The 70,377-nt window shown below is 48.8% G+C and overlaps 4 protein-coding genes and 1 long non-coding RNA gene across 7 annotated transcripts; 2 read left to right on the top strand and 3 right to left on the bottom strand.

Moving 5' to 3' along the window:
* Positions 1 to 5,014: 5,014 nt before the first annotated feature.
* LOC125507117 (uncharacterized) lies at positions 5,015 to 7,998 on the bottom strand. Its single transcript, XR_015604888.1, has 2 exons — positions 7,569 to 7,998; positions 5,015 to 5,917 (listed from the first exon to the last, which is right to left on the bottom strand). It is a non-coding gene; the product is annotated as an uncharacterized LOC125507117 (long non-coding RNA).
* Positions 7,999 to 8,551: 553 nt separating this feature from the next.
* Positions 8,552 to 15,188, top strand: LOC125509649 (Prolyl oligopeptidase family protein). The gene is made up of 11 exons (XM_087526400.1): positions 8,552 to 8,980; positions 9,309 to 9,466; positions 9,691 to 9,913; positions 9,996 to 10,135; positions 10,245 to 10,450; positions 10,859 to 10,993; positions 11,292 to 11,420; positions 11,958 to 12,346; positions 13,762 to 13,972; positions 14,110 to 14,303; positions 14,457 to 15,188. Exons 1-11 carry the CDS (start codon positions 8,619 to 8,621, stop codon positions 14,659 to 14,661), a joined length of 2,352 nt encoding a protein of 783 aa, XP_087382526.1. The 5' UTR covers positions 8,552 to 8,618; the 3' UTR covers positions 14,662 to 15,188.
* Positions 15,189 to 26,838: 11,650 nt separating this feature from the next.
* On the top strand, positions 26,839 to 30,263 carry LOC125546687 (rhamnogalacturonan I rhamnosyltransferase 1-like). The gene is made up of 8 exons (XM_087526399.1): positions 26,839 to 27,372; positions 27,739 to 27,806; positions 27,925 to 28,013; positions 28,105 to 28,270; positions 28,361 to 28,650; positions 28,729 to 28,933; positions 29,030 to 29,184; positions 29,634 to 30,263. Exons 1-8 carry the CDS (start codon positions 27,102 to 27,104, stop codon positions 29,875 to 29,877), a joined length of 1,488 nt encoding a protein of 495 aa, XP_087382525.1. The 5' UTR covers positions 26,839 to 27,101; the 3' UTR covers positions 29,878 to 30,263.
* A 1,434-nt stretch (positions 30,264 to 31,697) lies between these two features.
* LOC125556203 (transcription factor BIM2-like) lies at positions 31,698 to 39,712 on the bottom strand. Of its 3 annotated transcripts, XM_087526396.1 has the most exons (12): positions 39,170 to 39,712; positions 38,922 to 39,038; positions 37,535 to 37,792; positions 36,719 to 36,913; positions 34,325 to 34,451; positions 33,658 to 33,727; positions 33,458 to 33,553; positions 33,334 to 33,372; positions 33,026 to 33,236; positions 32,801 to 32,942; positions 32,390 to 32,522; positions 31,698 to 32,175 (listed from the first exon to the last, which is right to left on the bottom strand). In XM_087526396.1, the coding sequence occupies exons 1-12, from the start codon at positions 39,180 to 39,182 to the stop codon at positions 32,059 to 32,061; spliced, it is 1,518 nt and encodes a 505-aa protein (XP_087382522.1). In that variant the 5' UTR covers positions 39,183 to 39,712; the 3' UTR covers positions 31,698 to 32,058. The 3 variants fall into 3 exon arrangements, with proteins under 3 accessions (XP_087382522.1, XP_087382523.1, XP_087382524.1); XM_087526397.1 differs by lacking the exon at positions 36,719 to 36,913 and having other exon boundaries at positions 39,170 to 39,711; XM_087526398.1 differs by lacking the exon at positions 37,535 to 37,792 and having other exon boundaries at positions 39,170 to 39,711.
* Positions 34,626 to 36,712, bottom strand: LOC147971887 (pentatricopeptide repeat-containing protein At3g12770-like). Its single transcript, XM_087526395.1, has one exon. It carries the CDS (start codon positions 36,489 to 36,491, stop codon positions 34,713 to 34,715), a length of 1,779 nt encoding a protein of 592 aa, XP_087382521.1. The 5' UTR covers positions 36,492 to 36,712; the 3' UTR covers positions 34,626 to 34,712.
* Positions 39,713 to 70,377: the final 30,665 nt, after the last annotated feature.

Below are 70,377 nucleotides of genomic sequence, written 5' to 3'. Positions count from 1 at the left end.
CTCCCCTCGTCGCCCTGTGAGAGAGCGACCATCGGTTGTATCTGGCACTTGGAAGGGTGTGTTTTATTAAGTATTCGGTTCTAGTTGTCATAAGGTCAAGATACAACTCCAAGTCGTCCTGTTACCGAAGATCACGGCTATTCGAATAGATTAACTTCCCTGCAGGGGTGCACCACATACCCCAACACGCTCGATCCCATTTGGCCGGACACACTTTCCTGGGTCATGCCCGGCCTCGGAAGATCAACACGTCGCAGCCCCACCTAGGCACAACAGAGAGGTCAGCACGCCGGTCTAAACCTAAGCGCACAGGAGTCTGGGCCGATCGCCCTTAGCACACCTGCATGTTGCGTACGCGGCCGGAAGCAGAACTAGCCCCCTTAATACAAGAGCAGGCTTACGTTCCAATCCGGCGCGCGCCACTCAGTCGCTGACGTCACGAAGGCTTCGGCTGATACCACGACGTCGGGATACCCATAACTACTCCCGCGTAGATGGTTAGTGCGTATAGACCAAATGGCCAAACTCAGATCAAATACCCAGATCTCGTTAAGCGTGTTAAGTATCCGCGAACATCGACCAGGGCCAGGCCCACCTCTCTCCTAGGTGGTCGGAACCTGCCCTGTCGCTCCGCCTCAAAGATCCACTCGCGGGTGCTCCTCAAGCCGACCCGTCTTTAGTCACCACATGTATCATGTATAAAGTATATAGTATATACCCGTGATCAACTCCCGAGTGATCACGGCCCGATAGTATAGCATGGCAGACGGACAAGGATGTAGGGCCACTGATGATAAACTAGCATCCTGTACTAAGCATTAGGATTGCAGGTAAAGGTAACAACAGCAGTAGCAAGGACAGGCTATGCATCAGGATAGGATTAACGGGAAGCAGTAACATGCTACACTACTCTAATGCAAGCAGTATAGAGAAGAGTAGGCGATATCTGGTGATCAAAGGGGGGGCTTGCCTGGTTGCTCTGACAAGAGAGAGGGGTCGTCGGTGATGTAGTCGACCACAGGGGCATCAGCATCGTCACGGGGTCTACCGGAGAGAAGAGGGGGGAGAAACAGTAAATACATAGCAAGCAAGTGCATAACAGGACAACAAGCAGAGCTAGACGTGTTCTAACGCGGTAGTAGGTGATACCGACGAAGGGGGAAAGCCTCCGGGAAAGTATTCCCGGTGTTTCGCGTTTTCGGACAGATGAACCGGAGGGGGAAAGTTGCGTGTTTGATATGTTAGGGGTGCGTGGTGGACGAACGGGCTGCGTATCCGGAATCGTCTCGTCGTTCTGAGCAACTTTCATGTTGAAAATATTTTAATCCGAGTTACGGATTAAAAGATATGATTTTCTAAAGATTTTATTAATTTCTGAGATTTAATTAATTATTTAATTAATTCGAAAATGATTTAATGACATCAGCATGATGTCATGCTGACATCAGCAGTCAACAGAGTTGACTTGGTCAACCTGACATGTGGGTCCAGGGGGGACCCACCTGTCATCCTCTAATTAGGTTAATTAGGGTTTAGGTTAATCTAATCACAGTTTAATTAAACTTAACTAGTTAATTAAATTAATTAAACCAGATTAATTAACTTAATTAATTTCTTAATTAATTAATTAATTAATAATTAATTTTATTAAATCATTTTTATTTTTATTAATTATATTTATTTTATTTTATTTTTTTAATTCCTTTTCCTTTTTAAAAAAAACGTTATGGGGCGGGGCCCCCTAGTCAGTGGCCCGGGGGGGGGGGGGGGGGGGGGGCTAGCGGGCACAGGGCGTTGCGGCGCCCGACTGGGCGTTCGCCCAAATCGACGGGCGAGGAGGACCGGGGCATGGCCGGGCGGAGGGCGACGCCGTCCGGGGCAAGACGAGGTCGGCGCGGGCGGAGGCACGCCGGTCAGGGCGAGTGCGCGCGAGACGGAGAGAGAGGGAGGGCCGGGGTCGAGGGCGCGGTCGGTGGTGCCGGTGCACGTGGCCGAGGCGGCCAGGGGGGAAGGGCGCGGCGGCCGCGGCAGGGGAGCCGCACGGGGAAGCGGGGAGGGGCCGGGGGCGGGACGGCCCGGCGCGGGCGACGGTGGCGCCGGAGCGCGTCGAGCGGCGACGGCCGAGGCGACCTAGGGGGAGAGGAGGGCGAAGGGGGGAGCTCACGGGGGGGGAGTAGGGCAACGGGGCAGTGGGCTCGGGGGCGGTCGGGGAAGACCGGCGAGGAGGAGGACGAGGAGGCGTTCGGCGGCGATGGGGCGGTCCGGCGACGAGGGCGGCGGGCGATGAGGTCGGGGGGCGCGGCGCTGGAACGGCGGCCTCGGCACGGGGCGAGGAGGAGGCCGAGGCACGCGGGGCGATGGCGGCGTCCATGGAGACCTCAGGCAGCGGGCACGCCGGCGAGGTGGCCGTCGACGAGGCAGGCCGCGGCGGGGCGGCTCCGGCGGGGGTTCCGGGCGGCGGCGGGGCGCCTTTTCCCCCGATCCAGATCGGGGGGGGCGAGGGGGCGAGCGGGATGGGGCGAGTGGGGGTCTCGTCCCCGATCCGGATTGGATCGGGAGGGGGAAACGACGTGGGGGGGAGTGCGGGGGCGAGTGGATAGGGTTCGGATGGGGGTGAGAGGATAAGGGAGGAGTGGGGGTCGGCTGGGCCATGCGGGTGGGCCAGTTGGGCTGGCCTGGCTGTCAGCTGGGCCGGTTGGCCCAGTGGGGGTCCCTTTTCTTTTGTTTTGTTTTTACTTTTTATTTATTTTACCTTTTCTGTTTTAGTTTTGTTTCCTATTATTTTAGTTTTATTAAAATACACACGTAGCATTTAATTTAGTATTTCAACTTAGTCCATAGTCACAAAAAGTCTAATCCGCAAATAAATTAGTTTGACATTTTATTAATTACAAAAGGTATTTAAATAATTGTTTTCACTATTGTTTTAATTGTTTTAGGGCCTTTAAACATTTTATCGAAGTTTGGTTTCTCTACCATAATTACCTATGTATTATTTGGTTCACTCCGAAGATTTAACTTTTAATATTTGAAAACTTTTATTGTTTGCTCGATTTTGAATTTGAAATTCGAACTAGGTTCCGAACTAACGCGAGTTTATCCACAGTAACCGAGGTGACGTGGCATCATTAGTGGGGATTACTGTAGCTTAATTACCCGGGCGTCACAATTCAATCCTCTTTTTGGAGCTCCTTATTAATGAGATTGGTTGAATATGAGACTCCTCCTCGTTACCTGATTCATCATAAGAAAATAATAGGAGGATATTGGGAAGTCTCTTCCCTTTCATTAGTATTATCTTCATCTTCTATTTGTTTTCTTTTCTTTATGTAGTTGGCAATATAAGGATTTTCAATACAATTCACCGCATAATACATATAAATTTTCTCTAGATCAAAATGAAGAACTCTATCAAGGGCAAATTTTCGAATATCCTTAGTTATACGTTTTATTTCTTCATAACCCAAGAGCAAACTAAGTTCATTATGATGTGCAAGGGAAATCAAGTCATCACAATTTTTGAACACGATACGATCATGAAACAATTTGCATTGGGTATTGAAATGATCATGTTCATTGCAAAGCTCACAAGTACGGCTAAGAAAATTTAAATTTCAGCACATTCATCTAGCCTTTCTTACAAAAATTTAGTTTCTAAGTACTTATGCCTCTTGCAATATCTATCTTCCCTATTTGGTGTGTACTTACAAACCCAATGTACTCCACAAAAATTGACATGTTTATAGAAGACATTTTCATCATAACTAGTGCAATCATCATTAGTATCATGGATATTTAAAGAATTCGTACTAACAACATTGCAATCATGCTCATCATTCAAAGATTTAGTGCCAAACATTTTATATAATTCTTCTTCTAGTACTTGAGCACAATTATCCTTTCCATCATACTCACGAAAAATATTAAAAAGATGAAGCGTATGAGGCAAACTCAATTCCATATTTTTTTATAGTTTTCTTTTATAAACTAAACTAGTGCTAAAACAAGAAACAAAAAGATTCGATTGCAAGATCTAAAGATATACCTTCAAGCGCTAACCTCCCCGGCAACGGCGCCAGAAAAGAGCTTGATGTCTACTACACAACCTTCTTCTTGTAGACGTTGTTGGGCCTCCAAGTGCAGAGGTTTGTAGGACAGTAGCAAATTTCCCTCAAGTGGATGACCTAAGGTTTATCAATCCGTAGGAGGCGTAGGATGAAGATGGTCTCTCTCAAGCAACCCTGCAACCAAATAACAAAGAGTCTCTTGTGTCCCCAACACACCCAATACAATGGTAAATTGTATAGGTGCACTAGTTCGGCGAAGAGATGGTGAAACAAGTGGTATATGGATGGTAGATAAAGGTATTTGTAATCTGAAATTATAAAAACAGCAAGGTAACGAATGATAAAAGTGAGCGTAAACGGTATTGCAATGCGTGGAAATAAGGCCTAGGGTTCATACTTTCGCTAGTGTAAGTTCCCTCAACAATACTAACATAATTGGATCACATAACTATCCATCAACATGCAACAAAGAGTCACTCCAAAGTCACTAATAGCGGAGAACGAACGAAGAGATTATGGTAGGGTACGAAACCACCTCAAAGTTATTCTTTCCAATCAATCCGTTGGGCTAAGTGTCACAAACAGCCCTAGAGTTCGTACTAGAATAACACCTTAAGACACAAATCAACCAAAACCCTAATGTCACCTAGATACTCCAATGTCACCTCAAGTATCCGTGGGTATGATCATACGATATGCATCACACAATCTCAGATTCATCTATTCAACCAACACAAATGACCTCAAAGAGTGCCCCAAAGTTCTACCGGAGAATCATGACGAAAACGTGTGTCAACCCCTATGCATAGGTTCATGGGCGGAACCCGCAAGTTGGTCACCAAAACATACATCAAGTGAATCACGTGATATCCCATTGTCACCACAGATATCCACGGCAAGACATACATCAAGTGTTCTCAAATCTTTAAAGACTCAATCCGATAAGATAACTTCAAAGGGGAAACTCAATTCATTACAAGAGAGTAGAGGGGGGAAGAAACATCATAGAATCCAAATATAATAGCAAAGCTCGCGATACATCAAGATCGTATCATCTCAAGAACACGAGAGAGAGAGAGATCAAACACATAGCTACTGGTACATACCCTCAGCCCCGAGGGAGAACTACTCCCTCCTAGTCATGGAGAGCACCGGGATGATGAAGATGGCCACCGGAGAGGGATTGCCCCCTCCTGCAGGGTGCCGGAACGCCCTGCCGGAACGGGTCTAGATTGGTTTTCGGTGGCTACGGAGGCTTCTGGCGGCGGAACTCCCGATCTATTCTTCGTTCTGGAAGTTTTAGGTTACGTAGGTATATATGGGTGCAGGAGGTACGTCAGGGGAGCCATGAGGGCCCCACGAGGCAGGGGGCGCCCTAGGGGGGTGGGCGCGCCCCCCACCCTCGCGGCTTCCTCGTTCCTTCCTTGACGTGGGGTCCAAGTCCATCTGGTAGGTTTCCTTCCAAAAATAACTTCTCCAGTTGATTTCGTTCCGTTTCGACTCCGTTTGATATTCCTTTTCTTTGAAACACTGAAATAGGCATAAAACAGCAAATCTGGGCTGGGCCTCCGGTTAATAGGTTAGTCCCAAAAGTAATATAAAAGTGGATAATAAAGCCCAATATTGCCCAAAACAATAGATAATATAGTATGGAGCAATCAAAAATTATAGATACGTTGGAGACGTATCAAATAGTAGTACGAAAAAACAAGGATCAAGATGTTTTCGTGAAGAAGCCATACTTTCTGTTGCTGCACATAGAGCTCCAGTGGAGAATTACTGTTGGCAACAAATCACAGTGACATTATATTCTTCCCCGGTTTTTTGTTTTGATCCTGCAATTCTTGCTCCTGCAGCTCATTTGGCCAGCCATTAAATAAACAATAGTAGCGGAGGGAGCATGCTATCTAGGGTCAGAATTAAATGGAGGTCCTGGTTCATCATTAGGGAAAGAAATAGTAACATAAGGAGTATGCTCTTTAGGGTGAAGATTAGATGAAGTTCCTGATTCATCATTACTTTACTTTTGAGGTCAAATTCGAAATAACTCATCAAGTAATAATGTATTTTGCAAAGATATATGGCTTTTGGATAAGGCAGGCACAACCACTGGCATCACCATCATATATCTCTTAACCTAACTATAGAAAAATGTCTTTAAAAGTTCTGATACATCTTAAGTCCTAACTACAGTGGGTACATCACTATTTAGATGCTCTGAAGTAAAGAGGTGTTCACAAGGAGAATTCAAAACTAACACGTCTTCTTGAACTAAAGCACTATTTGTATATCGAAAATGTTCTGAAACTGCTGAACCTGAGCTTATCTAACAAGTATTAAACATTCAACTTTTCTACCATGCTTGACCTGGTATGCTTGAGGGAAACAAAAATAGAAGTTTAACCTTACGTAAAGATACGATTAAATGGCGATTCATTGATGGAGTAATCAGATAATGCGAAAATCAATTGTAATAATAAAAAAGAGTTGCAGTAATCACTAATAATATATTTTTCGTCAACTCTGGAGAAGACTTGCTACCTGCTGCTACAACCAATTGACTCATGCACAAACACCTCTAATGTATAAACGTACAAACATGACTCGCTGCTACATATGAATTCTACTCACTTCTACATATGAATGCTTGTGAATTCTTCTGGTTACAACAAGAAACTGAAGGATATACAAAATCATGAAAAATCTTTGTTCTTCATGCATATGAAGGTACATGATTAATTGTTATCACAACACATCAAAGCTTACTTCCAACGATTTAAAATGCATGTCACTTTTACTTGCCATACATATGGAAAAGAAACTAAGGCAATGACGCTAGAAGACTTTTCTTTGCCGAACATATGGAAAAAAGAAAAACCTAAGGTAATGACGATGGAAGCTATGGTTGCAGGCACACACTAAAAGATCCTGGTGAAGAATAAAGCCCAAAACTCATGCTCTTTTCAAATTTCAATTTTAAGTAAATTCTGAACATAACAGAACTGCTACTTCAAGGTTGCTAATGTTCTGATCATCCATAGTTGAGTCTTGAGAACAACATGATTTATTAACCAAAAGTAGGAATTTTCAGGTCTGGAGGGCACAATACAGACATTATGTTGAACTTGGATCAGTAAAAGAATTGGTAAACTGAAGTGCAATCAAATGAACACGTATGCACATCGGTAAACTGGAGTGAAATCAAATGAACACGCATACACATCGGTAAACTATGCATTGGTATGCACTGCAAGCGCAACACATTTTGTGTCTGAAACTGAAACAACACACTTCAGAGAAGAAGATTCAGAATAGCACAAAACCACATGAGTGAGACGTTTACGAGCTCGGCTCAGCAACAATCAGACCCTCCTTGTCTGCCTCTTGCAAGGTTAGCAATAATTCACAAGGTTATTCTAACTCGTCTCCAAATCGAAATTTTTACAAATCTGCACAATCAAGCAAAAATTGGGTATATAGTGCGGATCTGGGAGCAAGCACCTGGTACTTGGGGACTTTCAGACGGGGGATCTGGTGGTGCCGCCAATTTCCAGCGATGTCAGCTGAGAGGAGGCGGGCCCGGAGCAGCAGCCGGCGACGGGATGACGGGGAGCACCTAGAGGGCATGGCCGACCAGTTCCATGGCTCCCTCAGTAGGGAGTTGGCCGGCTGAAGAGCGGTGGAGGCATAGGAGGAGGGGGGAGAGGAGTTGGGGGATGGTGTGGCGCCGGCGTCGTGTGTCTCCGGTGATGGAAAGCCGCAGGGGTGGGGGCGACGGACGGCGTAGAGGCGGTGGCGGCGCGCGGCGGCGTGGCGGGGGTCGGCTGCGGCGGTGCACGACGGCGTGTCGGGGGCCGGCGGTGCGCAGCAGTGTGGCAGGGGGCCGACGACGCGTTGAAGGTCGAGACGGGGCGTGCGTTTTTTCCCTCGCCCGTACCGGTTCGTTCGTGCTCTTCTTCTTTTTTTCACCCTAAAGGCCGAGTCGAGGCCCAAGCCCAACACACGAAACGTTTTCTCTGTTTATTAGCATTAAAACTATAGCGCAGGTTAATTACAGTAAAACACAGGAGTTTTTTCAAAAAAATGACGCGACGGTAAACCCGGAAGCTCAATCCGTGCTTTATTAGACTAGTCACAATGAAAAGTAACTTAGACTAGTAACATCACATTTTACTAGGCTATATTACTACCTTCACAGTGGGTGGTAACATATATGTGTTGTCATATTATGGTTCATTTATTAGTTTATAGACTCATATTGTCTTGGTATGTGTGATGTTACAGTAACTAGCTAAGTTATCATCATCACCTCTCTCATCATCAAATATATGCCACATAAATAAAATTATCTTGAAAAGTGTGATGTTACTGGTGATGTTACTTCCATTGTGGATAGTTTTGGAGAGAAATTAGGGAGAGATAGGATTGTAAAAAAAATATAGAGCTGCGAGAAGCTGGGGAGGGGGCGATTCTGGGTCTCCCAAAACAACTGGCCCGAACCTTAGGAAAAACCCCAGGCTTCCGCACTGCAAAACCGTCTGAACCGGCGTGATGCTCCACCGGCGGCACCCCCTCCCCGCCCTGCTCCGCCTCTTCTCCACCACCTGCCGCCGCCGCTCCCGCCTTCCCTCGCAGCCGCATCCCCCGAACACCGACACCCTCCCGCCGCTGCCTGTGGCGAAGAAAGTCCCCTTCACCGTGTCGGCGCACGGGAGGTCGTGGAGCGACCCCTACCACTGGATGCGCGACACCTCCGACCCCGACCTCGCCGCCCTCCTCGCCGCCGAGAACGCCTACGCAGACGCCTTCGTCTCCTCGGCCGGCGGAGGCGGCCTCCGCGCGCGCCTCGCTGCCGAGATGCGCGCCCGGCTGCCCCCTTCCGCCGTTTCCCCGCCTCAGCCCTGGGGCCCTTGGTTCGTACTGCTCCATTTCGTTTGATCCCATAGAGTATGACTTGGAACTGTATCGCTAGGGTATGACTTCGAACTGTTCTGTCAAATTTCATTTGCCACGTCAGGACACGGTTGGGGGATGCACTGTTCATCTAATTTCCTTGGACAATGTTGCACTTGTTATATATGCTTCTGACTAGAAACATAGCTTTTACACTCCTATTCAGGAAATAAGTGCTAATGGAAAGACGGGAGAGCACTTTTTAAAATACTTTTGCTAGGTAAATGATGCTGCACAACAAAATACAATTGCCTTTGTGTCTTACATAGCTCATGTTTGTGTATCCAGGTCATATTACCAGTACGTGCCAAACGGAATGGAGTACCCAGTTTTGTCGAGAAAGCTGAGGCCCTCTGGTGGTTTAGCAGGACGTTTCCTTAGTTATCTTTCTGACTGGGAGAAGGAAGAAGTGTTGCTTGACTGGAATGAGATCGCAGAGAAATTTGGTACGTGCTTTGCTACATAAAGTAGTCTGGTGTGATCTCCATATTTACACATAATATACTGATGTGAGCTTCAATTGTATAGTTTGATGTAGTTTGATTGTTATATTTACTGCAGTTAATTGGACATTGCTTATTTGCTTATTATCATTGATTTCTTGCGATGAGGACATTTTATTTGCTTGCGCCTGAAGACTTATCAGTGGATCATTTTGTAACTTATGCAGGTTATGTTCACATTGGGAGTTGTCGAATATCTCCTGATCATAGGTTTCTTGCATATACTCTCGATACATCTGGGGGTGAACTGTTTTCGCTGGAAGTGAAAGATCTTCAGTCTAAGCATGTCATTTTTAGTCCGCCAGACAAGGGAATTGTCAGTTTAGCATGGGCTCACGACAGTGAAAATTTATTTTATACTGTCTGTGATGAGACTCTACGTCCCAATCAGTAAGTCTCCTTCCTGCAATAGAGTGTTAAGCTCAAGAAGCTTGTAGTCTTTTACTGTATTTGATATGTTTTCATCTTATAGGGTTTTCTGTAAAAAGATGCAGTCAAATGAGGCCGGCCTTTTAGTTTTCGTGGAGGATGATGTAAACTGTTGTGTGGATATCACAAGCACAAAAGATTTCAAGTATATCACTGTGAATTCTAACACAAGGACATCATCTGAGGAAGGTTTCTATTTCAACTTTATACCCAATTCGAAATGCATTTTGCGACGTTTACAACACATGTCTTGTTTTTGATTGTTCTTTCTGATTTGTGCTTGTGTTGCTGCAGGTTTATGTGATGGAATCTGGTAATGTAAGAGAAGGCTTATGGCCTGTACAAAAACGCACCAACAAAGTACAGTACTTTTTGGAGCATCATAATGGGTTTTTCTATATTCTTACTAATGCACCCTTGAAAGATACTGAAACTGCAGTTGAAGGCTACTACCTGGCCAGGTGTAGAGCTGAAAAATCACTGATGGATAAATGGCAGGTCTCTCCCTCCTTCAGAAAGTAAACTTCTAGGCAGAGTTTATTTCTCCCTCTGTTCACAAATATAAAATGTTTTTTGATATTTCAATATGGAGTACATACGGACTGAAATGAGTGAACGAACACACTAAAATGCGTCTATGTACATTCGAACCAGAAAAAAGGTTAGAACATCTTATATTTGTGAACAGAGTGATATTCGTTAAGATAAAAATATCTTCGTCAGTGATTCAACATTGTTTTCTTCCATATCAAGTGTTGATGACATCTGTATATAAGTAGCATATTTATTGCTAGTGTGGATTTTTCGTTTTGTTGCCTGAACGCATTTCGTTGCTGAATATGCATTAGATTTATTCCCATTAGACTTCATACCTTACAAAGTTGCTGCCTGTATTTCTATTGTTAGGTTGTGGCACTCCCTGGGTCGGACTGCACATTTCAGGATATGGATATTTTTCACGAACATTTAGTTCTCTTTCTTCAAAAAGATGGGCTTCCTCTGTTTTGCTCCATCGATTTGCCAGTCCAGATCGACTTTCAGGTATGATATTTGACTTGTGTCATGTTAACCTGTTACTATTTGTATGTTTGGACATATTACTCATAGAGATGTAATACACACTTTGTCTTGGACCATAATGATTTAGATCACCAAATACTACCCACCTTGAAGCATTGACGGTCTTAATTTCACTTTATCTGTTGCACTTCCAATGTATAATCTGTACTCTGATATTGTCATTCTCTCTTCCTTTTCATATTATGGGCTAGATTGTTGCTACTCGTGATTCTGAACACTCCTGTATTAGTTATGCTGATGACTTTTGTTTTTCTCCCAGGAGCCAAAGGAATTGGGTGATTTCACTCCATGGTTTTTCCCAATACCTTCAAATTTATGCAGCATTCTTCCTGGGCCCAACAATGATTTCATGTCATCTACTTTTCGTCTGGTGGTGTCATCACCAGTGGTACAACATTCAACAAAGTTTCTCATTATTTATCTGTGTCAATGGGCATTTCCTTATATTCAATGTTGATATTGGTTTCAGCTCTTCTTTTCTCAATTCCCTGAATCTCACTCTATGATTTATATAATACTCCCTCTGTTCCTAAATATAAGTGTTTTAAGAGATTCCTCTATAGATTACATACGGAGCAAAATGAGTGAATCAATACTCTAAAAGACGTCTATATACATCCAAATGTAGTCTCTATAGTGGAATCTCTAAAAAGACTTATATTTAGGAACGGAGGGAGTAGCACCCAGCAAATTCTTTTCTACACACTCAGACCTGTTCTATCCTTTGCCACTCACATAATGCTGTACAATTTCATGAAGTATGTAATTGAACTGTATATCATGTAGAAGAATATAATTGAACCAAATATTCATCATGTTAATCTGGCGTTTTATTATGATAATTGAGCAACATTATTGTACAGTGCATCTATTGTGTTGCTAGAGATAAGTTTTCCCAATAAATGTTTAATTTGCTTGATTGTAGATTCCAGACTTAACTGTGGATTATGACATGAGAAAGAAGACATTTACTATCCTTGATCAAGAGGAAGTGACTGGCCTTTGTTCAAGTCTATACACAGTAGGACAATCCAATGTTTCAAGCATCCAACAAAATCTGCAGCTTATTGAAGATTCACAAAGTTGGAGTGATCTTTCCAAGTTAGTATCTTGTGAGAGGGTCCAAGTTGTTTCACATGATGGTGTCTCGATACCTTTAGTGATCTTGTATTCACGGGGAGCTCATATTCATGGAGAATCGCCTGGGATCTTATATGGATATGGAGCTTATGGAGAAGATCTGGATAAAAGCTGGTGTTCTGACAGGCTTAGTCTGCTTGCTCGAGGTTGGGTTCTTGCATTTGCTGATGTTAGGTACAGTTTGATGCCTGCGGCATTTTTTCAGCTTACAGGACTGCACTTCCCCATCATCATTCAGTATTTCCTAACTCATCTTACAACTTACTGCAGCATGCGAAACTCTGCATTTTTATTTGGTAAACTAGATTATTTAAGAACCAGACTAGCATACCTGCACCCTATACTTGGACTTCCTACAAGTGTGCAACACGATGTCTTTATTCACCAAATCTTAAGTATACAGAACGTTAATTTTTATTTTCACCTGAAAGAGACATTAGGTCCTAGGCTGCTATCATATTGAGACGTCGATCCATCATCTTGTGAAAGGACCGCCTGATTTCACTGTTCTGGAGTAGAGCAGGTTCCTGAGGGCGTGTTCGGAATCTATCTAGCTTCTTAAAACTTCACAAATCCAGCTTCTAAAGCTAGCTTCTCACTTCACCTGGCAATTCCGACGCGTTCGGCACGCTTGACAGCTTCTCCCAGCACTTGTACAGTACCATCACCAGCCACAGGGAAGATGCAAAGGCGAGCTCACCTTGGGTTGGGGCAAGGGGGCGAGGGAGAGGAGGCTGGCTCAGAGGACGACATGGTGAGCACCGGCATCAATGGCGTCAAGGTGGGCGTCTCCTGCCGGTGGGGTTGCTGCTCCTGGCTGGCGGCGCTGGAAAGTGCTCCTTCGGGACGGGATCTGGCGGGAACGGGGCTGGAATGGTCGGATCTACCGGCGGAGAGGCTCGCCGACCGGCGAAGGGGTGGAATCGGGCGTGGCGGCGGCGACCGGCAGCGCTGGGTAGGTCTCGAGCAGAAGAGATGTCGAGGGAGAGAGGGGAACAGGCATCAGAGCTGAGCCGTGCGAATCGTTTTCTCGACTTGGCGGTGGCATCCCCTTGTAATTATGCCGAACTCCTCACTTCTCGTTTTCCTGGAGCTGTGATTTTGGTGCTTCGTGTTTTTACATTGGACTCCGGCCGTGCTTCTCGAAGCTAGCTTCTTCGAGCTTTTTCGTTCGGCTCAGCTCCCCTCCAGCTTTATGTGAAGCGTGGAGCGGGAGGACATCCGAACACGCCCTGATATGGTGATCCATGTCACAGGTGTAATTTGCTAGAATTTTGTAAGGTGGCCATTTAATAGTCGCAAAGTTCTATCATTTTCTCCATCCAGCGCCATTTGGAGGTTATCAACATGGAGTTTGGCTTCCCCGCAAAAATATAAATAGAGTTTGGCTGAGCTGACAACTTCAATGTGGTGTGAATGTGTGATATACATCTTCCATTTCTCTAGCATGCTCCACAATAAAATCTTAAAACATGATAAGATAGTTGTTTTTGACTTTTCATGTATGATTAGAAGGAAATTCATTTTATGACTGACACCGCAAATATTATGTTCCCGATTGTTTGTAATTTCCTGGCCTAATCATGCAGGGGTGGAGGGGATCCATCATGGCATCTAGCAGGCACCAAAACCAACAAGATAAATTCAATTCAAGATTTTGCGGCATGTGGTATGCATCTTATCAAGGAAGGTTTTGTGCATGAAAGTCGTCTTTGTGCTATGGGCTGCAGTGCTGGTGGTTTGCTGGTTGGGGCGGTCGTTAATATGTTGCCAAATTTATTCTCTGCTGCAGTTCTCAAGGTAAATCTTTGAGCTCATCCGTCGATACATCATTATCATCTGGGATTTGCTGTGCTTATTCCCTTCTCTTTGCTTCTACTGGTAAATGATGTTTCTGGGCTTTCCAGTATCAGTGACATGTATTTCTACTGAAACAGGTCCCCTTTCTTGATATATGCAATACAATGTTGGATCCTACGTTACCTCTCACCATCTTGGACTACGAAGAATTTGGTGACCCTAATATCCCAGTTGAATTTGATGCAATCCGTAGTTATTCTCCCTATGACAACTTATCTCCCGGCAAATGTTACCCCTCAATTCTGGTGACTGCCTCTTTTAATGATACAAGGTTTTTGTCTACTTCATTTTACTCTTGTGATACTGCAGTTTGGATAATTTGTTTCCATGTGAAATTTTCAGCTCACAACACCGTAGTCAAGGTTTCCAGCTGTGTACTGTTGGTTTTCTTTTGAATGGCCAAAATTTCCTTTTTGTTTGACAGGGTAGGAGTCTGGGAAGCTGCTAAGTGGGTTTCAAAAGTGAGAGATGTCACGTGCCCATCCTGTTCCAAGTCTGTTGTTCTCAAAACTAATATGCAGAGTGGCCATTTTGGTGAGGGTGGACGCTTCATGCGGTGCGAGGAGACAGCCTTCGAGTATGCGTTTCTAATGAAGGCATTGGGGATGGATGATAAGTCTGCGAAGTAATGAACTGACACTCAGGGCTTACTGTGCTGCAAGAGTTGCGGTGATGCATGGAAGCAGTAATCGATATCATTACCTGCTGTAGTGACATCTGGCAACCTGGAGTGATAAGTTGGATCAGACCGCTCATAGTCCACACTATTGTCGGTTGCAGAGCCATTTTTTGTTGGTTCCTGCATTGCACCCGGCTGCTAACTGGAGCCCTCAGAGTAGCGCAAATGAATGTTGTGCGTTAAGGTGTTAAGATCAGGCATCATCTGTCTTTCCCCATCAAAATTAAGGCTAGTATCACGGGATCATAGATTGCATTCAAATTGACATATGGCTCTAGCATGATTCATCATCCTAGTTCAGATGGTACCGATGCTAGATATGGAGCTATAATGTCTGAGAATGGATATTGGTTTTGAACCCTGACTCACATATCAGGCTAGTTGTATGTCGCTGTCTTGTGTTTTGAACCTCTGAATGAGATTGGGCTTCCCTAAATTAAGATGAGCTGCATGTAACATCCATGCGTACATTTTCTATGTTTCGATCGTTGCTAAGTAGATACGTACTCCCTCCGTTCCTAAATATTTGTCTTTCTAGAGTTTCAAATGGACTACCACATACAGATGTATATAGACATATTTTAGAGTGTAGATTCACTCATTTAGCTCCGTATGTAGTCACTTGTTGAAATTTGTAGAAAGACATATTTAGGAACGGAGGGAGTAGAAAGTGAGTGGCGACCTGTTGAAGCGTGTTTAGTACATTTTCTCGGAGCTTATCTTAGTTTAAATATGCTTTCGGTAGTGACGCAATTATCTATGCTTGTAATGCACGGGGCACTCTCAGTTAAGTAGTACCAATTGGTGCAGCATGGACCCGTGATCCCAAGTCCACAGTTTTCTACGCCGACTAGATCCCAAGGCGCAAATTATTGGACTCTGTTCGTTCTTCTTGAAACCTGGCAGTAGTATCATACTCAAGAAATAAATCCAGCCATTTGGCACACCAATCTCCACAGTTCCGTTTGGCTGCTGTGTATGCTTCTTGTGTGGTCATCCGCTTACCTTTTTTCACTGGGTTACTACTACTACAATCCTTTTCGATATCACTGTAAACCGTTTACTCTCTCTGCATGTCCATGCAGATGCAGCAGTAGTTGCTGCTCGAGTGCAGTGCATTGTTGGGACTCATTGTTGGAAGAGATTCAAGTGGGGGAATGGGAGTGAATATATATATATATATATATATATATATATATATATATATATATATATATATATATATACTGTGCCAGGCGTGCTTCCCCATGGGTGCGTTGGGTTTGGTATCACAGTTAGCTGCATTGCATCATGGGTTCGTTGGGGAACGCGATGAATGGCTCCGATTGCTTCCGTTGGAGCTTCTTCTCTCCGTGGGGATCTACTCCGTGCGTGCTTCACCTGCTCTCATGATTATTTGTCAATTGTCATGCACTCACGTTTGGCACATCAAATCTGGCGATTCTGGAGGGCCCATGGCGTTGATTCTGATGGGATATGGAGCGATTCTAGACTTCGTGATGTCCGTCGCATAGCTTCGTGATGATGGCCCTGCCTGATGGCGATACGCTGCTTTGCTTCTCATCCGCGCCTGCTCGTGTTAGGGAAGGCTTAGCGTGCTGGCCTCTCTTGCTCCAGGTTTCAGATGCGATGGTTGATTAGCAGAGACTGGCCTTTCTCCCATTACCGTTGAAGTACGTCGTCAATAACAACGGGGGTACATACTTTTCTTTTCCAAACAGAGGTTGAAACCGCTGCCATCATTATGATGCACGCTCGTTGTTATTACTCCCTCAATAAATAAATAAAGAGATTTATATAGTGATCTAAAAGCTCTTATATTTTTTTATTGAAGGGGTAATTATTAAGTAGAGTACAAAACAAAGATAACCATGGTCGAATTATTACAAAAAGATGAATAGAACATTTATGACAGAGTCGACTTCTTCCATTGCAACGCCTTCATGTAGGGTACTCAGATCTCGTGTCGCCGTCATGTCGTCTGATGTCTATGACAAAGATCAACCAATTAAGGCTACTACATCAGCAAGGGGATAATGCCTTCAACAAGACAGCGATACAAAACCATTGTTTTGGAGCATCATGAGGGCATTATTTTGGAGCAGCTGGTAGCTGTTGGACTAAGGACGCGGGTGGAGCGACGTTTCATGCGACGACGGAGAGTCTCGCCGGTGTGGCACGGCAGGGTCTTGGCGATGGATGTGTGATGATACACGCATGTAGAGAGGTGACATTGTCTGGCGTCGTGGTGGCGTCGACGATATGTCCGGCAAGGTCGATGTCTCAGTGCCTGCTCTGAAGATGGTTCGATGAAAGACTGTGACGGTGGCCTCTGCAACATGCGCATGCGGTGCCGCTGGAGTTAGTTGGACCAGTGGGTGACCCAGACCATGCAATTTGGCTTGACTAGGGCCTCCGGCTTTAGATGTTGAACCTTGATGCAATGGTGGACATGTGTGCATTTCTGGGGTTTGTGCCCCCCCCCCCCCTAGGAAAAACACTGAAGAATTTTTTTTCTAAGGGCTAAGATAGAAGGAAAAAAGTCATTAGCCCCCTCCCCCTCGAATAATCACATTTTCTGCGCTGCCCCCTGCCGTTCTCTGCTAGCTCCGCCACTGCCTTTATATGAGGTCTGGTTATGCAGCCCCTACAATATGCACCCTTTCATCAAGTTGATAGGAGTGGAGACAATTGTTGCTAAGATGATGGCTTTAGACTTATTGATGTATTATTTTATAAGATTTTGATAAAAAAAATGATTGTATGCATCGTCCTAATGCAGAGGTTGGCGATCATCCTCCTTTTCAAAAAAAGAAAACTACACAAAATCGTCGCTACTGATCCTAACCAATAAAAATCAGAGCAAGGGTTTTCACCCTCGTCATGAAGCAGTCCTCCAACCATCACCTTGAAAACAGATCTTCCCATAATCATCTCGGCCAGAGTCCCGCGCCAAGCCAAAGAGGTGCTATCGACACCGCGTCGCCGAGACTGGGGCATGGACGACCACCCTCGACAGATGCCGCGGCGCCGGACGACAGCGACGACTACGACAACGACTGGCGTGGCGGCGGCGACGGCCTGGACGGACGCGGCCGGGTGCCCTGCTCCAACGCCTCGGCCTTGGACGTGCGCAGGGAGCGCACCCGCTCACCTCGACGCCGTGACCGGGAATCAGCGCATCATGGACGTTGCCGTGCGGGATCTCCCGTGGGCGCTGCGTCTCCTGTCAGCAGTGTTCAAGAAATCGTTAACTGGTAGCTGCTCGGTCAGTTTAGGAGTAGCGATTAATCGGTCAATCGGCCTATTAACCGGATTAATCGGTCGACCATTAATTGATAGATTGAATAGAAACTTGCCAACATATATCTAGATTTTTTAATCTATTATACCACATTCTCATGCTCCCAGCTATATAGTATACCAAAATATGCTACTATACACATATGAAAAGCATAGAGAGGAGGTAAAATTATTAATCCTATCTATTAAGGAGCGGCATGGGGTCGAAACGGGTTATGGGCCAAAATGTTGGGCTTTGTTTGCCCACCCGTTAATGGGCCAGCAGGGATTAATCAACATGAAAACTGATTAATCGTTCTAATTGGCCAATTAATCGGCCTGACAAGTTAATGCGACGAATAGGTGTAATTCGATTCGGCCATGCTATGAGTAGCGATTAATTGGCCCGTCAACTGATTAATCAGGTGAATTCTTGAACTGTGCCTGTCAGGGCGATGGAGGTCGACTCGGTGCCATGCGGCAAGCTGCACCTTCTGTCCGGCGCTCCTGCGGGGCCTCGCCTCCCACTGGTGGGCCACGCTCGCCTCCTTCGGTCCGAGCTGTCGGCGGCTATCGACACCGCGCTCGCACCGTTGTGCTCAGAATTCTCTGCCATACGTCGGTGGCTGGCCGGCCTTGCTGAAAGGGTGGAGGGTGCCTTCGTCAAGCTCGGCTCGACCGCTGGCGGCCCGGCCAGCCCATCCCTGCTGGCTGGCGCGGCTGATGGCGTGGTGGAGGCGGGTTCGGTGGTGGGCGCCCTGCCTACACTGTCGGTCTGCTTCGCGGGACTCGCCCTGTCCCCGGAGGTGCGGGGCCTCGACACGCCGGGGGCTGAAGCCTAGTCCGCCCTTGATCCACCCCCGACCGCTGATGCTTCGACTTTGGTCATGCATGTGGACGCCGACTGCGTGAATGACGACGCTGGGGGTGACCCTGTCAGGCTCCTTGTCGCTGCGCCTCCCTCCACCGCCCTCGTGATCAGGCCTGTGCCGGTCACCGTCCTCACGGTCAATGTAGCTGAGAGTGACCCGGTGGAGATCCTCGTCGCCGTGACCACACCCCCCCACCGCCGTCATGGTCGGGCCTGGGACGGACGCCACCGACCCGGTCGGAGCACTCACGCCGACGGCAAGTGCTTGCCCTGAACCCCCCATGATTGTTGCCTCGCCAGCTGCTACGGACGTGCCTCCGATTGGGAACCCCCTGGAGTCTTTCCTCGCCAGCGTCGTCGGGGAGCCGCCCGCCCCGTTGTTGTCTACTCCGGCCACCCATAGGGGCAAGGGGGGCGTGCCGGTCGCGCCCGGTTGTCGTAGCACCTGGCTCGACAAAAAAAAGGCAAAAGCCCCGCCCGGGGCTACTACGTAGGCGGTCCAGGAGCTCATTGCCAATGTCTGTGGTGTACTGGACCCGTCTGTCGGATACAACGACAAGACCAAGCAGGCCTACCTCGACATGTTCAGCACCCCGCTCGCGGCTCCCGTGGTCCAGGCTATTTCTGGACTGGTCGCGCACGCCAAGGATATCACCCAGAAGAAGGCATAGAAGAACAAGAAGAAGGCCGCCTAGGAGGTTGCAAACGCTGTTGCCCAGGTCGCTGGTGTGTAGTTTCCCTAGCTGCCGCTGCTTGTTGGGCTCCTCACCTGCGGGCATGATGTATCACCTTCCTTTCCTGCTCTTCGTTTTAGTCGTCCAGAACCATGTCGCGACTGGAGGTCGCCTATCTTCTCTACATTTTGTCACCAAGCTCAAGTCTGCTAGCTGCACTTCACTCCATTTCATTCTATTTCCTCGGCGCCTCCTGAAGTCTACATCCACCGTGCTACTTTTAAGTTTCCCATATTGCACAATCTGACGTTAAAATCATCTGTTGGAACGTCCGCGGACTTAACTCGCGCGCTCGCTATGACGCCGTTCGTGATATTGTTCGCGACTCCCATGCCTCCATCGTCTGTCTCCAAGAGACGAAGCTACAACTAGTTGACGACTCCATCATCAGGGAGATGCTTGGCCCTTTGCTTCACCGCCAACTACTTTGTCTTGCCTGCAACCGGCACTAGAGGAGGAATGATCTTGGCCACGTCGGACCGATTCTTCACACTGTCAGACTGCCAGGCTACACCGGGCACCATCTCCGCCTCTGTCACCATGCTAAATGATCGCATTACCTGGACCATCACTTGCGTCTATGGTCCTCAGGGTGAGTCGGAGAAGGTGGCATTCATTGAGGAGTTGAGGACTCTCTCTGCCATGACTGGAAGGCAGTGGCTCCTTTTGGGGGATTTCAATCTGATCACTAAAGCGGCGGACAAGAGCAACGCCAACATCAATCGCCGTCTCATTGGGAAATTCCGTGAGGCCCTTGACTTCATGCAACTAAAAGAGCTACGCATGTGTGGGAGGCGTTTCACCTGGTCCAACGAGCAAGCAAATCCGGACATGACCAAGATTGACCATGTTTTCCACTCCGATGACCGAGATTTGCTCTTCCCAAATGCGCATCTCCAGGCCATATCAACGACCTGCTCCGACCATGCCCCACTATTCCTTCAAGGGTGCGTCGACAATGCGAGGAAGCCATCCTTCAAATTTGAGGAGTTCTGGCTGCGACTCCCTGGCTTCCATGATGCGGTCGCGGCGGTGTGGGACAAGCCCGCCCTGTCCCAGGATGCTCTCCGTACGATTCATATCAAGTTGTGCCGAACCGCGAAGGCTTTGCGCAAGTGGCAAAAAGAGAAGGTTGGTGTTCTAAACACCCAGATTGCGGTGGTAAAGGAGATCATCTGGCGTCTGGACGTCGCCGAGGAAAGGCGGCCACTGTCAGAACCTGAGAGGGTTTTGAGGAGACAACTCAAGGCTTCTTACCTTGGCCTTCTCGCCATCTAGAAGGTCAAGATGAGACAACGCTCATGTCTTAACTGGATCTGTTTGGGGGATGCCACCACCAAGCTTTTCCATGCCCGAGCCAATGGAAGAAGGCGCAAGAATTTCATTCAGACCATCAGGACCGATGTCGGGCTGGCCATTACAACTGAAGACAAGGAGTGGGCCCTCCTCGACCACTTCCAAGAGCACCTCAGAAGGCCGACGCGACGCTCCAAACGCCTGGCCTAGGAGAACATCGGAATGCAGCGCCACGACCTATCTGAGTTGGACGCCCTGTTTGATGAAGAAGAGATCAAGGAGGCAGTTTTCTCTATGCCTTCGGTCATGGCGCCCGGACCGGATGGGTTCATTGGTGCCTTCTGCAAGTCCTGCTGGGAGATTATCAAGACCGACGTCGTGGCTGTGATCCTATAGCTGGCAGATCTGCGTGGTGATTGCGCCGGGCTGATCAACTCGGCGAATAATTCTGGTGCCAAAGAAGGCAGACGCCACCAGGACTGGGGACTACCGCCCAATCAGCCTCATCCACAACATCTCAAAGATTTTGTCGAAGTTGTTGGCAAATCGGCTCGCCCCACTGCTCCCCACGCTAGTCTCCAAGAGCCAGAGTGCCTTCGTGAAGAAACGATGCATCCACGACAACTTCCTACATGTGCAGAACTTGGTAAAGGAGTTGCATCGCACGTCAACGCCTGGTTTCTTCCTCAAGATGGACATCTCAAAGGCCTTCGACTCTGTCGGCTGGGCTTACCTACTGGAGGTACTCGAGCAACTTGGTTTCAGTCAGCGTTGGCGGGTCTGGATTTGCATGACCTTGGTATCATCTTCTTCGCGGATTCTGCTAAATGGAAACCCGGGCCCCCCTTTTGCTCACGCTTGCGGCCTGCGCCAGGGTGACCCTATGTCCCCCATGCTCTTCATCCTAGCAATTGAACTGCTTCAGCTTATGCTCCGGGCTGCCTCCAACGCCGGGATTCTGCAGCCGATCAAGGCTCGTTCGGCTTCCTGCAGAATTTCACTCTACGTTGATGACACGGGCATCTTTGCCAACCCTGTGAAGGAAGAATTGGACGCCATTGCGGGGATACTTTCCTGTTTTGGGGAGGCATCAGGTCTCATCACCAACGTGACTAAGGCAGAGGTGTTCCCTATTCGCTGCCAACAGATTGACCTCGCCCACATTTTTATCGAGATTCCCTATGAAGGTCGCTTCCTTCCCAACTAAGTACTTGGGCCTTCCCCTGCATACCTCAAGGCTCAAGCGGGTTCATCTGCAACCTCTCATAGACAAAGCAATGGGCAAGCTTCCGGGGTGGAAGGGAAAGAACCTTGCGAGGCCGGGAAGGGTCTCCTTGGCAAAGTCAGTCCTATGCGCCATGGCCACACATCATCTCACTGCGCTCCCTCTTCCGGCGTGGGCCAACCATAAGCTTAGCAAGATCTCTCGCAACTTCATATGGCTAGGCGACAATTCCGAGAATGCGACTGGAGGGCACTCCCTGGTAAACTGGAAGACGATGTGCAGGTCGAAGGCCCTAGGTGGGTTGGGAATCACAGACCTAGAGAGGTTTGGTCGGGCTCTCCGCTTGCGCTGGCCATGGCTAATGTGGATCGACCCTGACCGTCAGTGGGTGGGCTCTGCCCTAACCTGCGACGACTCGGATATGGCGCTATTCAGAGCTTCCACCTCCATCGTGCTGGGTAACGGCCACAAAGCTTTGTTCTGGCATGATGACTGGACCGGAAAGGGTCCCCTTAGGATGCTGGCTCCCGGATTATACAAAATCACCACAAGAAAGCAGAGAACAATGTCCAAGGAGTTGCACGATGATAACTGGATCAGATCGGTCGCCCGCCTTCAGCCCCCCATACACCTGTAGGAATTCATCTCGATTGCATCACTGACCTCCCAGGCTACACTGTCTACAGACAGGGAGGACTCCATCTCCTGGCGTTCGACTACAAATGGAATCTACTCCGCGGCTTCGGCATATACAACCCAATTCTCCGGCTCCTTCCCCAGGTTCTCGCCGACGAAGATTTGGGAGGCACACGCCGAACCCAAATGCAATCTCTTTTCCTGGCTGGTGCTCCATGGCAAGATCCTCACGGCCGACATGCTCGCTATTCGCGGATGGCCGCACGATCCTACATGCCCGCCGTGTCTGGGAGCATCGGAGACGGCAAATCACCTATGCAAAGGCTGTCCATTTGCGATTGCGGTTTGGTCGCATGTTCAGGCATGGACCGGGGAGGCGCCGACGAACACGATGACAATTTCGCCTCCCATGGGAGTCTCCGACTGGTGGGATCTACTCATCTGTCCCCTGTCCAAGGACGAAAGACGCCGGCGTAGCGGTCACTTCCTCTACACCATTTGGAATATCTGGAAGGAGCGCAACCGCCGGGTATTCATTAGAACCCGCCTCACTCATCTGGAGGTGGCGGCCATCGCGCTCGACAACATAAGAATGTGGGCTTGTGCCTTTGGCAGGGCACAAGTGGCAACCGGTATTGGGTGATTTGGTTCACTTAGCGTAACACAACGGTCCTTATAGGGTTTCGTCAGGTTTCCCCGGAAAAACCTGTCATCTTTGTACATAAACCCTTCTTTTCGTCTGAAATGAAAAGGCAGTGCTCCTATCGGTTCCTCGAAAAAAATGGGTGAGGTGTCAATTCCACCATAGACAACTTCCATTACTGTAGACGGACATGGTCGCTGGTAATCCACACCGACAAGAGTCGACCTGCAGCATCCACCACAAACCCGATGCTATTACATTGGTAATTGCTCCTCCCACAGTAATACTGCAATAGAAAGAACTACTCCCTCTAAAAATAATTGTCGCTTAAATGGATGTATCTAGACGTATTTTTGTGTTAAATACATCCATTTGAGTGACAGTTATTTCCGGACGGTGAAACTAGTAAACAATTTTTTTACGGTGGTTTAGCTGGTATGGCCTACATTTTAGTTGATGAATGTTCCATACATGCATGAAACTCATTATATACTTCTCTTGGAGTTCAAGCAGGGAATCAGAAGTCTTCTGATCTCGTCGCTGATGAGATCATCACATCTTGCGAGATCTTGTGGACCACTGATCTCTTTCTCTCCAACCCCCAGAATTTCCACACTATTCATAATCAATTATGATATTACAGAAAACACAAGAGGTAACAATAATTACAACCTAGTTCATGGACCACCTAGCGACGACTACCAACACTAAAGTGAGCCGAAGATGTGTCATCGTCATTGCCCCTTCCTCATTGGGTTTGGGTAAACCTTGTTGTAGTAGATAGTCTGAAAGTCCTCGTGCTAAGACCCCACATGACCAGCATTAGAATGGCAAACATCACTAATGAAAAGAGTTGTAGATCGGAAGGGTCAAACAAGTAAACATACAAACAAAGACACACGGAGATTGGATCCAAACAGATCCACCAAAGACCAACACCAACCGAATTCACGAGATCCAATGGAGAAACACATCCACACACCCTCCAACAATGCTATATGCACCTTTGAGATGGGGATCAAACATGGAGGACGGTATTCATACCAAGGGACATCACCGTCCCCCCCCCCCCCCCCCCAACCAAGACACTAAACCAAACAAGAATGAGAGTGGGTCCCTCCCGCCAGCGGAGGACCTCCTCCTCATCCCAAAGACCATGGGAGGCGGGACGGGTCGATGACGGTGTCGACTGGAGGACAAGAAAATCTAATCACCTAAAATCTTTGTGTTTAGGGCTTTAGTCTAGTCAAGGTTTGGATATTTCAATGTGGTAATACAGTAGTAGTAAGTACTCCACCCGTTCACAAATATAGGATGTTTTAAATATTTTAATATGGACTACATATAAACTTAGATGAGTGAACAAGCACATTTAAATATGTCTATATACATCCAAATTAGAAAAAAAAAGTTAGAACCTCTTATAATAGTAAACGGAAGGAGTAGTAAACAAGTTGTTTCACGGGGGTTTAGCTCCACATGGTTGGTATGGTCTACATTTTAGTCGATGAATGTCTTGTAGATCCATGAAACTCACGATCTACTGCTCTTGGAGTTGAAACACGGAATTAGAAGACGCTCGATCTTGTCGCTCATGAAAACATGCGAGATTCTCCGAACCACCAAGCTCTTTTTCTCTTCCTAGAAGGTGATCCATAGTTTTTTTTAATTTCCAAATTATTCATAATCAATTGTGACATGATAGAGAACACCATAGGTAACAATAACCATGTTTATGGACCATCTAACAATGCTATAAGCACTAAAGCGAACCGAAGGTGCGCCATCGTCAGTGGTCCTTCCTCGCCGAGATCGGACAAGTCTTGTTGTAGTAGATAGTCAGGAAATCGCCGTGCTATGACTCACTGGACCACTACATCAAAACAACAAACATCGCCGACGAAGAGAGTCGTAGATCGGAAGGATCAACCTTGTAAACGTACGACAAAGATGAGCGTAGATTGGATACAAACAGATCCACCGAAGACCAGCGCCGATTGAATTCGCTAGATCCAATGGAGACATATGTCCACACACCCTCCAACGCAAGACACACCATGGAGATGGTGCTCGAATGTGAGAGACATTATTCCTACCAAGAGACATTGTCATCATCATACATCCCCAACCAAGACACTGGACCAAAACAAGAATGAGAGTGGGTTGATGTTTCCCACCGGCAGGGGAGCGAGGTCCTCCGCACCTCCACAACCCAAAAGACCATTGGAGGCGGGAGGGTCAGACGGCGTAGTCAACGGGAGGAGGAGCAAATCTAATCACGTGGGAGTTTTTGTGTTTAGGGCTTAAATCTAGTCAAAGTGGTCCACGGTTCTTCTTTTGCGGAAAAGATCCTCATGCATTACAAAGAAGTACAAAGTGCCTCAAACATAATAAAATTGACATTAAGGTCTCTAGACCATTGTACGACCACTACCGTTAACAGAACAAGTCACAGATGCGTCAATGTCACTGCTTCCATATCGAAGCTGGCTTGGCCTTATTGATGGCAATCAGGAAGTCTTCGTGCATGTGCAAAACCCATCAACGTCGTTGAACCCTAAATAGATCTGAAACAACTCACATCAAATCTTGTTGTTGCGCACGTACTACAGAAAACCCTAACCTCCCAATTTCAAGAGATGACATGAATCTACGTCAGAGTTTCGTCGATTACGTGCAGATCGACAAACTCGAGAAGGATCGAAGCCCAGAAAATAAACACAAAGAAGAAGCGTCCTTATACGCTCACCGCACCTGCGGCACTAAAAAGAAAGACTCTAACTAGTTTAGCCGGAGCGAAGACACCGAGCCTGCCACCGGGTGTCGGAGCGAGTCCATGGGCTCGCCGATGAAGCTTGGACGAGAGATAAAGGTAATCCACACTTGATTCATGATGCTCACGTGAACAGAATCTCGGCAGCTTTGATATGCGAAACCAAATGTCTGCCAGTTCCTATCAATGCTTTAATTTCTACTATATATCAATGGTTGTAATAAAATTCTCTCCGAAATAAAAAGCTGCTAGTACCACCTCAGAAAGCAAGGTTTCTTGCGCGAAAGTATCCCTCGGCAACGCAGACATTCGGGCGCCAACCACAAATATTCTTTCCTCCCATTTCAGAAATCCATCCGGGGCGATAAGTTCGTTTCTCGGCATGCGGGGCCAGGCCCCACATGTCAGCCACACGAAGCACCCCAGACGACAGACGACCCCGGGGCCCACCCCAGGCCATGAGGTCAAAACAGACCGTCCATACACGCGCCCCATGGACCGATCCCGGCTCACGTCCCTCTGGCTCCACGGGCCGGCACGGTAAACCCGTCCCACCGGTCCATAGACCCCGTCCGTATAGACCTGCTGCGCCTGTACGGACAGCCCCCGCTGCTGCTGCCGTGTGCGTACAAATAGGCCAGCCTGGCCACGCGGGCGCGCTTTGCCACGCACCGCGCCTCCCCCCCTCGCCGCCGGTGCCCGCGCCGGCAGTACGGACACGCCACCCCTCGCGGCGCCGCGCGCTCACGGGTTTCGACGAGGAGGCGAGGACTAGTAGGAAGGACAGCCAGGACATAAGCGAGTGGGAGGGAGGGGCTTTGATCGCGCGAGTACCATTCAGGCGGCGGGGAGGAGGGAGGCGGCGCGGCACCGCCTTACCCGCTCGGCCTCGGGTGGGGTGGTTTCCTCTCGCGCGGCGCCGCGGACGAGATGGGCGCCGGCGGGAAGGCCGGGAAGGCGCGGCGGGCGGCGCGGGTGAGCCTCTGGGTGGCGCGCGCCAGCACCACCGTGCTGCTCTGGACCTGCGTCGTGGTGCTGCTCGCGGCGGCCTTCGGTGAGCACCTGGCGCCCAGCGTGCTCGGCCTGGGCGGGGTCTGGTCCGGCTGCCTCGCGCAGACGCTCGTCATCGTGCAGCGCCCGCTGCTGCTGCCGGCGGACCGCGAGAGGGCCGCCGCGGCCGCGCTGCCGCTGCCGCCCAAGCGTATGTCGCTCGTTTCCTGCTTCTTTTGCTCCCCTTCTCCCCCCCCTTCTCCGGTTAGGAATTAGGAATCATCTGCGAATCAGGCGGCTTCCCTTCCTTCTTTGCTCAGGAATATTCGGGCCTTCCATTAATGCTTTCCCCTTTCCATTTGTCCCCTTCCCTGCGAGAATCGTTGCGTTAGCGCCTCTTTTTTGGGTCGATCAGCTCATGTCCGATCAATTTGGTCCAAGGATTCCGCATTCGCCGGGAACACTTCACTTCCATGGCTCGATTAACCATTGCGTGTCTCCTGTGCGGTTGACTCCTACTGATTCTAACCCTGTTACAGCCTCTACCGCCATTTGATCTTATCGGTTCTGTGTTCAGGAATCTACAAGAACAATGGCTATCTGATGGTGTCCTGCAATGGCGGTCTCAACCAGATGCGAGCTGCTGTAAGTACAGCTCGTGACAATCTCAATGCATCTAATTTACTGCGCTGTCCATATTTGTGAGCCATTGCTGCTGTTCAAATACTGAAACTGAGCCATGAAAGTTCCACTGGTAAATCAGATATGTGATATGGTGACGGTTGCAAGATACTTGAATGTCACACTCATCGTGCCGGAGTTGGATAAAACTTCATTTTGGGCTGATCCTAGGTCAGCATTTCTCTCTGCAGTCACTGCAGTTCTTAACAACTCATATAATGGGCTGCCTTTGTCTTATCCTTTGCTGTTGCTTTGCCTACAGTGAGTTCCGAGATATATTTGATGTGGACTACTTCATAGCATCATTGAGAGATGAGGTCCGGATACTGAAAGAGCTGCCTCCACGGCTGAAAAAGAGAGTTGAACAGGGGTATCTTCGCTCCATGCCACCCGTCAGCTGGTCTGATATATCCTATTACCATAATCAGGTTTGTTTGCATCTCTCCGTTTCTCGTGATGTATCCGAATCATCTGCATACCCAGATAGTGATTCTAAGTAGTTGTTTTTGGGAAAACAGATTTTACCAATGTTAAAGAAGTACAAAGTTCTCCATCTGAATAAAACAGATGCTCGGCTTGCAAATAATGGCCTACCCATGGAGATTCAGAAACTGAGGTGCCGTGTCAATTTTGATGCATTGAGATTTACCCCTGAAATAGAAGAGCTGGGCAGGCGTGTGGTTCAAATTCTTCGTCAGAATGGACCCTTTGTGGTTCTCCACTTGCGGTATGAGATGGACATGCTTGCCTTCTCCGGGTGTACACATGGTTGCAGCAACGAGGAGGCCGAGGAGCTCACAAGAATGAGGTATTGCATCTCATCCAAATTTTCTCAAGATGTTTTAGACCTTTAGTTGACAAATGAATTGTGCCTTGAACTTGGAAGATACGCTTACCCATGGTGGAAAGAGAAAGTGATCGACTCCAAGGTGAAGAGGAAAGACGGGCTCTGTCCATTAACACCGGAGGAGATTGCGATGGTACTAAAGGCACTCGACATTGATCGCCATTATCAAATATATATTGCTGCTGGTGAAATATATGGTGGGCAAAGAAGAATGGCTGCACTGACCTCAGCTTATCCCAATGTGGTTAGTTCAACATCTTCAACACAGCACTGCATGCTTATCATGTCTTTTATCATGTGAGTATCTGAAGTTTATTTGTTATTGATGATGATCAATCAGGTAAGAAAGGAGACGTTACTGCCTTCAGGACTCAGGTTTTTCCAGAACCATTCTTCCCAGATGGCAGCATTGGATTATATGGTGTCCTTGGAGAGTGATGTTTTCATCCCCACTTATGATGGTAACATGGCAAAAGTTGTTGAAGGCCATCGCAGGTACTTTTGTCAAATTCCAGCTTTTCCCTTGTTATGTGACACTGTATCATGTTATACTTGTGACTAGACATAGAAGTTTGTCCCTTGGATTAAATATCAAGAAAAAAACTATTACCTCCTCGCATAAAAGAAAGAAAGAAAGAAAGGAAAGAAACACCTAATTACCTGCCCCATGCCATGCTGCATGATCGCAATGTTCGCAACCATTCTTATAGGAGCAGCAGGATTTTCTGAAACCCCAAATTTATAATGTTTCATTTCAATTGCGTGATAATAGTGAAATGCCTGAAACATGAGTTATTGTGTTGTGTATACAGTTTTTTCATGATTGCATCCTCAGTAAAATTAATGTTTACAAGCTGAAACTTTGGGATGTCACAATCTTGTTTCAGAAAAAAAAAGCCTTTGCCCCATTTTCATTCAACTGTTATTTTGTCCCCTGCCCACAGATACTTGGGGTTCAAGAAGACGGTGCTACTAGACCGGAAACTTATAGTTGAGCTGGTCGATGAGTACAAAAACGGCACATTGAGCTGGGCCGATTTCTCCTCCTCTGTGAAGGCATCACACACGAGCCGCATGGGCGCGCCATCCAGGAGGCAGGTGATTCCGGACAAACCCAAGGAAGAGGACTACTTCTACGCGAATCCTCACGAGTGCTTGCACCAACCGGATGAGCTATCAGCTTTATGATACCCCCGGATATATACACATTCTTTCCAGAGCCGTGGGCCGGCTTGGATTACATTTCTTGAGTAGGCATAATTGGAGATCTAGCTGCAATTGCATTTGATGGGGACAGGCACCTGAGAGAGATAAATGGTGCCATTTGTTAGGTGATAATATACACAGATTGGCATGATTTGCCAGTTCTTTTGTTGTTGTCGGAAAAATAAGCAGCATGTGATTTTGTGTTGTACATATGATAGGAGTTAGAAGAAAATTACACCCACGAGTAGAGTTTTTTCTGTTTCTGAATTGTGCTTGCATGTGATGTGATGCATATACATACATTGTGACGGTGCTTGTCAGAAGTTCTTCCATTGTAATACACAGTTTGGATGATTTGGTTGAGCTGATGATATTGGTGTTTAGTTCTGGGCATGATGTTTGTTACTGAATGCAATGAAAAGTTCTTCCCCCGGTTTCTGCCCAGGCATGTTGACTTAGAACGCGAGTGGTCAAAGGCTTGAAACTTGAACAGCTATCATACACATAACTGATTAGATTTTATTTTTCTTTTCAGTAGGAAATGATACATTCTCGCTAGGAATTATTGTTAATTGATACTACTTGCTGAAGAAAAACAATGGGCGGACGTAGGTATTCGAGACCGTGTTAATTGAAGTCTAAAATGACAGGTCACTTTTGGACTTGTTGATCCATGCTGATTTGTTTCAGTATGATTTTGTTCTCAAGCTGATAGAGGCTGCCGTTGTTGGAGCACCTCGTTCCGCAATGCTCAAGCGCAGGGCTCCACTCGCCTAGGTGCAGGCAGCGTCGCGTTGTGAGGAAGGAACGATCCAGCCCGTATTCAGTGCAGCGCCGATGCCAAAGCTAGCTGCGTCGGAGGCCGAGCAATTCGTCCGGCTGCGAGTAAGGCTGGCATCGGGATCGGCTTCAGGTCAGCTCAGATGAGCCTCGCCTCGCTCTCCGAGTCACCACCGCGCCCGCGTGAGTGCTCCCCGTCCCCGCCGGGGTCGCCGCCGTAACATAAAACTTCCTCCGCCTTTTATTAATTTGTTACTATATGCTCGGCACGCGAGGCAAGGGTGGTGGCCATCAGGCAAAGTGCACGTCGGTGCGGTGCGGCGCCCACCCACCACCGTCGCACCGCGAATCCGCACGATCGCGACGGCACCGCAGGGCCGCGCGTTGCCGGATTTCAGCCGCTCCGACTTTCACTCCGTCGCAGGTCGCGTCCATTTCGACATGCCTTTTTCTCTTCGGGGTTTTCCTTCCCAGCACATGTCAAAGGCCGCCAGGTCAAGTCCACTGCTCCACTTGCCCCGTGCCGTCGACCAGCGCGCGCTGAGTGACAGCGTCTTGGAAGGGACAAAGACTGACGCGCACTAATTTTGACGTGCAATACAATGGACCGCGCTTGCATCTTGTCGCGAGCTTGGACTCAGACGCCCTCGCTTCAAAAACCTTTTCTTGTTTAGTTCCAAAAAGAGTGAGCCGCAAAGTCAGGGCCAGACTTCGAATTAGTAAGTGCTGGGTAAACGAGGTTCCCGCATCACTGCTGCATCGCAAGCGTGGGGGTTCCGTCACTAGCAAAGTCACGCGATCGGGTCTCGGAACCTGCTTCTCCCCGTGTCCCCCCTCGCCGCCGCACGACGGTCGGGTACCGGCGCCACAGCCTGCCGGCTACCAGAACCACCGACGATCGAGGCGGCGTGGGCTTCCATCCAATTCATTAACACAATTCAACACAGATTTGTGTCAAAAAATAATAACTCAACACAGATAATAGCAAAACAGACATGAGAGCTACGGACACGCTAACAAGCTGACATGCTCCAGGGTGCAACTTAACTAACAGATAAAGAGTTGGTCGAGTTATCTTTACAGGTTACACGGGGGAGAAACTTCGCATACGAATGGAAGCCTGTATATACTAGTACTACAAGAGCAGCTTCACAATCTGCAATGGAAGCTTCTTTGTTTTGTTCTGCTTTTACTTCAACAATAAATAAAGGGCAGCGACGCGAAGATTAAATGAAAGAATGCACCAAAGTCTTGCCCGTCCCGGTGCCGTCACAGAAGCAACATAATGTACATGCAATCTCAGGGTCTCCGCTGGCAATGCCACGGAGGAAAGAATGATCAATCCTGTCTTGGGTGGAGAAATGTGGCTGAGGGTCGCCGCCGTCAGGTGTTGCCCGGCTTGTACCGCTTCGTTGCATGCGGAAGCTCTTCGGTGGCGTTGCCCAGCATCGCCTGCTGATGGCCCATCATGTTGTTCGTCGGGCCTAGGTCGGTGTGCTCCTACATGGATGTAAACACCGCGTGTCAAACTTTCAAATACGCAGGGATGAATAACCTACACAAGGGGACGTTAAGGTGCATTTACAAGAACTGACTCTGAGCTATTTAAAGTGTGCAAATGCTACAATAGAAACGATAGGAATTGTATGATTTTTTTGCAGAGGTATCTTCAGAATAGGTATATGGGGAATATGAAGTATGATGAGTGACGCACCTTGAAACTGGAGGATTGTCCAGCAGTAGGTCTTTTGACAGCCCGCTTGCCCAGGTTGATCTGGACAGATATGTTGGCTTGGGACAAATCTATACCCGAGCTTTGAAGAGCATGAGTCAACGTATTAAGTAGCCTGTTGTGAGTTAAATAAAAACCTAAATGTGTCAGTGTACTTTGTTTGGTAAAGGCGAAAAGTGCTTTTCACGATATGCTCTATAAAAGATCAATCTAAAATTCTAAACTCTAGAATTGCCAGGAGACGCTAGTTTAATAACAACAATCAAAAGCGGATGTTAAATGTTTCCAAAAATAAAATGCAACTATTATAACTATTAACATGCAGGATTCTGATATCTGATACTCAAGTAGCGACGTACAATACTAAAGATAGTGGTATTCTTTGCAACATACTCTTGGGAATATTGGCTTGACACGCTGATTGTTCCTTCATCAATCATCAATTGTTGATTATTTAACACGCCACTGTTCACCGCGCAATCATCCACACCAGATGGATCTGCCCATTGTGGTTGAGACTGGGGCAAAACATTATCTGCATAAAAAAGGATATATTCATGAATAAACAATAGTACTTCCAAAATGGGAACAGAAGCAAAGGTGGGTTGTCAAACATACTCATAATATTTGTTGGAGTGTCTGCCGATCTACAGGACACACTAGCCATGTGGTCGGTTTCTGCCTGATCCGGTGCCCCTGAGATAGCTGCAGATGCTACCGCGGTGTGGTTATCATCAAGCTTGCCTGTGATATTGAATCCAGGGGAGGCCCCATTTCTGATGAATTGTGAAGGGTCAGGTGAGGCATCTTCTGCGATTTGCCCTTTACTCTGGACCACAAGGATAATAGTATGTGTAAGACGCTGACCAGAAAGTTCTGAAGATTTCAGTCGGAGATGACATGCAATTACAGGAAACAAAATTTACCTGTGCATTTTTCCAAGATGATCGAAAATACATGTTTGACTACAAAATATAGACCAGAGTTAAGATACAGCCGTCCAAGAATGGATTGTTAATCGCATATTGCAGATTTGGAAAAAAAAATTACCCATGGGAGCAACTTTGCATTTTCTTGGTTCCATTCTGGAAATGAAGCCTCGTACTTCTGTGCTTTCTCTTGCAAAAATCGTATATATTCAATAACCTGGATAAAAATAGCATCAAGAGAGAACCAAATTAATCAACCAGGAGACAAACTTGTTTTCTTTCGAGGGCACCAGGAGACAAACTTGCTGCTGGGAGCCTTACCTCTAAGAGAAATGTTGCCTTGTCTCTCTTTTGATCAGTGTGTGGTAAAAGGTCCCTAAGTATCTGAAACCTGTTGAAATAATGTCGACAGAAGAACAGTTATGTTATGTACACTGAGCCCAGTGTTAGTCTGCCGCTCACAAACGGTCTTGAGAATAATTTCAGATAAGCTCCTTCATAATAAGTACTCCATACATTATATCTACAACTTTTTTTTAGGATGCATATATCTGTGATTTGCCAAAATACAAATTTGTCTAATTTTGTATGGACAACCATTAATATCTTAAGAGATTTAATCTTGTTGTTCAATCATGAACTAAATTTGACAATTTACATACCTAGTGTTTATACAATCATACTCCCTCCGTTTGTTTTTATAAGACGTTTCAGACAGCTTGCTTTGTACTGTTTTGAACAGTGTCTGAATGTCTAAAACGTCTAATAAAAATGAACAGAGGTAGTACAATCTACTTAAGATCTCGCACACAATCACACAATCTACTCTAGAACATGTTCTAAATTACCAAAATCTTTGACTAACTAAAATTTCTCCAACACAATTGAGGTCACAACTTAGATATCTAATTACCATGGAACAATGCCAATACAATACCGATGGATTGTTTATCTTCTGAACAAACTACAGGAGTTCAGGAATCCTCACCTGTCATTGATCTTGCTACGGCGGCGCTGCTCAGTTGCAGAATGCTTTGACTTTGGTGTGTTTGGCAGCTGATCCGTGCCGCTGCCACTGCAGCTCCCGCCCTTCGCATCCACCCTCACAGCTAACTCTGCTACATAAAAAGCATTCATTAGTAAAAAAAACTGGAGGTTTGCAAAAATCATCAACCCTGTTTTGTGCGCTGAATGCAGCAGATCTCGTGTAACCTGGTATGTTTTGTTTATTTTGATGGTCACAGTGCTCGCTACGAATTGTATCGTAATTGCATTGTATGGACACGATATGCATGACAAAATTAATGCTGGCTGCCAAGATACTATGTGAAAGTATTACAGGATATGAGGGGGTTTTCCTAACTACAAAAAGGAACTCAACAGCTGGCATGCCCCATTTCATGGCCAGTTGGACTTTGAGAAAGAAGGCAGAGTAAGGCGAAAATCTCGGCGGCCCTTGGATGCGAGTGATCCCAGGCATGGAAGTTGTGCATCTTTCCATCGACCTCGATGGAGCTGCATCCGGTTGCTTTGGTGACACCCCTCTCTCTCATGGTGACCCGTACACCAGCAACATGGCTCCACATCCCTGCAGACGCATACATGTTTGCCAGCTGCACATAATGCCCTGCGTTGGACTGCTCCAACTCAAAGATGTGCTGAGCTGCCCTCTCAGCCATGGCCATGTTTGAGTGCTCGTGCATCTTGCAACCGTGAAGTAAGGCACCCCACACACTCATCTCTGGCTTGATGGGCATGTCAAGTATAAATCGATATGCTCTGTCAAGCTGACCAGCACGAGCAAGCAGGTCCACCACACAAGCATAGTGCTGGTGCCGAGGCTCGATCTTGTGGTCAGGTTTCATGGAATGAAAATAGAACCACCCTTTCTCCACAGCGCCTGCATGGTTGCACGCTGACAAAAGCCCCAAGAAAGTAACATCATTCGGTTTCACCCCTGCGAGCTTCATGTCCTCAAACAGGCCAATGGCCTCAGCAAGATGGCCGTGCACCCCATAACCTGAGATCAATGCACTCCAGACTACCACATCCCGCTCATGCGCACACATCTGTTCAAAGACTCTGCGCGCATGGGCAATGCTCCCTGACTTGGCGTACATGTCAATCAACGCTGTGTTCACAAGAACATCCTCCTTGCACTCACTGCGGCGTACATAATCCTCCATCCATACTGCAAGCTCAGTGGAGCCGAGCTGCGCGCAGGCCATGATCACCGACCGCAATGTGACAGAATCTGGGCTCATGCTCCTTGCAAACACCTGCATCTGCTTGAACAAATGCACTGCCTCACTGGCAAGCCCATTCTTGGAGTAACCCGATATCATGGCATTCCACAGGATCACATTTACCCGTGGGGGCGGGATCCTGTCGAAGAGTGCCCTTGCAGCCACAATGCAGCCAAACTTGGCATACATGGCCGTCAGTGTGGTCACAACATCTTGTTCGTCATCAAAGCCACCCTTGACTACCAAGGAATGAGCTGATTTGGCACCTGGCAAGTCATCGAGCTCCATGTACGCCTTGAGGACTGTGACGACCGGCACAAAATCAGGACGGACATCACAGCACATCATCGCTGCAAACAGCCGTAACGCCTGCAAGGGGCTGCCACTTTGCACGAGCCCGGAGATGAGAGAGGTCCAGGAGACAACGTCCCTGTCGCAGTCACGCATTCCTTCGAACACACGGCGAGCACGGCCGGCATCCCCGCAGGAAAAGTACATGGCGATGAGTGAATTGTGCAGGAATCGCGTGTCTCCATCAGTGAGATGTAGCGCGTGGGCATGGGCTGCGCGGCCAGGGACAGACTTGAGCACATCGCCAATGGCAGGGGCGGGCGGGAGGAAGGCCGGGTGGCGCACACGGAGAGCAAGGTAGTGGCGGAGTGCTAGGGAGGTCAGGCGGAGACGGAACGCGAGGCGGGAGGCGGCGTGGAGAAGGTGCGGGGGCGGGTGGGGGACGTGGTCGAGCAGGTGGTGGGCGAGGGGACGGAGGCACGGGGACGCACGGACGCGGCAGGCAGCGCGCAGCAGCAGGAGCGCAAGCGCCGGCGAGCCGCCGAGGAGGCGGCCGGAGACCAGGAGGTGAGCGTGGAGCTGGTGGACGTGCGACGGCCGCGCGCACCGCGCCTCCATGGCCGTCGCCGTCGGGTCGCGCCAGCTCCTCCCTTTCCACTCTACTCTCCCCTCTACACGAACACTGCCTCCGCTGTGAGTACAAAAATGAATGGGGCTGTCTAGCAAAAACGAAACAGAAGAAGGGAAAAAAACAGAAACAGAAACAATCGGGATGGAGAAGCCTGCACGCGCGCGAGCGCTTCCGAGAACGAAATTGCTCGTGGATTACAGCGGAATTGCGGTACCTTGCAGCGAGGAGGAGACCTCGCGGCGCGCGGCGAGGCCGTCGTCGTCGTCGAAGCCGGCGCCGCCGCTGGATCTGGAGCCAGAGTCCATGAACCCGCCGCCGCCGCGCCGCTTCCGCTCCGCCGGGTGCTTCCTGGACGCGGTGGCCGCCTGCCCGGCGCCGGCGTAGGGGAGCGTCCACTGGTGGTGGTGCCCTGCAAGGTGGACGACAGAGACAGGGACTCCTTTAGCTCGGTCCCGGCCCTTTACCCAACAGCGACACGGAACGAAGCAGAAAAAAGTGGCCCACACGCCAGTGGGCACGCCAAGAATTCGTGGGGACGACGTGCGTGTGCCCGTAGCGCAAGGATAGCTATGGGCCGGTAGCCGGCTGTTCACGTGGGACGGGTGAGCAGGACAAACAGGCTCATCAGTTGCACGGGCCGTAGGGCCCCTTCCCGACCCATTATGCCGGCCCACAAGGAGGGCCAGCATGTCCCTCGCCCACTCTATAGTTCTAAAAAAAAAAGAGTAGAGTACTGCACGTAGCAAAAGTGCGACTGCGAAGGGGAGAGTGTCACGGACACATGCCAGCGGCTACAGCGCGGGCGGTGGGTAGGTTAGGTACTGAGCCCTGCGCACTGACGTGGTGAGAGGGAGAAGACGACGTGATCCACGTGCGTGCGTGCGTGCCTGCGTGCGCCCGGCACGTCGACGTCGATCGACGACCGGAAAGCAAAGGCCCGGCCCCGGAGCGCGTAGCAGCATCTACGACCGCTGGCTTCCACCACGGCTCACGGGCGACGGCGGCCGGAGAGGGGACTGATCGTGGGTACCTTGTGCTCTCGGTGGTTGTGATGCCGTGGGCTGGCCCCAGAGCACGAACGCCGGCGGCTCGGGCTTCACCACCACCGCGGCGGTGGCGGCCGGCAGTGGTCCGGCGGCTCCGGGCGCCTGCTGGCTGACGCTGAACGTGCCGATGCCGCCCGGCAGCGCGTGCTTCGTCGTCTGCGGCTGCCTCTCCGCGCCGGACGGTGCCGACGCCGCCGGCTTCTCCAGCGGCTGCAGGAAGTCGTGCGTCTTCAGAAAGAAACCTGCAGCAATTCTTTGCTTCTCAGTATATATTCCGTATAACAATCAGCAGTAACATTGCCGGTCAAAGCGTGGAGGAAGCAGAGCTTAGAGCTTGCATTGCCGGTCTCTACATAGGTATTTCTCTTCATAATCCTATAATTTTAGAGACTGACTGCGCTTTTGTGGTAGCGTCTCTTACATCGGGGGACTATGACAGGTCTGCTATGCGTGACCTGAAGAGCATCGAGTATCTCGAAGTTAATCAACAATCTTCAATTGTCAAAGATTAGCCGTACGGCCAATATGGTGACTCATTTAATCGCTAAGTATAGCTTTGATAATAGATTAGATGGTATTTTTGTTAATGATGTACCGCCCTGTGTGGTGAATATTGTATCGAATGAGTGTACTGGTGTGGTTGGTTAATTAATATAAGTTGGTGTTAAAAAAAATCAGCAGTAACATAAGTAAACTTGTCATTAACAAACCAAAAATAACAATTGTACTAGTAAGAAGAATGAACTAACACAAGTTTTTTCTTTCTAAAAGAACTAACACGAGGGTTGCGCTGGGCTAATCATGATTAGGCTCGTGGCCTCGTGGGGCATAATCAAGGTGGGGCCCGGCCAGATAGGACGGATGGAGGCAGGTCGGGGAAGCGAGCGAGGCGTCGACGGCCGCCGCTTGCGTCCAACCCACACGTGATCCGCTCGCCGTTGCTTCTGGTTGTCGCTTCACATCGCCAACTTGACACGAGATTTTGAACCCCAATCATCGTCACCGGTCGCACGCTACAGTGACGACCAAGCATGTTCGTGCGCTGGCTAATTGTTTACGCCTACTGCTGGTCTTCCTTCCAAGGTTGATCTCCAAGCAGTTGCCCCAAGAAGAAGAAGAAGAAAATTTATTCACAGCAGGGAAGAACTAGTCGGTTAATTACATTCTTCACGAACGAAACCTGAGCGTAATTTGGACCTGGCTGCCCAGAGATCATGATCTGACCTACCTAGCTGCCAATTCGATCGAAGTTGGCTGATACTGCTAGGAACTAATCCGTCGTCTGAGAGAGAGAGAGGGGGGGAGGGGGAGGTTGCGATCAGAGGCTGGGAGAGGGAAGGAGACGCGGAATTGGAGTGCGGATCGACGAACCTTGGGAGGCGGCGGGAGGCTTGGAGTCGTGGAGCTGGAGAGACGAGTCCTTGGCGGCGGCCGCGGCCGCGGCGGCGGGGGCGTAGAGCGAGAGGAAGTCGTGCGTCGCCTTGTTCCCTGCACACACACGCACGCTCTTTCCCAATTAGGCAACGCCGCGGCGTGAAGCCATGGATCCCCGGCGAGGAAGACAAAATTAATGCGGCCATCCATGCTAGACGGCGCCGGCCGTAAGCCTTGGTACGTACCTTGGATGCCCATAATTCTAGCGCATCAGTCGGTCAGTCGCATCGCCTCGCCGCCGGACGCGCAATTCTCCTCGGCTGGGAACGATCGCCGGAACAATTGACCTTCCCCGAGCACGCGCGCGCAAGAGCTTGCAAGGAGTGGAGAACTCTCTCTCTCTCTCTCTCTCTCTCTCTCTCTCTCTCTCTCTCTCTCTCTCCCCCCTCTGAACTCTCCCTCTTCTCTCTCTGCACACGCTGCTACGGCTTCTCCTCCTCTACCAGCGGCTAGCTAGGCAGGCGGCTGCCCGTGTGAGCTGTGGAAGACTTTATACGGCACGCGCGCGCGCGCGGCCCCCCGCACCTGGTCGTTGCCACCGCCGCGAGAGAGACGCCGTTACGTGACGGAGTAGTAGGCTGCAGGCGCCCGCCGCGCAGCGCACGTGCCGTGGTCACCCCCGCCGTGCCGTACCGCGGCGCCGGAGGGAGATTGGCGCGTGGGGCGATCCCGAGGTGGGGGAGGGAGGTAGTGGTGGTGGGTCGGGGCGGGGCGGGTCGTGCGAGTGCGGCCGGCGGGGGACGGAATAGGAATAGGAATAGGATAGGTCGACGTGGAGTGGGGAGGGGGTCACGTGCCGGTTGTTGGCCGGGCCCGCGGCGGCACATGGAGCCGGAAATTGCGGGCATCCCGTGGATGGCGACCCGCGCGGGGTCATGTGCTCCAGATTCGGCCTCGCCACCCCCTCTCTCCCCACCGTCCCCCGCGCACCTCCGTCCTCCCCCTCTCTCCGATCGAATTCACGCGCCAGTGTCAGTACAAAATTATTGGGTTGCTTCGTCCCGCCCAGCAAATCAGCAACAAAGAGAGCAAAACTTACTAGTAGTACTATGCTGAACATGCGTGCTCGCTTCTGAGCCTGTCAGTCCCGAGGAGTGCATTCTAAACGGTCTTTAAAAACGGTGGTGGTGGTACGAACTAAACTTCCTCCGATGTTGTTGTCTCACCGCCGTTCCGATCCGGACAGACAAACTAAAACCTCCTGCCGCGTGCGTGCGTGAGTGCGCGTCTGTCAACTCTCGCTTTTCGCGGGCTGCTGGTTTAGGCGGCACGATCGCCATCACGCCTGGGCCGCGTGGTTCACTTACCGCTTTCGGCTCTCTCCGTTTATTATTACCGCGTGCCCGCCCACTTTGCCCGCCCGCCCGCCTTTGGCTTTGTGTCCCATCGTCGGCGGTAAAAAAAAGGAAGCACTGCCCGGATCCATCACCGCCGCAGTAAATCTAGCAGGATAGATAGATAGATAGATCCCCGCAAAAAAAAAGATAGATAGATAGAAAAGCATCATTGCGTGTTCAGTTCGGTTGCCCCACCGCCAAGCTCCGCCCGTCCAGCACGCGCACAATCGCTTCACGTGGCTCGTACGACTATCTATCTGATCCGATCGGCGCGCCATCGGCCCTCGCATCACTTTTTACCCCCACCCGCCCTATCGCCGGGGGAGCAGGAAAAACAAAGACCTCGGTAGATCGGCCTCACGTGGCCGCACAGTCGATCCGCGGAGCTTTCGCCGTCGCCTGTACTACCTTGCGCCCGCACGGAAACCTTCGCGAATCCGTCGCAAGCGACCGGCCAAGATACCCGTCCCCGGCTCACGCATGGCGCGGCGAGGAGACGATGGATGTGTCGATGATGGCGATGCGTGCGGCACGCGCGTCGTCGTTGCTCATGGCGGGCGGATGGATGGGCATCGGTGGCGCGCGCGTGGGGTGCGGGTGTCGGGTGCCGCGCCCCCGTCGGATGGGACGCGCGGGCCGGCCCTTTCCCCTTGCCCGATTTGGCGTGCGCGGCATGCGACGGGGGGCCGGATCGCGCTCCGCCCGTCGCTCACGGGTACGTGTGCGCGCAGCGGCGTCCATCCGGGCGCGCGCGCGTGCGCCTGGGCCGGGAAAGCGGATCTGCGTGGGGGTCAGGGTCAGGGGCAGGGTCGGGTCGGGTCAGGTCAGTCGGGCCGGCCAGGGGCCATGCCCCGTGCCCGCCACATGGCCACGTACGCCGCTCCAATCTGCTTTCCCAGATTTGCCTCCTGCAGCCCCAATCAATTCGATCGCTACTGGTCGTGCACTCGTGCTGCTCTCAGTACTGTAAATCAGCCCGGTCTTGAGGCAACCTACCGTGCACAGTAAACAACTTTGGCACTGTAGCTGCCCTTTGTTCGAACCCCGAAGTTGGACGCGTTTCGGATGCCATTTGTATCTCCCTGGCCTGGCGCGTCCCGCCCACTGTGCGTCGCACGCGCGTGCGGGGGGCGGACGGGCGCGTGGTCACGTACGACTGACCGGGGGAGTAAGAGCATCTCCAGCCGCGCCCTTAAAAGGACTCCCAGGCGTTTTTTTGTTCGCTGGTGTTAAAAAATTGGCTTAGCTTTTTTACTATTCTTCTTTCCCCAGGGAGGGGGTATTTAAAAAGAAAAAATGGATAAAGGGTTAATTCGTTCTTGATAGCCATTTCCTTAATTGAGGATCAGTCGTGGTCTTCTAGACTCTACCAAGAGTCTGGACGAATTTGTTGTTTCATCCAAATGTGTAAAAGATCATAGTCGCACTTAAAAGCCGAGTACTCTATCATTGAGTTAGCAACCCAGATAAAAAAAGGGGGTCCCCGAGAGCATAATTTTCGCTGGCTCGGGCCGAAATTGGCGCCGGCGGACCCAACCCGAACCCGGCGTGCTGGAGGTCGCTCGGGGGCGCCGGACGAATCGTTTTTGGCGCGAAGAGCTGCGGGCCCGCCGCGTCAGCGACTCTACTCTCTTCTCGCCCCTTCGTCGTCCTCATCGCCTCGTTTCTCGCGGCGAATCAATGCCAAAACTGCCGCGCGCTACCGCGCCGGTCAGCCTCCATTGATGCCTCACGGGTGGCGCAGTGAAGGCTGGGCGACGCGTCCCTCGGCCGCACGCAATCACGCCACGCGTAACGCGCCGGCCAAGCCTACCACGCGGCGTCTCCGCCTATAAAAGCCGACTGCAGGCGCGCCGGAGAGACTCACCCTGATCATCCACCGACGACGCGTTCATTTCTCCGCCTTTCCTCCTCTCACCGTCATCAGTTGAGAAAGCATGGCCGAGCGTTTTCCAGGCGACGGCGCGGCGGCGAACGGATTCGGGCGCCGTCATCTGCACGAGGACGAGACTCGCCTCCTTTTTGAGGCCGAGTACCCGGTCCCGCCGGACATGCGGGTGCCCGGGGCGTGGAGGATCAGCGCCGTCGGCATGCCGGTGCCCCCGGTACCCACCGGCGCGGCGCGGCGTGCGGAGATCGCACGCATCCGCTCGTCCCTGCCGCGTGCGGCGAGGGAGGGGCTTCAGTACGTCCCCGACAGTCCAATCTGGAAGCCGTACTTCCACCGCCGGCACGACGAGCATCTCGAGGCCACCAACGGCGTCGTGCCCTCCGGCAGGTTCAACGCCACCGGCCGGCGTCGGTGGTGGGGCGTGCCCGGGCGCACGTTGGAGTCCGTCCTCGAGTACATCGAGGGCGGCAACACGCCGTGCCTCGAGTACCCCGCTCCCCCGTCCTTCTCACGCCATCGGGGAAGCTCCTGGACGCCGAGGCACATGGAGACCGGGGTGTCCTCCTCCTCGTCCGGCGGCTCTCCCTGCCTCCACCTCTTCCGTCAAGCCGGAGCCCCAGGACACGCCTGTCAGCGTGCGTACCCACAGCCCCGGCGCCCTCGTCGAGCTCAAGGTGGAGTCCAGCCTCCCCCCGGAGTACGAGGGGATAGCCTAGCGCGGCTTCTCCGACGAGGACGCCATGCGGTGGTCGCGCGACGACTACCTGCGCGAGGAGATGGTCCGGCAGCGCCGGGCCCTGGAGGAGATCGCCGCCCGCAAACGTGGGCGAGAGGACGAGGACGATGGCGTCGTCCTCGATAGCGACGACGACGACGCCCCCGGACCGTCCAACCCGCCGCGCCAACCGGGGAAGGGATGCAGCAGGGACGGCGGAGGCGTAGGTGGGGGCGGCGACGACGACGACGGCGGTGACTACACGCGGTTCTACAACCTTCTCGGCATGTAGAACCGCGTGGGCGGGTGGCGAGAGAGACGGCGGGTAGCCCGTGGTAGTTTTTTTCTTTTTTTTTTTTGTAAAATATGTTTAAATTTGAATGAACTCGCCCATAGCCGCGACTGGGGGCATCACGCCTCCAATGCACGGTTTAGCGCCGGTGCGTTCCAGAGACGATTTTTTGCTCCTCCTGAAGGCCAACGGCTGGAGATGCCCTAAAGCGAGTGGAGACAGGGGCCGTGCTCGTGCGCGCGCAGGCCGCCGGCCGCATCAACTCACCAGTCACCTCGGAGGGCCAGCAGCACGTACCGTCCGCCTCGGCCGCGCCCGATCGATCCGTCGACCGGAGCCAGGCCGTGCATGCATGGGCCGGCGTGCGCGGGAGGACCACTTCTGGAATCACTGCGGTGGGGATCGCATGCAGAGCGTGGCGTACGTACGCTGACAGCCCCGCACGTGGCACCAGTACGTGCACGCATGGCGCGTATGCTGTGCCTGTCGCTCGCGAGATCTGACTGCAAATGAAAAAACTCGAGCGACAAGGGCCACAGCCCGGCCGGCTGGGCCGCTGGGTGATCAATGGATCGCGACGAGTGAACCGGCCATGCATGGAGGTGGAGCCTGTCTGGTGCCCCAGTCGATGCATACGAAAAAAGCTGTTTTGTAGTACGTACAACAGTCGACTACGATACACTACATGCTTGACTCATATACACTGGTGAAGATGGATTTGGGACATGTACACATACAGTAGTAGATTAATTGAGCCGATGGATGGGTTGAACTTGTCAAGCAGCAGAACAATCATTCGTCCTTTTCCTCTCTGCTACTAGTAATATTTTGCTTGTGCAGCAAACAGCGCAGATCGCCGTGCTTTTGCCAGTTGCGGTGTCATGTCGGAGACCCTTTTAACCTATACGCGGGCTTTTGTCAATAGCTTCATCTTTGGCTACGTCCGCGGCACCATCATGCGCGCAACATCCCACCATGTGTGCACCGCCTTCTTCCCCACTTTTCTTTTCCCTTCCTAACCTTGTTTATTCAGACTTTTGATCACAAAAATAAACTTGATTAGACGACACCAACACACGCCTACGGTGGTCTCGTGCATGCATGTACAGGCAGCGATGTGAAAGCGGAGCTAAAGAACGAGGAAAAAACGCTGGAGGAAATGATGGCGTCGTAGCTAATGACGTCTAATCATGGAGGGTCACATGACCACTACGACGAACCTACTTGTCCGTCTACTGGAAAACAAAGGTTGGAGACGCGACGCCCATGCCGCACCGCCTCGGCCACAAAAGGCCGGCAAGCCGGGCGTAAACAAAGAGCACGCACCCCGTCGTCGTCGTCCTTTGGACGGAGAGAGAGGGAGAAGATAGTTAAGTATGCAGCGCATGTTGGCTAGCTAAGCATGCAGCGCACCTTCCCCCGCAAAGCGGCACGCGATTAACTTACTAAATTTTGTAGATTAGGATATAGCTAAAGAGGCTGTCGACACCTTGACAGAGTGGAAGATTCCGAGGGATAATTAAAGGGCCAAAGCTTAGGCGTTTTAAAATGGGGTTTACAGATGAGCAAAGCACGGCCGCTCTGTGCTTTGTGTGTGTGTGCGCTTCTTTACCGTGGCTCGCTCGGCTCAACTAGACGACATTCCCTGCGGCTGCAGGGCCTTCTGGTTGTTTAAGAAAATCGGCCTTGGGATCTGTAATTAAATGCGATCGCTCCGCTGATCCGGGCCTCATGCGTGCATGTGAGGGGTTGATTAGCGCGGGAGGGAGGGTTGATGATGGTGGTGGATCGTTGCTGGTGGTGCCGGGGGTCGACGCGTGGGTGGGGGAGTGCGGCGTGAGTGGGGAGGGGGATGGGATGGGCCGGCCAGCGCGCGGCGGGTCACGTGTGGTGTGGGCGCCCAGCGGCCGGTGGTCATGTGGCCAGCCAACGCACCGGCGCTGGTCCTGCCCCGGGTTCCCGGCCTGCACGAGACCCGGCCAGCAGGCGACCTGGCGCTGCCTCTGAGTAGGTGATATGGACTGGTCACGCCTGTGAAGTCACGCATGGCACAGTGGCACGGTTGATACCGGCGCCGGTACGGCCGTGGTGGTAGACCACGGGCGGGCGCAGGGCAGGGCGGGTCCATGATCGACGAGGTGGCGTGCGCCGCGGCCGAACCGAAAGACAAGGACGCAGCGAGCCGGGCACGTGAGGGGTCGGTCGGTCGCGGCCCACGCGCACGCACAGCACAGGGGCACAGCGGACGTGTGTGTGGCGGGACGCTGCGGTCACGTCTCGCGGCGGCCTTCGAGTCGTGGGGAGAGCAGTGCAGGGGGGCCCGTCGGAGGAGAGAACCGGAGGCGTTTAGCGCGGTCACGTGGGCGTGCCGTCGACTGCGACCCGCCCAGGCGGCCGGGGCCCCCGGCCTTGCGCTCACGTGACCCCGACCGTGGCTCGTCCGGCGGCAGTCTGGTCTGGCTGGGGTCGGACCCGTTGCTCGCTTTCATTGCGTACCCTACGGCCTACGCGCCAACTGCGGGTTCAGAGTTTCAGACGTGACCGGACATTGTTGAATAAACCACACGCCCCTGTCACGTTTCAGTTTTTCTCAGCTAGCACGCTTTGTTTTACGTCGGAACAACTTCAACGTGCTGATCCAAACGAACACGTGTTTTGTCTTTTTTTCGTTTGAATCAGCGGTTCGCTCATTATCTGTTTATTTTTTGTTTGAGTCGACGGTGCGTCCAAAGCGCAGACCCATTTTAAGTTTGCACAGAATTTTAAAAAGGCCCGTGACCAAAAATAATGTCAGCGGTCATGCCATCACCCAAAATTCATGTCAAGACCATGCCAGCCTCCAAAAAACCACCACACAGTTTATGCTGGCGCATTTGCCAACGACTGACACACATGCCAACACATAGAAAAAAGGGCTGACAGTTCAACCACGCCATCTTGGTTGTGGCCATGTCAGCGCTGACATAGAAAAAAGATGACGCTCTCCGCCATAGATCACTAGTCACCGAACGTAAGCATGTCGGTCTGCATCTTCTCGAACAAAGGCCTCTTCCTGGCGACACCATGCTCAAGTCCATCTTCATGATCTCCATCAACAGCATCATGCCAGCGAGCGTCATTTCTTTTGTTTTGGTCTTGGCATTGATGGCCTCAATTTCGAGCATCTTCGTTTGCTTCTCCGCTACAGGACGTCCCTCGATGCTTTCAAGGGTGACACAAAACTTGTTGCACTCTTGTCGTATATGTTGGAGACGTTGCATGAAAAACAAAAAATTTCTACGCACATGCAAGATCTATCACCGGTGCGTGTCGGTCTTAAACAAACGGTTTTTAACCCCTTTTCGCGAGGGCATTTGGAACCGTCGCCAAGTGAGTGTGCGCGATAGGGGGTCCTTCCCACACGATACAGAAACCGTCGGGATAGAGCCCCTACAGTACACCTACTCGTTTCTGCTCGCATTGCCATCGCAGTCGGTATTCTGTGGTGCTACGTTTACGATGCGCGGCCCATCACAAACGGTTCACTATTATAAAACATGTATGATGCGCGGCCCATCATAAACGGTTCACCGTTAAGAAGATTAGCTAATCGTCGTACAAGTGTCTGACAGGATTACAAAACGTCGGACCGTCGTAACATCGTCGTACACGACAACTATCGCACATGCTATCCTGTGGTGCAACGTTTACGATGCATACTTCATCAAAAACAGTTCATGGTTGCGAATCGTGTACGATAAGACAACTAACACAAACGTTTAGTTTGCCCGCTCCGTTTGTGATATTCTCTGACATCGCACACGGTTTGCAAACGGCAATGCTTGCACACGTTCCCTCTTTATGAACCGTCTTGAATTATGGTGCATATCGCAAATGTTTGTGTTTTACCAACCGTGTGTGCTGTAACAACCTAGAGAGCGCAATTTCACCCTAATTTAATTGTTGCTTTTCCAAATTGTACCGGATTTGGATTTGAATTTGAATTTGAATGTATGCTACAACTTTATTCATATCCATCAGGTTCAAACAACCAATGCATTATTCGATTCATAGGTACATATGTTCAAAAATTATATAAGAACCAAATAAAGAATGATGAACCACAGTTGTATACTTGTACTATTAAAGACGGTAAAGAAAGAAGCGAAATATATTCTCATGAACAAGGTGAAGCGGAATGCCCATATTGTGCCCTCCTCCATGCAGAAGGCACGCACGACTCTAGTCCAACCCCCTGTGATGGCCGACCGCCCATCCTTCACGTTCTTCTGAAAATATCTAGATAATCATCGTGTTCTGGTAGAAATACTTTAACCTTTGCATGCCTACCAATCATGTAGTTTGAAAGGAAATCTTGAGTAAACTGCTTTGGCAACCACTGCAAAGGAAAAAGATTCAGACATTGTCATCTAACACAACTCATTATGGGCAGTAAAAAGAATGTTGTAGAGTTCTTACTTACCATCCTGCAGTTCGCTGTTGTCTTGGATAAAGTGCAAACAAATAGTTTAATTGCCATCTTTGGACCCATTTTACTAACAATCTTTATCATCTTCCTCACTTGATGCTAATTCATCGATATCTCATTGCCCCATACGCATAAAGGGTCGAAGCACGGATCTTTACCAATGACATATGTACCTTAAAGCACCAAGTTAATATTAGAAGCTAAACAGCAATTGCACAATGATGTAGCACAACACTCTTTTATAATATGTCTATATACATCTGTATGTGATAGTCCATTTGAAATCTTTAAAAAGACAAATATTTAGAAACAGAGGGAGTATCTTATAACATCCAATATAATCGCATATTAGATGAATTAACATCTTATATTATGGGCCGGAAGGAGTTTAGTGCATTCTTATAAATTATCGGCTGATTAACTACTGTTGTATCCAGGGGTTACAGTTAGTTTGAGCTAGTTCGGGCTTAAATAACCCTAAGGTATATCTAAACATGAGGGCTAGTTTGAGCTAGTTGCATATATAATCCACCCAAAAAAACTATCCAACCCAAGAGGTGCTATTTGGAGCTAGTTCTCCTAGTGCATTTATTGTCAATCTAACCCTGTCATCCAAACAACTCTTTGGATGGAGTTAGTTCAGGGTTAGTAATGAGCTAGAAACTAACTCTAACCTCTAGCCAGGTTGAGTATCCAAACATGGTTGTGTTGTTGTTATTGTTGCTGCTGCTCTTCTACGTATATCTAGACATCATTAAACATTAATGTAACACTCTTCCTTGTTGCTATGTAGCCTAGGATTGCATATTTAGACATTAAGTACAATGCATGTTGCTATGTAGCCTCAGATATATTACATATGGCCCTAGTTAACCTAACGATAAATGGGTTGCAGATATATTCAATTAAAAGTCTGATTCACCGATTAGTTCCTTATCGGCCGCCGGCCTATATGGTACCAGCTACCGATATCCTGAACAGTGAGTAGATATAAGCCATGGGATGAAACTAATCTCGATGGAAAACAACGGTCGTTCCCAAAATTATCCTGTGTAGGTACATCGAGAAGCATGTTAAGCACAATAGTTCATACTTGCACATATAGAACATCATGTTGTGAATAACTGGAATAAACAAGGCATACTACGAACAACCAAAGATAGCATTTGAAACTGGACATATGCTAACTATAAACAACTGAACAATCAAACAACTTTAAAAGAGGCATATGCTAGCTATAACAGGCTTAACAACAAGAAAATATATGCATTCCTATCGGTATGTTTAAAACTGGATTGATGAAATGTACTGCATAGTAAATAATTGCGCATATAGAGCATCACATTGTGAACAACTGAAATAAACAAGGCATACCGGAAACAACCAGATATAGCAATTAAAACTGGACATATTCTCACTACACTACAAAAGGGACTCGACAAAACAAATCATGGGTTTCCCCCTGTGAAGAGGCACAGCAAAACAAATCATGGGTTTCTTCACTTGTCACAGATGGGCTCGTTCCCGTGGGAAGAGAACGGACCCTGGATGCGCTCCGTGTTGTCGCAGATGGGCTCCTTCCCCTTGGAAGAGCACGGCTATAGGGTGCCCTCCCTGATGTCGCAGACGGGCGCTTTCCCCTTGGAAGAGAAGATGGGCTCTTTCCCCTTGGAAGAGCCGGAGAAGGTGCCCTCCTCGTGGTCGCTGTCGATGAGGTTTGACTTGAAAGCCGTGGATCCCAAGCCAGCATCATAGAACGTGTCCTTCAGAAATGATAAAAGGGGCTTGATGGCGATGTAGAATGGCAAATTGTTGACATCGAGCGAGAGGAGATCAGCAGCGGGGCCATGGATGAGATCGACGGCGGTTGAACCCGAGGGGTTGGGGGTGGGCCACTTAACATGTGACATAGCCCGCCTCAGGCCATCGCTGTCGATGACCTCGATGTCATAGCCGGCGGACGAGACATGCCCGCATACTCTAGCCCGCTGCTTGAGTGCTTGCCGCCAGTAATGGTCGTCAGCTTCCTCGGCGACGTCGGGCGAAGAGACCGCTAGACACCTCTTTTGGGCCAGTCGCTCCTCGAGCTCCACGGGAAGCGTAGCCGGGCTTAGGCTGCGACGCTCTGGAGTGGGGGATGGGGATGGGTATCTGTGGGAAAGGGGGCGTTTGGTAGGCGTCATCTAAGAAACTTAGGGCGGCCTGGGTATGGAGATCGGTGGGTAAGCTGCACAGGCAAACCGGCAGATGTTGACAATGGAGGCCTTGCGGCGGCGGCGATGGTGGGGACCTTGCTAGGGTTTCGAGCGAGGGAGGGGATGTGTGTGTGCGCACGCACGAGGAGGTTTTGGTGTGTGTGTGTGTGTGGAGGGGGCGCGGGGTGTTTGAGAAAATGACGCGGGTACTGAAAATTTTACTACGCGGGAGTCAAACATGGGATTGAAATGCCGGGCTATTGAAAATTTTGATGATAGTGCATCGCACACGGTCCGGAGATAACAACCGTGTGTTATGAAACAGAAAAACCCTCGAGGCAAGCAGATATTTTGTAGGGATGCAGGCAGGATTGGGACCAAGAAACATCGCACACGGTCCAGAGATAACAACCGTGTGTTATGAAACAGAAAAACCCTTGAGGCGGGCAGATATTTTTGAGAGGGGGAGCCACATGGAGCCCAATGTACTATGCGGATGTGTGCGTGACAGGTGCATCGGCGTGGCACACGGTTAGTTTGAGTGAACGGTGTCTGTTGCGTCATCCGACTTATCTAGTGTTTATAAATTTGGCGAAAAATGACGTGGGAGAGGGTGAGAACACGAACACACTTGCATGTGGACCAAATTTATATATCAAAAGGGTGGTTTGATTTTCAAATACCAAATGCAACTTTGATATGGTACCTCTCTCGCAAAGCGCACTGTATTGCTTGCCCCCACCCCCCTCGTGTCAGCATAAAGGGAATCCTAAGCTATGAATGCATGCCCCCTCGCCCCTAACCGAGGTTTACCCTAGCAAAGTGCGAAGTAGCTAGCAGCCCCCCTCCTCCCTCGTGTTGGCACGAAGGGAATTCTAAGCTATGAATGCATGCCTCCCCCAACCGAGGTTCACCCTAGCAAAGTGCGAACTAGCTAGCAGCCACCCCTCCCTCGTGTCGGTTGTGACGCCCCGAGACCGACGCTCCAGACGGCTTTCTTGTTTTTCGTTGTTGTCATGTGTTTCGATTGCTTTGTTGCATTCCTCATGTCATCTCTTGCATTGCATCATGTCATCATGCCATTATTATTGCAACCGTTTCAAAAATATTTTAAATAAATCGTATGGATCTCCGATCCATTTAAATTGAGGAAAGGGTGACTTCTCTTTATAAAATACCCTCCCAATATTAGGGAGCTATATTAAATATTCCATTTTCGAAATCACCCATAAACACACTTACATATTCCCCATGCCTTTTCTAGTTCAAGCTTGACTTCAAAACCTTGCAAAAAATTCTCTTCCCATTTACCGAGGTTCCTTAAAAAATCCGAACATTTTTAGACTCTTCAATACCTTGAACTCATTCAAACCATTTGAATTAAATTCAAATGGATTTGAATTTAGATCTCTCAATCATGGCCTTCTCTATTTTCGCGGAACAAACACATTTTTGTGAGTCCGGGAAAATTATCCGCATGTCCAACTTCTTCCCCTTACACCTCCTTCCTTTTTCTTCTCTCCCCTTTCTTCTTTGTTTTTTTCCTGTTATTGCAATAGTTTTAGATGAGTGAGAGAGAGCAGTCAGCCAGGCCGGCCCATCTTCTCCCGCAGCCCACTAGACCGGCCCACCTCCTCCTTAACCTAGCGCCAGGGGGCCTTTCTCTCGATCCCCACTCCCTTCCCTCGTTCTCCTCCCTCGCGCCGCCACTCACGCATCGCCAGGGAGAGGAGAGTGCCGCCTCGCTCGATCCCTCTCCCTCTCATCCTCCCAATCTCCTCTCCTCCAGCATCGGCCGCCTCCAGCAGCCTCCTCCCCTCGCGTTCCTACCTTGCCCTGCCATGAACGCCGCAAGACCTCGCTGCTGCCTCCCCGCCTCCGGCCATGGCGCCCGCGCCGATGACCCGACCTGCCCTGCCGCGCTGGCGATCCGACCTGCCCTGCCGCGCTCTACTCCTTCCCCCGCATCCCCGTCTCGCCGGAGCGCACCACCACCATCGCCGCCTCCTTGCTCGGGAGAGCAAAGGCTCGATCCCGAGCAGCATGAGAGCTTTGCTTCTCCACCGAAGCTTTTCTCCTGTGCGCCGTCGCGTCCAAGTCCAGCAAGCCACCACCGCGCCTTCTAGCCTCCTCCCGCGCCCTGCATCGAGCCGCCCGGGCCGCGCATCGCCAAATGCCGTCCCTACCGCCGGGGAACCTCGCTTCCACCCGTTCCCCATTTCCGGCGCCGCGCGAGGCCTCCCCCACGCCTCGCTAGCTGCTGCTGCGCCGCCATGTTCCTGTTCGACCCTCTGCATCCACCTCCAGCAGCTCTCCCTGTGACCTCCTCTTCGTCACCGCCTCGTGGCGTCCCTACCGACTCCGACCAGGGAGCCCCGCCGCTCACCGAACGTGACATCCGCCTCCTGTTCGTGCTGCATCGTCTCGTTCGCGGGCACTTCTTTGCCACAAGTGCTCCTGACTGAGACCCTCAAGTCATCTACCCGGAGCCCAAGTCCTAAGACTACCGTGGACGTGTGCCTGGTGTCACTTGGATTCGTCAAGACCGCCAAGACCCATACCTAGATCGTCAAGTACCGTCTCCGGGATTCACCAAGTACCACGACGTCGGTGCCCCTCCAAGTTTGATGTTGGAACATGCACAACTAACGTCGCCGAAGACCCGGGTAGCAGAATACCAAGTACCCCTTCAAGACGACGAGACCGGCAAGTTCGAATGACGCCAAGTACCTCTCCGAAAAATGAACATGTACCACTATGTCCGGAGACATCGAATCCGTCAAGTCCAACAACGACTGTGTACAACTATCGGTGATCCCGAACGACTACGAAACGTGAACCTCTACTTCCCCTCCAAAACGTGTCCCACTATCGTCGCCCGAACGTCTACGAAACATGTACCATGACCATCGCTGAAGACCCCATGGACGTCAAGTTCCGTGTCGTGACCCCGAACATCTACGGACATGAACCACTATTTCCCTCGACTACCCATGAACGACTACTTCCTCTACGAACTGATCCGCTTCGAAACGCACGCTTCGAAGGTATAACCCCGAGACGACCGTCTGAGATCAAATGTTTGTGATGTGATGTATGAGATGATCGTGGTTGCACCGTGACAGAGTTGCTCTTTGCGAATTCCTCGTTGCCTTGCCACCGACACGTGGGACACCCGGTATCCGGGATCACTCCCCGTCACTCTTACACGTTTCGTGCACCCACACTTGTTCCTTTGCCCCAGCATCTCAATTGAGTTGCCAGATCACCAGAATGTTGCCATGGTAACATTTCCGTTTTGCCGCCGTGGCACCCCTTTTCCTTCCGCCATGGCGACAAATGCTTCATATTATGCTCTCGTTAACATTTTCATAAAACATGCATAAACTTGCACATGTCATTCGCATCATGATAATAATATTTAAAATTTTAAAATTTTTGTTGCACCAAATTGCTAAATGCATGTGGGGATTTTTACCGGAAAGGTTATTTGTTGTTTCCGGCCTCACTTAAAATGCCTAAGATGTGTAGTTTACTTATGCTTCACCTCTTGCCATGCTTAACAACATTTAATATTGTTGAGTACATAAACGAGAGAGAACGAAATAATTGTTGTGGTGTTCCGTCAATATGCAACTTGTTGCATATTGAGCTCCACTTAATTTGTAGTATTGTTTGTGCACTTTTCCATGCCATGCCACTTTAAACCGGACATGCATCATACTTGGTTGTGCATCATGCCATGCTTATGTGGTGGTTGTTTACTATGTTGTTTGCTTCTTTCCGGTGTTGCTTCTTCGGGTTAGTTCTGATAACGCCGTGTTTGTGAGGATTCGTTCGACTACGTTCATTTGTTTCTTCTTCATGGACTCGTTCTTCTTCCTTGCGGGATCTCAGGCAAGATGACCATACCCTCAAAATCACTTCTATGTTTGCTTGCTAGTTGCTCGCTCTATTGCTATGCCGCGATTCCTACCACTTGCTATATCATGCCTCCCATATTGCCATGTCAAGCCTCTAACCCACCTTTCCTAGCAAACCGTTGTTTGGCTATGTTACCGCTTTGCTCAGCCCCTCTTATAGCGTTGCTAGTTGCAGGTGAAGATGAAGTTTGTTCCATGTTTGGAACATGGATATGTTGGGATATCACAATATCTCTTATTTTAATTAATGCATCTATATACTTGGTAAAGGGTGGAAGGCTCGGCCTTATGCCTGGTGTTTTGTTCCACTCTTGCCGCCCTAGTTTCTGTCATACCGGTGTTATGTTCCTTGATTTTGTGTTCCTTACGTGGTTGGGGGAATGGGACCCCCTTGACAGTTTGCTTTGAATAAAACTCCTCCAGCAAGGCCCAACCTTGGTTTTACCATTTGCCACCTAAGCCTTTTTCCCTCGGGTTTCTGGAGCCCGAGGGTCATCTTTATTTTAAACCCCCGGGCCAGTGCTCCTCTGAGTGTTGGTCCAACCTGTCAGCAGCTGATGGCCACCAGGGGCAACTCTGGGTTGGCCTACCGGAATCTTGGACAATCTGGTGTGCCCTGAGAACGAGATATGTGCAGCTCCTATCGGGATTTGTCGGCACATTCGGGTGGCTTTGCTGGTCTTGTTTTACCATTGTCGAAATGTCTTGTAACCGGGATTCCGAGCCTGATCGGGTCTTCCCGGGAGAAGGAATATCCTTCGTTGACCATGAGAGCTTGTGATGGGCTAAGTTGGGACACCCCTACAGGGTTTTGAACTTTCGAAAGCCGTGCCCGCGGTTATGGGCAGATGGGAATTTGTTAATATCCGGTTGTAGAAAACCTGACACTTAACTTAATTAAAATGAATCAACAGCGTGTGTAGCCGTGATGGTCTCTTTTCGGCGGAGTCCGGGAAGAGAATACGGTCTCATGTTATACTTGAACGTAAGTAGTTTCAGGATCACTTCTTGATCTTTGTAGCTTCTCAATCGTGCTTTGCTTTCTCTTCTCGCTCTCATTTGCGTAAGTTAGCCACCATATATGCTAGTGCTTGCTGCAGTTCCACCTCATTACCCCTTTCCTACCCATAAGCTTAAATAGTCTTGAGCTCGCGAGTGTGAGATTGCTGAGTCCTCGTGGCTCACCGATACTTCCAAAAAGTTGCAGGTGCCGATGATACCAGTGCAGATGACGCAACTGAGCTCAAGTGGGAGCTCGATGAAGATCGTGTTCATTGTGTTGTTTCATTTCTAGTTGATCAGTAGTGGAGCCCAGTTGGGGCGATCGGGGATCTATGCATTTGGGGTTGTCTTTATTATGGTTCCGTAGTTGGACCTTGATTGTATCTGGATGATGTAATGCTATATTTATGTATTGTGTGAAGTGGCGATTGTAAGCCAACTCTTTATCCCTTTCTTATTCAGTACATGGGATGTGTAAAGATTACCCCTCTTGCGACATGCCTACTATGCAGTTATGCCTCTAAGTCATGCTCCGACACGTGGGAGATATAGCCGCATCGTGGGTGTTACAAGTTGGTAATCAGAGCCTTCACCGACTTAGGAGCCCCCTGCTTGATCGAATCGCTGACTTTGTTGAGTCTAGAAGAAAATGTTTTGAGTCTTATAGGATTATATATATCGGAGAGTAGGATTCTTTTTACTCCTCAGCCCCTTCGCCGCTCTGGTGAGGCCTCCTGACATAGAGTTTTGACTCTTCTCTCCTCAAATTTCATGAATTTTTTTAGGATCACGCGGGTATTATGGAATCGTTTCGATGGTTTTGTGACGAGAACATTGTTCTTGGTGCCTCCTGACATTTAGAGGTTGTGGCAGTGTCCCGGGGAGTTGAGCTCTGAGGTGTTGTCGTCACAATTTTATCGTTGCAATTCTGGAATACCTGAGTTCGCCGACATCGAAAATCTCTTTTATGCAGTTGTTGGTGAGATAACCTCAACGCCACCCAGTACTGGGGCGGGAGTTCGGGAGTATTGCCATAACTCGTATAATGGATGCTTTTCGAAGGTTGAGGTAAACGATTTCCAAAGGTTTCTTGGTTATGTGTTGAAAGATGGATACAGCTGGATGTAGGATTTGCTAGTTTTGGGTGAGGTATTATGCTTCCCCTGTATCCCCAACACCTGATTGCGTAACCAGAAAGTTTCGGGAGTTTGTAAGTGGGAATTCAAGTAGCTCCTAGAATATATTTCCAACAGATACATGATACGATATGGGATCTATCATATATTTGTTTCCGGCTTATTCTGCAAGTCAATCCCTTGTTTTGTTTTCCAGTTGTGGTTTTCGAGTTGCTTCAATGTCAAGTGTTGATTCCATACCTTTCCTAAGTGGTGTTCTCACACTTCTATGTGAATACCAATCCTTCTTGTTAATTGAGATTGTCATGTCAATCCTTTTCAACCGGCGTGTTTCTCTTCAAGTGGACCCGATCATTTCAACATCTGCAAGATCACCTCTTGATTTTTCTCAATGTTGTTCGTTTCATCTGTCCCCAAGTTGCCTTTTTTTTCCAACCCTCCCACCCTTTTTCTTCAAGGACTCAGATTTCTTAATCAAGTATCCATCTTATTGATGCGAAGTCTCTTCATTCTTTTCCTTCAAAGTTCTTACTCGGTGATTCTCATGAAGATGCTAACGAAGCTTCAAGTTTGTCATTCTTCTTTCTTTTCTTCTCCGCTGGATTCAATTCAAGCTTTGCCGAGCATATCCTCTCCTCGTTTCAAATGCTTTCTCATGCCGGTGCACCTCTTAATCTTTCACTTCTCGCTATTCATTTGTTCGGGAGTGCTGAAGATATCTCAGAAGGCTCGTATTCTCATTCAAGATCCGTTCAACCTATTTCGAGGTTGTTATCTCATTCGAGCCATTTAATTCAACCGGCGCAATCTCTCTCTTAAATCGTTCAACGGTGTATCTTTTGAGTGGGCCCTAACCCACAGGTCTTTTCCCGGATCTTACCTGACTCTTCTATTTTTCCGGAGTTACTCTTAAATTCTTCTCCAAGTTTTGACGTGAGAATGGGTTATCATCAGTCAAATGTCTTTCTCCAAGATTTTTCACATTCTTTTCATCGTTGGTTCAACCTTTCTAATTTTCATCCCGGAGTATCTCGACGATTCATGGTGGTGTTTCTCATCGTCATTCTCAACATTTGAAGACCGAAGAAGAGTTTTTTCCTCCAAATCTTGGTCCGTTCTCTTGAAGATGCGTAGTTCAAGCTTGATGCCATCCTCTCATAATTGTTTTGATTGTGAGTATTCTTTTCACCCATTCGGAGCAATTCAAGAGTCTTTCAGTTTGATTCTCCGAAGGCCATCATTTCGGGACTATTCATTCCAGCTTTCAGCTCTCGTTCTCCAAATCTTACCGGTGCATCATTCAAATTTCTCTAATAAGCTCGGGATCCCTTCGTTCACTTGTATCTAAATCCCCTCAAGTATCTTCATTCGTTCTCTAATTCTTCCCGGTGTTTCTTTATTTTTTATTCGTTCTTTTTCAATTCTTATGGTGGTTCATTCAAGATTTCTTTTTCTTCGTTATCATATCAATTCATTCGTTCTTTCAAATCCTACTGGTGGACCATTGAGTTTGCGCTATATCTATATTAATCCTTTTTCAACAAGAATAAGTAGTATGCCAAATCCGTTGCTTGTCATCAATATAAATTGGTGAAGGATGAGCATAACATAATTCTTATTCTTGATTCACCCAAATGATTAATTCTTTATTCCGGAGGCTCATCAAATTCTCAGTTTCACTTGATTCATCTTTTCTTTTCCCGGAGTTCCAAGCTCTCTCAATTTTCTCTTCATGAAGATCCATCTAATCATTGCAAGTCTTCACCTTGTGTTTTCAACTTCTCTTTCATTTCGATTGATCATTCTTTTGTTACCGGAGTTCTTCATGGAGACTCTACATGTTGGTTCATAAAGGATTTAATTCCTTCTCGAAGCGTTCATCAAGATTCTTTTCAGAGGAGCTCAAGCATTCTTCATCTTGCAATCCGGAGTGCAATTGTTCTCCCTTATCTTTTGAGGTGGTAATATATCATTCTTCATTCACAAGAATGAGGTATTTAAACCCATCAATCTCTTCATTGGAATTATCTTGGGTTATATTTCACCTAAAGCTTTCCCTAAGGATTGTTGCTATTTATGGTGCTCATAAATGACCCAAGTTCTTCATTTATCCTCCCGGTGAAATAAGTTTCTCATTTCCTTGTTCATATCAATCCAATCTATTGTTTTTTTTCGTTAGTGGCAGAATTTCACCTCAAGATTTCGAGATGTTTTCCATAAGCCCACTACAAGCTTTTTCGTTTCGTTGGTGGTTTTCCAACAACTCCGTTATAACCTTCTTGCAAGGGTGCTTTCCAAACTCTTTGGTGGTACAAGTTGGCATTTTCTTCTCCATTCTATTATTCAAATGATCTATCTTCTATTCTTTCTCCTGGAGGCATTGTGATGTTGCTCTTTTCTCTCATCATCTCGAATGGTGTGGATCGTGTTCTTTTCGTGCTATCCATTTAACTGGAGTGTTGTGCCCTTTTGCTCAAGTTCTTTTCGCCTTATCAAGTCTTGCATCTCTTTTCAACCGGAGTGCTGTCCGAATTTGTTCTTCCTTGTTCCTCTTTTATAACAGAGTGTTTTCAACTTTGTTCATCTCCGTTGTATTCTTTCTTTCCAGTTGTTCAACCTCTCAAGGTTCTTTGGTTTCACTTATTTGTCAAAGAAGCAACTTAGTTTTACCTCTTCTCTTTCTCTTCCATTTTCCCTCCGCTGCCATTCTAGATCTCGGGACGAGATCCTCTCGTAGTGGTGGAGTGTTGTGACGCCCCGAGACCGACGCTCCAGATGTCTTTCTTGTTTTTCGTTGTTGTCATGTGTTTCGATTGCTTTGTTGCATTCATCATGGCATCTCTTGCATTGCATCATGTCATCATGCCATTATTATTGCAACCGTTTCAAAACTATTTTAAATAAATCGTATGGATCTCCGATCCATTTAAATCGAGGGAAGGGTGACTTCTCTTTATAACATACCATCCCAATATTAGGGAGCTATATTAAATATTCCATTTTCAGAATCACCCATAAACACACTTGCATATTCCCCATGCCTTTTCTAGTTCAAGCTTGACTTCAAAACCTTGCCAAAAATTCTCTTCCCATTTACCGAGGTTCCTCCAAAAATCCAAATATTTTTGGACTCTTCAATACCTTGAACTCATTCAAACCATTTCAATTAAATTCAAATGGATTTGAATTTAGATCTCTCAATCATGGGCTTCTCTATTTTCGCGGAACAAACACATTTTTGTGAGTCCGGGAGAATTATCCGCATGTCCAACTTCTTCCCCTTACACCTCCTTCCTTTTTCTTCTCTCCCCTTTCTTCTTTGTTTTTTTCCTGTTATTGCAATAGTTTTAGACGAGTGAGAGAGAGCAGTCAGCCAGGCCGGCCCATCTTCTCCCGCAGCCCACTAGACCGGCCCACCTCCTACTTAACCTAGCGTCAGGGGGCCTTTCTCTCGATCCCCACTCCCTTCCCTCGTTCTCCTCCCTTGCGCCGCCACTCACGCATCGCCAGGGAGAGGAGAGTGCTGCCTCGCTCGATCCCTCTCCCTCTCATCCTCCCGATCTCCTCTCCTCGAGCATCGGCCGCCTCCAGCAGCTTCCTCCACTCGCGTTCCTGCCTTTCCCCGCCATGGACGCTGCAAGACCTCGCTGCTGCCTCCCCGCCTCCGGCCATGGCGCCCACGCTGGCGACCCGACCTGCCTTGCCCCGTTGGCGACCCAACCTGCCCTGCCGCGCTCTACTCCTTCTCCCGCGTCCCCGTCTCGCCGAAGCGCACCACCACCATCGTGGCCTCCTTGCTCGGGAGAGCAAAGGCTCGATCCCGAGCAGCACGAGCGCTCTGCTTCTCCACCGAAGCTTTTCTCCTGTGCGCCGTCGCGTCCAAGTCCAGCAAGCCGCCGCCGCGCCTTCTAGCCTCCTCCCGCGCCCTGCATCGAGCCGCCCGGGCCGCGCATCGCCAAACGCCGTCCCTACCGCCGGGGAACCTCGCTTCCACCCGTTCCCCGTTTCCGCCGCCACGCGAGGCCTCCCCCACGCCTCGCTAGCTGCTGCTGCGCCGCCATGTTCCTGTTCGACCCTCTGCATCCACCTCCAGCAGCTCTCCCTGTGACCTCCTCTTCGTCACCGCCTCGTGCCGTCCCTACCGACTCCGACCAGGGAGCCCCGCCGCTCACCGAACGTGACATCCGCCTCCTGTTCGTGCTGCATCGTCTCGTTCGCGGGCACTTCTTTGCCACAAGTGCTCCAGACTGAGACCCTCAAGTCATCTACCCAGAGCCCAAGTCCTAAGACTACCGTGGACGTGTGCCTGGTGTCACTTGGATTCGTCAAGACCGCCAAGACCCATACCTAGATCGTCAAGTACCGTCTCTGGGATTCACCAAGTACCACGACGTCGGTGCCCCTCCAAGTTTGATGTTGGAACATGCACAACTAACGTCGCCGAAGACCCGGGTAGCAGAATGCCAAGTACCCCTTCAAGACGACGAGACCGGCAAGTTCGAATGACGCCAAGTACCTCTCCGAAAAATGAACATGTACCACTATGTCCGGAGACATCGAATCCGTCAAGTCCAACAACGACTGTGTACAACTATCAGCGATCCCGAACGACTACGAAACGTGAACCTCTACTTCCCCTCCAAAACGTCTCCCACTATCGTCGCCCGAACGTCTACGAAACATGTACCATGACCATCGCTGAAGACCCCGTGGACGTCAAGTTCCGTGTCGTGACCCCGAACATCTACGGACATGAACCACTATTTCCCTCGACGACCCGTGAATGACTACTTCCTCTATGAACCGATCCGCTTCGAAACGCAGGCTTCGAAGGTATAACCCCGAGACGACCGTCTGAGATCAAATGTTTGTGATGTGATGTATGAGATGATCGTGGTTGCACCGTGACAGAGTTGCTCTTTGCGAATTCCTCGTTGCCTTGCCACCGACATGTGGGACACCCGGTATCCGGGATCACTCCCGGTCACTCTTACACGTTTTGCGCACCCACACTTGTTCCTTTGCCCCAGCATCTCAATTGAGTTGCCGGATCACCAGAATGTTGCCATGGTAACATTTCCGTTTTGCCGCCGTGGCACCCCTTTTCCTTCCGCCATGGCGACAAATGCTTCATATTATGCTCTCGTTAACATTTTCATAAAACATGCATAAACTTGCACATGTCATTCACATCATGATAATAACATTTAAATGTTTAAAATTGTTGTTGCACCAAATTGCTAAATGCATGTGGGGATTTTTACCGGAAAGGTTATTTGTTGTTTCCGGCCTCACTTAAATTGCCTAAGATGTGTATTTTACTTATGCTTCACCTCTTGCCATGCTTAACAACATTTAATATTGTTGAGTACATAAATGAGAGAGAACTAAATAATTGTTGTGGTGTTCCGTCAATATGCAACTCGTTGCATATTGAGCTCCACTTAATTTGTAGTATTGTTTGTGCACTTTGCCATGCCATGCCTCTTTAAACCGGACATGCATCATACTTGGTTGTGCATCATGCCATGCTTATGTGGTGGTTGTTTACTATGTTGTTTGCTTCTTTCCGGTGTTGCTTCTTCGGGTTAGTTCCGATAACGCCGCATTTGTGAGGATTCGTTCGACTACGTTCGTTTGTTTCTTCTTCATGGATTCGTTCTTCTTCCTTGCGGGATCTCAGGCAAGATGACCATACCCTCGAAATCACTTCTATATTTGCTTGCTAGTTGCTCGCTCTATTGCTATGCCGCGATTCCTACCACTTGCTATATAATGCCTCCCATATTGCCATGTCAAGCCTCTAACCCACCTTTCCTAGCAAACCGTTGTTTGGCTATGTTACCGCTTTGCTCAGCCCCTCTTATAGCGTTGCTAGTTGCAGGTGAAGATGAAGTTTGTTCCATGTTTGGAACATGGATATGTTGGGATATCACAATATCTCTTATTTTAATTAATGCATCTATATACTTGGTAAAGGGTGGAAGGCTCGGCCTTATGCCTGGTGTTTTGTTCCACTCTTGCCGCCCTAGTTTCTGTCATACCGGTGTTATGTTCCTTGATTTTGTGTTCCTTACGTGGTTGGGGGAATGGGACCCCCTTGACAGTTTGCTTTGAATAAAACTCCTCCAGCAAGGCCCAACCTTGGTTTTACCATTTGCCACCTAAGCCTTTTTCCCTCGGGTTTCCGGAGCTCGAGGGTCATCTTTATTTTAAACCCCCGAGCCAGTGCTCCTCTGAGTGTTGGTCCAACCTGTCAGCAGCTGATGGCCACCAGGGGCAACTCTGGGTTGGCCTACCGGAATCTTGGACAATCTGGTGTGCCCTGAGAACGAGATATGTGCAGCTCCTATCGGGATTTGTCGGCACATTCGGGTGGCTTTGCTGGTCTTGTTTTACCATTGTCGAAATGTCTTGTAACTGGGATTCCGAGCCTAATCGGGTCTTCCCGGGAGAAGGAATATCCTTCGTTGACCATGAGAGCTTGTGATGGGCTAAGTTGGGACACCCCTGCAGGGTTTTGAACTTTCGAAAGCCGTGCCCGCGTTTATGGGCAGATGGGAATTTGTTAATATCCGGTTGTAGAAAACCTGACACTTAACTTAATTAAAATGAATCAACAGCGTGTGTAGCCGTGATGGTCTCTTTTCGGCGGAGTCCGGGAAGAGAACACGGTCTCATGTTATACTTGAACGTAAGTAGTTTCAGGATCACTTCTTGATCTTTGTAGCTTCTCAACCGTGCTTTGCTTTCTCTTCTCGCTCTCATTTGCGTAAGTTAGCCACCATATATGCTAGTGCTTGCTGCAGTTCCACCTCATTACCCCTTTCCTACCCATAAGCTTAAATAGTCTTGATCTCGCGGTTGTGAGATTGCTGAGTCCTTATGGCTCACAAATACTTCCAAACAATTGCAAGTGCCGATGATACTAGTGCAGATAAAGCAACTGAGCTCAAGTGGGAGCTCGATGAAGATCGTGTTCGTTGTGTTGTTTCGTTTCCAGTTGATCAGTAGTGGAGCCCAGTTGGGGTGATCGGGGATCTATGCATTTGGGGTTGTATTTATTTTGGTTCCGTAGTCGGACCTTGATTGTATCTGGATGATGCAATGCTATATTTATGTATTGTGTGAAGTGGCGATTGTAAGCCAACTCTTTATCCCTTTCTTATTCAGTACATGGGATGTGTAAAGATTACCCCTCTTGCGACATGCCTACTATGCGGTTATGCCTCTAAGTCGTGCTCCGACACGTGGGAGATATTGCCGCATCGTGGGTGTTACATCGGCACGAAGGGAATCCTAAGCTATGAATGCATGCTCCCCCGACCGAGGTTCACCTAACAAAGTGCGAAGTAGCTAGCAGCCCCCCTCTCGTGTCGGCACGAAGGGAATCCTAAGCCATGAATGCATGCCCCCTCCCGATGACCCACAAGTATAGGGGATCTATCGTAGTCCTTTCGATAAGTAAGAGTGTCGAACCCAACGAGGAGCAGAAGGAAATGATAAGCAGTTTTCAGCAAGGTATTCTCTGCAAGTACTGAAATAAGTGGTAACATATAGTTTTGTGATGAGATAATTTGTAACGAGCAACAAGTAACAAAAGTAAATAAAATGCAGCAAGGCGTCCCAATCCCTTTTGTAGCAAAGGACAAGCCGGGAAAAACTCTTATATAAGGAAAAGCGCTCCCGAGGACACATGGGAATATCGTCAAGCTAGTTTTCATCACGTTCATATGATTCGCGTTCGGTACTTTGATAATTTGACATGTGGGTGGACCTGTGCTTGGGTGCTGTTCTTACTTGAACAAGCATCCCACTTATGATTAACCTCTATTGCAAGCATCCGCAACTACAACAAAAGTATTAAGGTAAACCTAACCATAGCATGAAACATATGGATCCAAATCAGCCCCTTACGAAGCAACGCATAAACTAGGGTTTAAGCTTCTGTCACTCTAGCAACCCATCATCTACTTATTACTTCCCAATGCCTTCCTCTAGGCCCAAATAATGGTGAAGTGTTATGTAGTCGACGTTCACATAACACCACTAGAGGCTAGACAACAAACATCTCATCAAAATATCGAACGAATACCAAATTCACATGACTACTAATAGCAAGACTTCTCCCTTGTCCTCGGGAACAAACGTAACTACTCACAAAGCATATTCATGTTCATAATTAGAGGGGTAATAATATGCATAAAGGATTTGAACATATGATCTTCCACCAATTAAACCAACTAGCATCAACTACAAGGAGTAATTAACACTACTAGCAACCTACTAGCACCAATCCCGGGCTTGGAGACAAGAATTGGATACAAGAGATGAACTAGGGTTTTGAGATGAGATGATGCTATGAAGATGTTGATGGAGATTTCCCTCTCCCGATGAGAGGAGCGTTGGTGATGACGATGGCGATGATTTCCCCCTCCGAGAGGGAAGTTTCCCCGGCAGAACAGCTCTGCCGGAGCTCTAGATTGGATCCACCAAGGTTCCGCCTAGTGGCGGCGGAGTTTCATCCCGAAAGGTTGCTTCCTGGTTTTTTTTCGATGAAAGACTTCATATAGCAGAAGATGGTCATCGGAGAGCCACCAAGGGGCCCACGAGGTAGGGGGTGCGCCCTAGGGGGCGGGGGGCGCCCCCACCCTTGTGGAAGGGGTGTGGGCCCCGTGGTCTTCATCTTTGGCGAGGATTTTTAATTTTCATTATAAGGTATTCCGTGGAGTTTCAGGACTTTTGGAGTTGTGCAGAATAGGTCTCTAATATTTGCTCCTTTTCTAGCCCAGAATTCCAGCTGCCGGCATTCTTCCTCCTTTATGTAAACCTTATAAAATAAGAGAGAATAGCCATAAGTATTGTGACATAATGTGAAATAACATCCCATAATGCAATAAATATCGATATAAAAGCATGATGCAAAATGGACGTATCAACTCCCCCAAGCTTAGACCTCGCTTGTCGTCAAGCAAAAGCCGATAACAATAAATATGTCCCCATGTTTAGAGGTAGAGGCATCGATAAAAATAAAATACGGACATGAGGGCATCATGATTACTCTCATAACAGCAACATACATAGATATTGTCATATGATTACTTATGTTCAAGTGATGATCTATTCACAATGCAAAAGTATGAATCAAAAACCTTATTGAGAACCAACAAACTATAACCTCAGTCATTGAAGCAATTGAAATTTATCATAACATCAGAAAGAGTCTATGTCAGAGCTAAAAAGCAAGTCCACATACTCAACTATCATCTAGTCGTTCATATTGCTAACACTCGCGCAATACTTGTGGTTACGGAGTTTTAATCAATAATAACTCATGCCCCCCTACATCCAATTATATATATATATATATATATATATATATATATATATATCAGGTTCTTTCCAACATGCTGGGCTTGCCAAAGGATAAAATGAAAAAGGGAGAGGTGAAGATCACCATGACACTTGCATAAGGTAGAAGATAATAATAAAAGATAGGCCCACCGTAGAGGGAAGCAGAGGTTGCCATGCGCTTTTATGGTTGGATGCACAAAATCTTAATGCGAAAGAACGTCACTTTATATTGCCCTTTGTGATATGAACCTTTATTATGCAGTCCGTCGCTTTTATTACTTCCACATCACAATATCATATAAAGCTTATTTCTCCCACACTAATCATACATATTTAGAGCAATTTTTATTGCTTTGCACCGATGACAACTTACTTGAAGGATCTTACTCAATCCATAGGTAGATATGGTGGACTCTCATGGCAAAACTGGTTTAAGGGTATTTGGAAGCACAAGTAGTATCTCTACTTGGTGCTGAGAATTTGGCTAGCATGAGGGGTAAAGGCAAGCTCAACATGTTGGATGATCCATGACAACATACTTTATCTGAGATATAAGAAAACATAACCCATTACGTTGTCTTCCTTGTCCAACATCAACTCTTTAGCATGTCATATTTTGATGAGTGCTCCCAACCATAAAAGATGTCAATAATAGTATATTTATATGTGAAACCTCTCTTTCCTCATTACTTCCTATTAATTGCAACGATGACCAAAGCTATGTCTGCCAACTCCCAACAACTTTTAATCATCACACTCTTTCTATGTGAAGTCATTACTATCAATAAGATCAATATGAACTTTTGTTTCTTCTTATTCTTTTTCTCTTTTATTTTATTCACCCAAGATCATAGCAAGAAAATCAAGCCCTTGACTCAACATTAATCTTTATTATATAGCTCATGGACTCGATTACATAGAGAGATCATAAGGCAAAACTCAAAACTAGATCATGCCATAAACTTTATTCTACTAGATCAAAATACTACTAATAGGATCGAACTAAGGAAAACGGTAAAGATAGGAGTTGTGATTGTGATACGATATCGAGGCACTTCCCCCAAGCTTGGCAGTTGCCAAGGGGAGTGCCCATACCCATGTGATTATATCTCCTTGGTTGGTGAAGAAGGTGGAGGTGTTGTTGATGATGTGGGCTTGTCATCCATCTTCCAAGGCATAGGTTCACCATCATAGAAGGATGATCGAGTCTCCGGAATCCTCGAATCTGCAACCAAACTCATTCTTTTGAATCTATATTCATACTCACAGTTTTAGTTTTGCAGGTCATAGATTTGGGCTTGGAGGTGCTCGATCTTCTCATGTAGCTTGAAGATGGCCTCCTCGGTGTTCTTGGCATCCGGCTTGTAGTTGTTAGTGAACTCCGCGAGCATCGTGTGGCTAGCATTGATTCCACGCTCCACCATCCCCTGGTACTTGAAAACTTGTTGCTCCATTGCTTTGAGCCTCGTCTCCATGCTTCCGGTTCCCTTTGGTCCGTCAGCATCGCGGATGTGCAGCAACCCATCACGCATCTCAATGGTTTGAGGGTGTCACAGCACCTCCGCGAGGTAAGGGTTGATGACCTTCTCGAAGAACTTGTTCTTGGAAGCACTTGGGGACGTCATGATAATCTAGATCTGTCAGAAAAATAGCTCGAAACAAAAACAGAGAATATTTGCATGATACGGGAGTCAAAACCTTCGGGAGAATATATAATGAATTTTTACCGACCAAAATACGTCTCGTGTACGAAAACGGAGTCCGGAAGGCACACGAGGTGCTCACGAGGTAGGGGGGCGCGCCCTCCAGCCTCGTGGGGCCCTCGTGTCCTTCCCGGACTGCTACTTAATTTTCTATTTTTCTAAATATTCCAAAACGGAGAAATATTGCCTTAAAAATTGTTTTGGAGTCGGTTTACTTACCGTACCACATACCTATTCCTTTTTGGAGTCTGAAACGTTCTGGAAAGTGTCCCTTATGTATTCCTCTGGGGTTACGGTTTCAATAATATTGGTTTCAATATTTATGGGATTACCTGAGATATAATGTTTAATTCTCTGACCGTTTACCACCTTCGGATTTGTGCCTTCGAAGTTGTTGATTTTTATGGCACCGGAACGATAGACCTCCTCGATAACATAGGGGCCTTCTCATTTAGAGAGAAGTTCTCCTGCAAAAAATCTTAAACGAGAGTTGTATAGCAATACATAATCACCTACATTACTCACACTTTTGTATCCTTTTGTCATGCCATCTTTTAACCTTTTCTTTAAACAACTTGGCATTTTCATAAGCTTGGGTTCTCCATTCATCAAGTGAGCTAATATCAAATAACCTCTTTTCACCGGCAAGTTTAAAATCATAGTTGAGCTCTTTAATTGCCCAATATGCCTTATGTTCTAATTCGAGAGGTAAGTGACATGCTTTTCCATAAACCATTTTATACGGAGACATACCCATAGGATTTTTATATGCAGTTCCATAGGCCCATAATGCATCATCAAGTTTCTTGGACCAATTCTTTCTAGACCTATTGACAGTCTTTTGCAAAATTAATTTGAGTTCTTTATTACTCAATTCTACTTGACCACTAGACTGTGGGTGATAGGGAGATGCAATTCTATGATTGACGTCATATTTAGCAAGCATTTTATGGAAAGCACCATGAATAAAATGTGAACCACCATCAGTCATTAAATATCTAGGGACTCCAAACCTCGGAAAAATAACTTCTTTAAGCATTTTAATAGAAGTGTTATGATCAACGCTACTAGTTGGAATAGCTTCTACCCACTTAGTAACGTAATCAACACCAACTAAAATATGTGTATATCCATTAGAGGCAGGAAAAGGTCCCATATAATCAAAACCCCAAACATCAAACGGTTCAATAACAAGTGAATAATTCATAGGCATTTCTTGACGTCTACTAATATTACCAATTCTTTGACATTTATCACAAGATAGGACAAACTTACGGGCATCCTTGAAGAGAGTAGCCCAATAAAAACCGGATTGCAATACCTTATGTGCAGTTCTATCTCCCGCATGGTTCCCTCCATAAGTTTCGGAGTGACACTTGTGTCGTGGTTCTAACTCTGACAGTGATGTAGGGGGGTGAGTATGGAGAGGCTAGATCCTAGCTATTGGGAAGTTGTTACACGCGAGGTTTACGAGTTCAGGCCCTTCTCGGAGGAAGTAACAGCCCTACGTCTCGGAGCCTGGAGGCAGTCGACTGGATTATGCGTGTATAGATTACAGGGGTGCGAACCCTTCCTACTGAGGAGGGGGGTGGATTATATAGAGTTCGCCGACCCCCTCCTGCCCTCAGTAATGCAGGGTTTTAAAGTACATTTAAGATGGGGCGTTACTGGTAACGCCTCTAATAAAGTGCTATAATGACCATGAAGACTACTTAACAGCTGACCGTTCGCCTACGGAGTGACTGTAGATCTCCTGGTAGTCGAGTGAATAGCTTCATGGTCGAGTGGTAGCTTCTTGGTCGAGTGGTAGCTTCTTGGTCGAGTGTCTTGACTCCGTCGAGTGAAGTACCTTCAAGTCGATTGATGGGTGATTTCTTCTAGGGATGTCCTTGAGTAGGACTCCTCGGTCAGGTCCGTGTCCCTACCCTAGGTACATGTCTTCATCATTAGCCCCCGAATGGATCGAGGTCAGAGTGGAGAAAGAGTTGGAGATCTTTCCGACTGGTTCTTCGGGCTATGTGAGCGCCTCGTTTCGGGACAATCGTCACGGATGACGTTGCCAACCTTTTTTAGTCGCCTTGATCCATTCCAGGCCTTCCGTCGAGTGAATTTCTTTGCTTGCGACATGCCGAGTGTTGGTACGAGCGGGATACTCTGTTTTTGGCAAGCGGTTTTGCGGCCCGCGGATCTCATGGGATTTGGATTTTGGGAAGCGCGCGGGACGGGAGTAGCCGCAGTAATCGGAAGTGAAAAAGCGGAAACCCCTCGATCCTCGCGTCGCCTTTTTCGCCACGTACTGCGCGCGTGTCTGTTGCGGGATTTGACTGGGCTGCCTGGGCCTACCGGTCAGTCACTCGGGAGCAGCCCCTTATAAGTTGCCGGCTCGGGGTTTCCAAGCCGCGCGCTTCTCTTCTGCTTCCTTCTTTCTTTCTTCCTCTCTCCCTTCGCCAGCTCTCCTGCGACCCTCGGCCGTACCCTAGCGCCGTTAGCCCGTGCGAGACCTCGCCGGTGACGATGGTGAAGGGCAAGACCACTGCTTTGGAGCGCGCGAAGAAGGCGGCGGCGGCGGGGAAAGGAAAGAAGTCTTCGCGAGGTGGATCTTCCTCCCAGACCACCCTGCCCAAGGGTTGGATTCAGGGCGATTGGATGCCATCGGTGCTCCGGCAGGAAGATCTCGACGACATGGTCGAGGGAGGAGCCATTCCCCACGAGGCCGCGCGTCTCCCGGGGAGGGAGATTGAGCCGCAACCCCGCGACGGTGAGTGCGTGCTCCTCGCCACCCACATCGACCGAGGGTTTTCTCTGCCTCCCCATCCATTCTTCCGGAGCTTCTTGAATTTCTTCGGAGCGCAGCTCCATCACTTTACCCCCAATTCCATAGTCTACCTTGCCGCATTCATTTCCATGTGTGAGGCCTTCCTGGGTTGTCGTCCGCATTGGGGGCTTTTCAAGCATATCTTTACTTGCCGCTCCCAGTCGGTGAAGAAGGCCAAGTCGAGTGACAAGAAGATGCAAGTCATCTAGTTGTGCGGGGGTTTGGCGATCCAGACGAGGGGGAAGAGCTGTTTCCCCTCTATCACCTTCCCGGAGTCGGTCCGCGGCTGGCAGTCGACCTGGTTCTACTGCCAGGACCAGGCGACCCCCGGGCAGTCGACCGGTCTTCCTCCTTTTTCACTCGACCGAGCCGAGAAGCCTATCTCTCTGAATGTCACGCCGGAGGAAAGTGCCCAAGTCAAGGTATTGGCGGGTCGAGTGGTTGAACTTGTCCGTGAGGGGGTGACTGGGATGGACCTGTTAGAGGACTTTGTCCAGAGGCGCATCCAACCGCTCCAGGTGCGAGACCATCCGATGTGGCTGTATTCTGGCCTTGACGACAC

This window comes from Triticum urartu, chromosome 5A (assembly GCF_056163025.1).
Source record: "Triticum urartu cultivar PI428250 chromosome 5A, HENAU_Tu73, whole genome shotgun sequence".
NCBI classification, from domain to species: Eukaryota; Viridiplantae; Streptophyta; class Magnoliopsida; order Poales; family Poaceae; genus Triticum; species Triticum urartu.
This window is presented reverse-complemented; position numbering and strand designations above follow the sequence as displayed.

Excerpts from the sequence above, each read along its gene's own strand:
- LOC125509649 (XM_087526400.1), top strand. The coding sequence starts at position 8,619 with ATGCTCCACCGGCGGCACCCCCTCCCCGCCCTGCTCCGCCTCTTCTCC. Across the intron at positions 9,914-9,995 it reads GAGACTCTACGTCCCAATCA|GGTTTTCTGTAAAAAGATGC; the intron begins GTAAGTCTCCTT and ends TTCATCTTATAG. Across the intron at positions 10,136-10,244 it reads TAACACAAGGACATCATCTG|AGGTTTATGTGATGGAATCT; the intron begins AGGAAGGTTTCT and ends TTGTGTTGCTGC.
- LOC125546687 (XM_087526399.1), top strand. The coding sequence starts at position 27,102 with ATGGGCGCCGGCGGGAAGGCCGGGAAGGCGCGGCGGGCGGCGCGGGTG. Across the intron at positions 27,373-27,738 it reads GCTGCCGCTGCCGCCCAAGC|GAATCTACAAGAACAATGGC; the intron begins GTATGTCGCTCG and ends TTCTGTGTTCAG. Across the intron at positions 28,014-28,104 it reads TCATTTTGGGCTGATCCTAG|TGAGTTCCGAGATATATTTG; the intron begins GTCAGCATTTCT and ends CTTTGCCTACAG.
- LOC147971887 (XM_087526395.1), bottom strand. The coding sequence starts at position 36,491 with ATGGAGGCGCGGTGCGCGCGGCCGTCGCACGTCCACCAGCTCCACGCT.
- LOC125556203 (XM_087526396.1), bottom strand. Across the intron at positions 33,373-33,457 it reads ATGCAAAGTTGCTCCCATGG|TCAAACATGTATTTTCGATC; the intron begins GTAATTTTTTTT and ends TATATTTTGTAG. Across the intron at positions 33,237-33,333 it reads CATCTTGGAAAAATGCACAG|AGTAAAGGGCAAATCGCAGA; the intron begins GTAAATTTTGTT and ends CTTGTGGTCCAG.